The sequence below is a fragment of the Strix aluco genome, chromosome 16, assembly GCF_031877795.1.
Source record: "Strix aluco isolate bStrAlu1 chromosome 16, bStrAlu1.hap1, whole genome shotgun sequence".
In the NCBI taxonomy this organism is placed as follows: domain Eukaryota; kingdom Metazoa; phylum Chordata; class Aves; order Strigiformes; family Strigidae; genus Strix; species Strix aluco.
Window position 1 is genome coordinate 21,165,562 of NC_133946.1, and position 70,180 is coordinate 21,235,741.

At 52.6% G+C, this 70,180-nt stretch overlaps 3 protein-coding genes across 3 annotated transcripts; all 3 read left to right on the top strand.

Moving 5' to 3' along the window:
- Positions 1 to 16,425: 16,425 nt before the first annotated feature.
- Positions 16,426 to 21,455, top strand: LOC141930682 (E3 ubiquitin-protein ligase PHF7-like). The gene is given in 9 exon segments (XM_074841883.1): positions 16,426 to 16,469; positions 19,064 to 19,160; positions 19,853 to 19,954; positions 20,235 to 20,359; positions 20,441 to 20,608; positions 20,610 to 20,657; positions 20,659 to 20,796; positions 21,010 to 21,123; positions 21,275 to 21,455. Coding segments are annotated over 9 exon segments (1,017 nt in total).
- A 26,001-nt stretch (positions 21,456 to 47,456) lies between these two features.
- On the top strand, positions 47,457 to 50,048 carry LOC141930683 (acrosin-like). Its single transcript, XM_074841884.1, has 5 exons — positions 47,457 to 47,695; positions 48,008 to 48,205; positions 48,541 to 48,806; positions 49,068 to 49,213; positions 49,692 to 50,048. The coding sequence occupies exons 1-5, from the start codon at positions 47,610 to 47,612 to the stop codon at positions 50,046 to 50,048; spliced, it is 1,053 nt and encodes a 350-aa protein (XP_074697985.1). The 5' UTR covers positions 47,457 to 47,609.
- A 13,866-nt stretch (positions 50,049 to 63,914) lies between these two features.
- LOC141930684 (acrosin-like) lies at positions 63,915 to 66,506 on the top strand. The gene is made up of 5 exons (XM_074841886.1): positions 63,915 to 64,153; positions 64,466 to 64,663; positions 64,999 to 65,264; positions 65,526 to 65,671; positions 66,150 to 66,506. Exons 1-5 carry the CDS (start codon positions 64,068 to 64,070, stop codon positions 66,504 to 66,506), a joined length of 1,053 nt encoding a protein of 350 aa, XP_074697987.1. The 5' UTR covers positions 63,915 to 64,067.
- The last annotated feature ends 3,674 nt before the right edge of the window (positions 66,507 to 70,180 follow it).

Genomic DNA, 70,180 nt, shown 5'->3' on the forward strand with positions numbered 1-70,180 from the left:
CAATCCCTGTATTATCAGCAATCTTCTCATAGCAAATCCCGCACTGAATCCAAAACACAGCGCTGTTCTAGCTACTAAGAAGAAAAATTAACTCCTCCCAGCTGAAACCAGGACAGGCTCCACCCCTTACGTTCTACCATTTACAAACCATTTACGTTAGGCTCAGGTTTCCAATACATTCTAAGGAATCCCCATCCCATTCCCTGGTCTCAAGTGTATCTCCACAGATCTCATTCCCTTCGTCTATGGGCCATCCCTCCAAAATGTGTAGTGAGATCATTTAGTGCATAACTTCGGCTTCCATCTGTCATGACAGTCTTTTAAGGCAGGAGGGATGAGGCGGAGTTGGCTCCGTCAGCGGAGCGGGTGACCTTGGGCTCAGCGGGATGATGGCGTGAAGTCTCTGCTACAAGTGGAGCTGGTGCAACTGGCACGGTCCCTGCTCACAGTCTGCAGGCTGAAGATGTCCATCTCCAGGGCGTTGCTGGGCACCAGCTGCTGAAATCAGTCCTGACCCTACCAGAGTTCATCTTTTTTATTAATGTGATGCCATTAGTGTAAGATCTATCCACCATAGCGATGACATGATGCAATAACAGGCCTATCATACAATCACAGAATCATTCAGGTTTGAAAAAGACCCTCAGGATCATCGAGTCCAACCATCAGCCCGACTCTACAAAGTTCTCCCCTACACCACACCCCAACATCCCATCCAAATGAACCTTAAACACATCCAGGGATGGTGACTCTACCCCCTCCCTGGGCAGCCTATTCCACTCTCTGACCACTCTTACTGGGAAACATTTTTTCCTAATGTCCAGTCTGAACCTCCCCTGTTGCAGTTTAAAGCCATTCCCTCTTGTTCTGTCACTAATCACCTGTGAGAAGAGACCAGCACCAACCTCTCTACAACGTCCTTTCAGGGAGCTGTAGAGAGTGATGAGGTCTCCCCTCACCTTCTCCTCCTCACACTGAACAGTCCCAGCTCCTTCAGTCTCTCCTCACAGGATTTATTCTCCAGGCCCTTCCCCAGCCTCGTTGCCCTCCTCTGCACTCGCTCCAGCCCCTCGAGATCTCTCTGGTATTGAGGTGCCCAAAACTGGACACAACACTCCAGGTGTGGCCTCACCAGTGCAGAGCACAGGGGGACTATCACCTCCCTGCTTCTGCTGGTCACACTATTTCTAATGCAGGCCAGGATGCCGTTGGCTTTCTTGGCCACCTGGGCACACTGCTGGCCAGTTTTTTGTGAGAATTCTATGGGGAACTGTGTCAAATGCTTTTCGAAAGTCCAGGTAGACAACATCCACAGCCTTTCCCTGGTCCAGCAGTCGGGTCATCTTGTCACAGAAGGAGATCAGGTTTGTCAGGCAGGACCTGCCTTTCATAAACCCATGCTGACTAGGCCTGATCCCCTGGCTGTCCATCATATGACTTGTAATGGCACTTGAGATGACCTGCTCCATGACCTTCCCTGGCACCGAGGTCAGACTGACAGCTCTATAGTTTCCTGGATCCTCCTCTCTGCCTCTCTTGTAGATGGGTGTCACGTCTGCCACCCTCCAGTCCAATGGGACCTCCCCAGTCAGCCATGACTTCAGGTAAATCATGGACAGCGGCTTGGCGAGCACATCTGCCAACTCCCTCAGCACCCTTGGGTGTAACCCATCCGGTCCCACAGACTTGTGTGCATCCAAGTGGTGTAGCAGGTCTCTGACCACCTCCTCTTCAACTGTGCTGACCTCAGTCTGCTTCCCCTCCCCATCTCCCAGCTCATGAGGCTGGGTGTCCAGGGAACAGCCAGGCCCACTGCTAAAGACTGAGGCAAAGTAGGCGTTGAGCACCTCAGCCTTTTCCTCATCCTTAGTTACCATGTTTCCCTCTGCATCCAGTAAAGGAGGGAGATTTTCCCTAATCCTCCTTTTGCTGTTAATGAATTTATAGAAACATTTTTTATTATCTTTAACAGCTGTAGCCAGGTTGAGCTCTAGCTGCGCTAAATGCCACAAGTGGTCCTTCCCTCCAACTTCTCCAGGACAAGCTAAAAAAAACCCTGACGTGCTTTACCTGGTCCACAACAGCTTGGTTGGCATTTGCAGCTTCTGGCATCACTTGGCAGCTCCATTTGCAGTGGGACGGGTCTCCTTGGCTCCTGGCTTCACAGCAAATCGGTCATCTAAAGGCCCAGCAGGTCCAGTACCTCTCCTGCAGGGCACTTGCAAACACCAACATCTGGTTCTGTGATTTGAAGCAAAGCAGAGGAACATTAGAAAAAACAAGAGTTGTAAGTGGGACACAGGGAAGGGACAAACCCTGCCCGTGACATGCATTTCAGCCTCAGCCCACAGGAGCCCCAGGCACAGTCACGGCAGCTACAAAGCACCACAGCTGTGGTGGTTTAGTCCCTGCCGGGGTCTGAGACCACGCAGCTGCTGCCCATCCCCCACAAAGGGAGTGAAATACAAAACCCCGGGGCTGAGATAAGGAGAGATTTAATACAACAGTGCAACAGCAACACAACAAACAACAACAATAACAATAACAGTAATAACAATGAACAGAGCAAGATACGTACCGATACAGCAGTAAGGAGAGTGATGGCACAAAACACGCCTTCACCGATTCTCCTGCGCTCCTGCGCTTCGGCGCCAGGAGGTGACGTCAGCATGGTATTGAATAACCCGGCTAGAGCTTCCCCCCCACTGCTGGGGAAACTTATGCCTATCCTAGCTAAACCAGGACAACAGCGTGTTCAGAAGCAGTGCTGGGGAAGGAGCAGCTGGCTTTCTTTATGCCTTGTGAAGCACTGAAGGGACAAGCTGGTCTCCTTGCCACTGCCAGGCCAGCGGGTGCAGCTCCCTGCAGCACACGGGCTGTGCCAAGAGGTGCTGGGGCAGCCTGAAGGCACCAGCTCTGCTGGGCGAGGAAGTTACAATGTGAGCAGGCATCAAGAAAAAAGGCAAAGTGGAATGTGGCTTTACCTGCTCTGGGCAGTTGCCTTCACAGCCTTAATACAACCATGCAACAGCCACAACTGCAGTGAGCCAGCAGTGTGCCCAGGTGGCCAAGAAGGACAATGGCATCCTGGCTTGTGTCAGCACTAGCGTGGCCAGCAGGGACAGGGAAGGGATCTGACCCCTGGACTTGGCACTGGTGAGGCCAAACCTCGATGTGTGGGTTCAGTTTTGGGCCCCTCACTCCAAAAAGGCCATTGAATGACTCGAGCGTGTCCAGAGAAGGGCAACGGAGCTGGTGCAGGGTCTGGAGCACAGGTCTGATGGGGAGCGGCTGAGGGAACTGGGGGGGTTTAGTCTGGAGAAGAGGAGGCTGAGGGGAGACCTCATGGCCCTCTACAACTACCTGAAAGGAGGGTGCAGAGAGGGGGGATGAGTCTCTTGAGCCAAGGAACCAGTGCCAGGACAAGAGGGAATGGCCTCAAGCTGCGCCAGGGCAGGGTCAGACTGGCTCTTAGGAAGGATTTCTTTCCAGAAGGGGTTGTTGGGCGTTGGAATGGGCTGCCCAGGGCAGGGGGGGAGTCCCCATCCCTGGAGGGGTTGAAGAGTCGGGTTGACCCAGTGCTGAGGGATCTGGTGGAGTTGGGAATGGTCAGGGTGAGGTTAATGATTGGACTGGAGGAGCTTCAAGGGTTTTTCCAACCGAGATGATTCTGTGACTCTCTAACCCTTGCACACATCCTGTCTCCCTATGCTTGCCCTCCTTGACTTAACTGTCCCCTTGAGCCCACAGAAAAATTTCAAGGCCTAGAAACACCTGGTATGAAATGAAAACAAAGGTCAGATATCAAGTGCAACCCCTCCTGGGGATGCACGCCCAACAAGAACCCCTCTCATTATGGTCATAATCCAGGTAAGCCTGAAACAGCTGCTCTTGAGGAAAGAAGCAGTACAAGGAGCTCCTCCCCAGCACATCGCTCCCAGAGCCCTGCTTGGTCCCCAGGCAGGGCAGGGGCTGCTGCCAGCATGGGCTCCCTGCCTTCCCAAATTCCCCCCTCGACATTCCCACTTGCCCCAGGTCTATGTACAGGTTCATCTGGACACTTCACAGCAACAGCAGCTGCCTTTCCAGTCAAATAAATTCATCTAGAAGAGGAAAGGCAGCTAGCGTCTGCTCCCTGGCACAGCTTGCAGCAGACAGCAATACTGATACATTTCTTCATGTTTTATAATGCTTTTTTCTCTTCCCTTCACTCCTCATAAAGCAGACTGCATGGGTCATCAGCAGGATCAGGCGCAGAAAAATGGAAAAATTTAGGAGGAAGAGACTTTGGATGTCTCTGGTCCAACCCCTCTGCACAAAATGGACAATTTCACAGTTAAAACAGATTGTGCAGGGATGTGTCCAGCAGTGTGAAACATCTCCCAGGATGGAGATTCCCCACCTCTCTGGATCACGATAAGCCTTTACCTGCCCTTAAAGTCACCAGACGTTTGTCCTCAGCTACAGCACAGGCCCCAAGAGATACTGTGTGTTGTGACCCGGCAGCCTTTGTTCTGGAAGTGAACCTCAGCACGTGCCTTCAAAGTATTTGGCTCCTGAAAAAGAAGAGAAAGTCTCCTGGTTTGGGTGGTTTTTGTTTGTAAGCAGCCATCTGCTGAACTATTGTCTGAGACCAAAATGCCAGCTGCTTCACACCGCAGACGAAAGGCAGCGTACAGCAGAAAGGCACTGAGGTCATCTGCCTTCTGCACACGAGTGCCAGAAGATGTGCAACGGACCAACAACCCCATGGGAATAAAAACAGCCTTTTTTAGCAGCCTTTACCTTTGGCCCTGCACATCTAGTAAGATACCTACCTCTTCTTCCTGGTCTCTTGCAATCCACCAGCACCAAGAAGTCCCCGGTTACAACATGTAACATGTACAAGCTGAGCCTTAAGGTGGAAGAACCACCAGGGCTCTGCTGGTAAAAGAATAGTTCAGTGCCACTGTTTTAAGGAACTGCTAGCTCTTTAACTAGCAGCAGGAGACACAGTATGGGCTGGGTTATCCAACAACCAAAGTGTTTCAGCCAGAAAATACTGAAGAGAGGACAGAGTCCCAAACAACCTGATAGTAGAGCATGTGGTAAATGGGCTGATGGGAAGGAAAGGAGGAAAAGGGTTCCTGAAGCCCCCAAGGCCCACGGGGCAGGGAAAGTCAGAAAGCAGGCAGCATTCCTGAGAGTCAGGCCAGCTGTAAGTGAGCCCAGCTCATGGGCTCAGAAAAGCAGAGCTGGAACTCGTACTGAGTGCCAAGATCTGCTCAGCTAAGGTATGTCAAACACTCGATAAAACAGCAGTTCTGGCTTGGTTTTTTTTTCCCACTGGATGAATAATCTTTTCTATCGGGATGCAGTCAGGAACCCAACTCCAATGTGGCTGGGACAGCCTCTCCTCTGATCAGGAACCTGGAAATCTCAGCTCAGCCACTCACAAGTTTCTCGCTCGCAGGGAGACTGCTTATAACAGCGCAGCAGATTAAACACAACAAGCAGTCACCGCAAAAATCAAGGCAAACCCAGAGCTGCTGCTTGCCAGCAGAGCATTTTAGTTGAGGGAGCAGAGCAAAGCATCCTCCTTTCACTGATCCCTTGAAAGTATGCAACTGCTTTCCATCACTCATCTCCACCCAGACTGAGAAGGCTGAAGGGGTTCAGTTCTTCCTGCAGTCAGGGCCAAATAACGGGCACTTGTCACCTCACATCTGCACTTGGGACTTGTCCACATCTGACTGACACAACCACTGCAATAACACAGCGCAACACCCAAAGTCTGTCCTCACACTTGATAACCACACCTAGAGGGCACAGCTCATGGAACAGCAGGGCCAACCCTGAAACAGAGATCTGCCCAGGGCATGGGGGAGAACGGGGAGGAAGATGCAGGGCTGGAAGCACTGGGTTCCTGAAGCTAACAGCAGCACGGATGCAATCTAGACAAAAAGCTCTGCCTGCTGCATTCCCATTGCGTAATTAGTGGGAGGTTCAGCTTTCTGTATTTGTAAGGTTGTCCTGTACCTTGCTAGAGGGGTATGTCTCGTGCAGATCTGCAGTAGGGGATGTCCCAATTCACTCAGCCCTGGCAAATCAAAGCTGTATCCTAATGACAGAAAGCAGAGCTGAGCTGAGAGATGGGACCAGTGTGAAAGCCACTGCCTGACGTCCAGGACAGAAGAGCAGAGGTCTCCAGTCTCCATCACAAGGGGCCACTCCCAAAGTGCCTCCTACCTTCTGGTCAGTAAAGCCGTAACTTACAGACCGGTGACAGCTTTGAGAAAGGGTCCGAAACATCCACTGCGTACAGCAGACGAGCCCCAGATGTCTTCAGCACAGGGTTGGCTGGATTATTCACAGCCAGGGAATCAGCTAAATGCAGTTTAACTCATTTACCTGCTTAATCCAGAGCACTTTTAAATCCTCATAGATTGATCCCAGGTGCCAGAGGTATTTTAACCCCTGAGACCCCAAGATGCTAAACACTGGTCAAGAAAGCAATTTTAAATGTACAAATCAAATTTCCTTCAGTGTTTCAGTAACTGTGAATGAACTCCTCATCCATCCTGGCTACCAGCTCTTGCTACAAGGAGGATTCATTCGGCTCCATCTTGCTTAAAATACTGAGCTGAATCAGCAAATCCTGTCCTGGAGGAACAGGTGACCCTGCCCTGAACCTCTGTGCATCACGCAGCCCCAATCTGCCGCTGCAGATTAAGGGCCAGAAGCAGAACAGAAACAGGACAAAGAATAAACTGACAAACTGCTGGATTTGGAGACCTGGTATCCCCCTCCCAAAAGACACGTCCAAAGACACCTGGGCTAAAGGATTGTTCCTTCAAGTACAAGAGGAAATACAGTAAACCCCCTTCTTTTCTCTGGGATTTGGTCACCAGAGAGCTGCCCACCAGCCCCTGGACAGAAGAGCACACAACCTAATTAAAGGCAACACATAAAAGCCCACAGCAAAAAGGTGGCGTCTGGCAAGTGACAAAGATACAGCAGCTTTTGGTAACAATTCTTTGAAGGGAAAGCCAGAGTTGATAGGCATCCCCGCTGGAAGGCTCTTACAGAGGAGAGTGTTAAACAGCGTCAACTGGCAGGTTTAAGCATTGTCTGGGAAATGTCAAACACTGTCGAGATACCACAGAGCTCTCTGCAGCCAAGCCCCAGCGAGGGACTCCTGTGGGCTCATCTCTGAGAACACACACCGATGGGCCACCAGCCCTGCCCACAGAAAACACCTTATCAGCAGCTGGTGCAGAGAGTACAGGGACCTCAAAACAACCAAACCAGCCAGGTCAGCCCACCCACACACCCAGCATCTCCCCGCAGTACCTGCAGCCACATCTGCAGCCCAGCCCTGCTGTCAGGATCCTCTCGGACTGGTCGGGTCAGCGCTCCCAGCCTTCCAAACCCCGGCCCTCTGGGAGCTGCACTCAGCCCAGCCCAGGCAAAAAAGATGAAGACACCCCTTAACTCTATTTGGAGACTTCCAGGATTTCTCCCACCTCAGGAAAAAGGAAATGGAACGAAAATTTTTGTTCAGTTTTTCCAAAGCAAAATAAAACCCAACCACTGCAGCAGCGAGACAGCTGTCCCAGGAGTAGAGATCTTCAAAGCCCTGAAATAAATAGTCTTGCCTCTGGCTTCCAGCTGCATGGGATTGCTTTATAGCACCTTACACAAAACCCACAATAAAATACCTCCGACAAGTTATCAAAGAAACAACATTAAGTTTGTCCACGGGATTAGGCATTGGCTTCTAAACCCCCCATTCTTTGGTACCTTCAGCAAACCGCCAGCTCTGATTCAGCCCTCGGTTGGTTTCTGAAAGGGTGACAAAAGCAGCTTCAGCAAGATCAGAGTCAGACCACAAAATCTGCTTCCTTTAGAGATCACGCCCTGCTGCCTCTGAGCAGCTCAGATCCCCCAACAGCCGCTGGGCCTGCAGGAACTGAACAGCTCGAGTCTGACCAGGGGACGAGGCAAAGCCTGGGGAAGAAGGCCAGCTGTGAAACAGTTTGACAGAGAAGAGGGGAGAGAGAAAATGTGGGGCAATAGAGCTTCCGAAGGAGATTAAAAGAATCAGGGCTTCACGAACCCAATCCATGAACTAGAGGTTTTGTATCTGTACAGATGTTACTGAACTCGGAATGGCAGAACACTAAAATCCACTGCCCAGGGGAACAGAGAAGCTTTGGAGATGAGCACAGAGCACAGCGCTGCCAACTCTTTAACAGCCAGCAGAGCACACCTCCTCCCGGGGGGGGCAGCTCTAACTGCCACACTGCTGCAGGGAGGACAGAGGAGGAGAGTCAGGACAGCTGCAAAAAGTTCATGAGACTTCTCAAAGGGGAAAAAAAGGAAAGAGAAAATAAACAAGATCTTTTTACCAGGCTGTGACACGAGCCATCAAAACAGGAGAGTCAGTGATGGACAGCTGGGGAGAACAGTCAGGATTCAACAAAACAGTTCAGGCAGCATGAAATCAGAAAGAAAATGAACATTCGTCAAAAAAATCTCTTAGTATTTGGCTTTGCCCGAGAGGTACAAGGTAAATATCCCATTCCGCTACCCAGATGCAGATTTATTCCAACAGAGAATTATTCCACTAACCAAGGGCTTTTCTACACAATAACCTCTGCAGCCTGGGGCAATGCAGCCGTGCATTCGAGTACATGCACACCCAGGGTGTGCAGGCTGGCAGCTGAAACCTTCCCATACTTCTCTCTTCATTGCTGCTGGAACATTTTGACTCCCCAACCCTACACCCTGGTTCTGCAATAATTCCCCACACAGTCAAACTACAGTCTCAGGCACATCCCATTGCCTGCCCAGGATGGAATCCCCAAAGTGCGACTGTTCCCAATTCCATTTTTCCCGTAGGAAACAATGGGATAGAGAGGAATGTGTGCAGGCACTTCAGCAATGCACACAGCCGAACCACACAGGAACAGCTGGTGTGAGGTGGAAGGTGGTGAGACAGAAGCGAGACCTCTGGGGTTGTCAGCTGCCACTTCAACACCTGGGAATGACAGAAGTAGTAGAGGAAATTCTAACTGCTTTTAATATACCAAGAAATAACTGCTACTTGCCCGAGGTTTAGAGTGGAAAATCCCTTTATAACACAAACTTAAACTTCATGATGTCCTGGTGACCCTGTGTGACCCCTCTTCAAACAGATCACCATTCTGAAACCTCTCAGCTGCTTCTCCTGTGACACTGAACACCTGACAAACTCTCTCACTGCCAGTGGTGCTGCTGCCTCTCCTGATCCATCACATTTTCATCACCACCTTCAGATGCCTGCTGCTCAGCAAGGTCAGTGAAGGATGAAGGAAAACAGGACCATGACAACAGTAACCAGAGCAGGGTATTAAAGAACTGACAGCAGAGCTCTGAAACAGAAGGCACAGACAGCAAGGCATTACTGTGCACAAGCTTTCACAGTGCAGACGCAGGATAGACAGGGTAGGAATCTGCTCCCCAGCTCTGGAAAACCCAATCCCCTCAGCAGCAGCACTACTGACACCTGCAAGCTTCCTTCCTTAAGTTCTAAGGACAGAGGAGCATCCCCTGGATCCAGATGCAGCCCCCCTCTGAGTGCTGCCATTCTGAGGTGTTGCATTTTTCATATCGATCAGCAATAACTTATAAAGCAAGATTTCAGTTGACTGTCCGAAAACCTCAATCCCCAACAGGAATTGCCTCAAAAGGTCGATCAGAGACGAGCCGGCTCCACCTGCTGCATGGCCTCCCCTGACCACCACACACAAAGCTCAAGCCCTCCCCAGCCTGTCCCAGCCAGCGCCCCAGGAAGGTGCTGTCAGACCTCTCCGCTCCCCTGACAGCCCCCCGGCCAGCTCCCCGGCACAGGGCACACGCTGGCTGCAGGCCGCCAGCCAGCCTTAGGGACAGGGAGTCACCTCAGGAAAACTCACATTTTCCCCAAAGACCAGGTTCTGCTCCGAACCCGAGCGACCGCTGCGAGCCCGCAGCACCCTGCCTCTCCGCAGCACCCGAGGGGTGCAAACCCCGACCCGGAGCAGACGCCAGCCCTGTCCCACCTGCTTCACACGGCATCCCTGCAGCCACAGGCACCTCCTGAAAGGGGGGAACCTGCGAGAGCAATTTCTAAATGTGTTTCCACGAAGACCAGGCAGTTACAGAAAACAGATTTCACAGGGACAAAACCAGGGAAAAGGAGGAGGAGGAAGTCGGTCTGCCTGGCTACATGAAATGGGGATGAGAAAGAGCAGAGATGCAGGGCACAGCAGAACGGTCTGTGTCTGTGCACTGCGTCCGCACAGTGTCTGTGCACTCATTCAAACCCCCTGTTGCACCAATGTTACAAATCTCGACAAATCGAACACCATGTCCCGTTGCATTTCCAAACATTTAAAAACATTACATCAAATCGCCATAGCTGCTGATGGATTTTCACTTTCTGACCTGTTTAGGTGGATACCATCCTTAAAATTTGCCCTGGTTTGAGCCCAGAGGGCAACTGCGCACCACGCAGCCGCTCACTCACCCCTTCCCCCCCAGCGCTGGGAAGGAGAAATGAAGCAAAAAGCTCAGGAATCGAGATAATGACAGGGAGGGCTGGCTCACCCATTACAGTCACGGGCAAAAGACAGACTTGTTAGGGGAAGAAAACAAGAATAGCACTTGAATTCAAACACTAACAACAACACCACTTAACAGACACAGTGGGACAGTGAAAAGCGTTACGATACCACACCTTAAAAACCCCTCGCCCCACCCCTCCCTTCTTTCTGGGGTCAGTTCCATGGATAACGTCCTTGGCTCCACGGGGCTGCCCTTCTCCTCACCCTGTCCTTCTAGCACTCCTGCCCCACGGAATGCACTGAAACAACCCCTGAGAACAGGTTACCTCAGGGCAGGGTGTCTCTCCTCCACTGATGCTTCTACCCCCTGTCCCTGTAAGTGGTAGCCTGCGAGTCTGCAGAGCGGGGAGGAGGAAGGCAGCTGCTGCAGCAGACACGATGCTGTTGCACTCCTGGAACAAGACACAGCAGACAGAGCCAGCAGTGCCTTCTAGTGTGTGCAGCGCACACCAGGTGCCACCAGGAAGGACCTGCAATTTCACACCTGAAGCATAACGGTGATTTCTGGCGAGTCACGTGAACTTCTTCCACTGGAACCATGACTGCCTGCACACTCTAAAATGATTAGTCACACTCATTGCTTAATAGCTCCTCAAAGTCTACTCACAATCTGCTGGTTTAAGCAGTTATGGATGTATCAAAGGGAGGTTATCAAGTAGACCAAAAAAAGAGAATACCAAAGCAAAACAGACAAGGCTACGGAAGATTTCTTCCTAGGTTCTTCCATGACAGTGCTTCTGATGGTCTCAGTCAATGGCACAAACATTGGAAGAAGTTACTGAAGGGGAACAAAACCTGCTTACAGATGTAGAGCACCAAAAAAATAATTTCTATAACGCTATCCAAGTAGTACTTCCTCTCTCTCTGCCTCCAGTATCACTGACACAAGAACACCCCATCGTTCTCTCTCACACGCACACTTGAGACGCTTGTTGCGGAGACAAACCCCTGCAGGTGAGTAAAGCCTCAGCTCCTCGTGGAGGCAGATCAGATGCAGCAGTCCTGCCATCCAGACCCCTCTCAGCACAGGCCTCCCAACAGCTCTTCAGACACCCCAGCAGAATTCCTACTTCCTAATTGATAAAATTGCTGATGTCTGAATTGTTTTCCCTTGGCTCTTACAGCCAAGACAATCATACACAATTAATATATCTGTAGGCTTAATGGCAAGTCTTCAGTCAGAACACAGCAAATTCACTCCCCCCCCCACTAGCACACCTGCCAAAATATCCAGGTGTGTGCTCACAAACATGAAAGAAAACATTTTCAAAAATCCCCACACAGCTCAAGTGATACAGATGAGGTTCGTGTGCTACAGAATTCACTTGTTGGGTACACAAATGCTACCGAGCTGGCTGGGCAGACTCAGTGTTCTCAGAGCAGACCATCTGGCTTCACCTTCACTGGAACCCCAGTAAGTGCCTATTTTTTAGGGTCTGCAGTGAAAGCTGGCCCTCAGCCCGTGGCGCTGGCCATAGATACCCATCTAACACTGGAGACATCAGGCTCAAAACACTGACCCCACTGAACCGATGAGGGAAATTCCTGCCGGGGTCAGCACAGCCTGAACCTCACCCCAGGACAAGTCCTGCAGCTCGGGGCTGGCACACGGGCTCTGCCAGAGGAGCAGCACTGAGCCTCCAGCTCCTCCCTTTTGCTGGAGATCAACACCAGGACCAGAGGGGCAACAAGAGCAACTGTGCAGCGTTTTTTCAGCTCCCCCAGGTTCACAGCGCTGACGTGCTGGAGTGTGCCAGCCAGCTTCACACTGCGGGAGCTGAGGAGCAGCAGCTGCTGGCTGCTGTTGCTGTGCTGACAAACTCCAGAGAAGGGAGACGAGCCACGGGCAGCAACACCTTCCACCACAGCTGCTGAATCCAACAGACTCCTCAGAGCCACAGAGCAGGTCCCCGCCAGGTGGAAGAGAAGGCGGCAGCCACTGAGACACGAGAACACAAAGACAAATGCTCGAAGGCTGTATATGCTTGGATCTGCCAAAACCAAAAGGGCCAGGATCGGAGAGAAGAAAGAAGCCCTAAGATCCATTTTTTTTTTTCTTCAGGAAGCCCCGGTCTGCACAAAACCACCACCTTCCCGGTTGTGTTCAGCCCTACCAAAATAAAAGCACGCTTACACGCTTCAGTGAAGCTCCAGTGCCCTTCTGTGCCTCCTGGAAAAAAAAGAATTTGCTAAATTGTGGTTGACACACTTTGGGGTTTTTTGAATGTTGAAGTCTACAAATAACTGGACACAGACAACATAAAACTACCACAGAATCTGACACAGCTGGCAGATGTCCTGACCCTGCCTGAGGCCAGGAGGCCAGACGAGGCGACAGCCCACGGCCCCGTCCAAGCCCACAGAGCTGCGTGTGGCAGCCCTGAGCCTCCGCACGGGGCCCTGCAGAGACACTGCAGAAGGACAGAGCTCACCCCGCTGACCTGGGACAGGAAGGCAGACACGCGCCCAGGACACCTCCGGGTACAAGGGCAAAATTCTCAGGCCACAGAACAAATCTCAAAACCAGAAGCTTAATGAACTGTTTTTCTCCCTCTCCTTTTAGAATCCTACACACACACACAGAGTTTTAATGTGATTCCTGGAATTTGAAATGTATGTAAAAATAACTTCTTACAGCTATTATCTCCATACTACAGGTTTGATAGGGAACTCTGTACAGTGCCTTAAAGCTCCAAAATAACTTGTCATCAGCTCCATCCACATTTCTCCTCTTACGAGCCTTCCCACCCCGCTCCTACTTCCTTATTTTCTTTCTTTTCTTTTTTGTTCCTAAACTTTGGAGTTATAGCGAAAAGCAAGATGATCAAAGATGATTAGATGAAGGTCACAAGCTGAAGTATGAGAGATTTCCTATCAGCAGGGTTAAATACATCAGGGAGGAAGGAGATATATTGACAGCTGAAAGGTTTGTTCATTTGAGTTCACTTCTACTGCAAATTTTCTGCTAGATCCACTTTTGAGAAAGTCAGAATGTAATAAACAGAGTCATTCTCTGTAGGGTTATTGATGAGGGAAAAAAAAGAGTTATAAGTAGTATTGATTTGGGGTGAAATGGCAGAACGTGACAATCAACAGAGCTTAGTCAGATATAAAATAGAAGGAGTCACACCAGTCATGACAGGATTGTTACAGGAGCCAAATCCTGGTATCAGCCGAGGAAGGGAAGAAGCTCTAAACGGGATCCCCAGTGTAAGCTGTGGATCGCTTTATAGAAAAAATAAACCTAAACTATTCATTTTCCTTTTTAATACGTGAGATGGTTTGATTTTCAGCATATTGTCACTGCTGTTTTTCTAAAGCTTTTGAAACAAATTCTTTCCTCCTCCGTAGTATTTTCATTAAATGTCATCAACGCTCTTTTCAAATCTCTGTGAGAAGTGCGATTCTCCTGATTTAACAGGTAACGAGAAGATGGAAAGAGATTGGGGCTACATTTTCCTGAGCAGTCAGTAATGCTGGATATGCAAATCCATAAAACGAGAGCCCTAAAGAAAGGAGATTTTCAAAGGTCCTGGGAAACTCTGACTTTGGTCGATGTCAACGGCTGCTTCCAAGTTCTCAAACTCTGGGTCAGAGCCTGGGGGGCCAAAAGCGGAGCCTTCACAGCAAGCTGTGTACGCACAGCAAGCTCGCTCCCAGCTACACCAGAGCCTAAACCGGGAGGGATCCTAACTGACAGTCCTCTCTTCTAATTACAGAGCTCATTAATTTTACCACTCGAATGACTCGGGGTGAAAAAAGCCCAACAACCACACATTACACCCCGTGAAAGTTCTGTACATTTACCAGTATTTATATAGTGCCTCACTCCCGAGCACAGCCACACCAGAAAATAACAGCAATAACAACTTCAGAACAGCAAGGAATGAGTATTTCTCACTGGTTATTTCACCCACACACCATCGCTCAGCGTATTGCCTTTTCCTAGACTCTGGACTGCAAAAAAATAATTCTTGAAAGATCCTAAAATGCCTCACAAATGGCATTTGACACAGAAGTAGTTACAGCCCCGAGGTGAACGGCAGCGGTGCTGATAACGATCAACATCCCGCCAGGACTCCCTGCAGGCTGGGATGAACCTGCTGCACCCAAGGGAGACACAAACCCTGTTGGGAAGAACCTCTGGCACCGATCAGACTGGGGGATGTGCACAGCCTCGGGGAGGAGGGGCCTTGGGACAGTCTCGTTTGTAGGAGCGGAGCCATGAGCAGGAGGTTGGGGAAGGACAGGGGCTCCCCCAGCTCCGACTGCGAGGAAGGCACAGGACAGGCAGAACGGCCCCGCCACGCCGAAAGGCGAGCTGGCCGGGAAACCGAGGGGAACGGGGAAAAAAGCCAGTGATTAATAACGAGGGATTGGTAGAGACTGCGACGGGTTAAACGCTTGTTTAGCTGGAATCCCATTTCTGTTGGAAAATGGCATTATCGCCTCCAGATCGAAAATTCAGAGTGAATCCCATCAGGAGGAGGATGGGTCAGAGCTGCCTGGGCTGAGGCGCTCACGGGAGGAAACTCTGCCCTAAGCTCTGGCAGGAGAAGCAGCCCAGGCAGTTTTTCCCTTGGGCTCTGTCTGCCATCAGCGATGGGATTCAACCATAAAATGGCTCCTTCCCCCACACCAATATCTCACCCCGTGCCGCAGTAGGGATGGGAAGCTGCTCCCAGTGCCCAGCCAAGGCCATCTGGCAGCAGAGCAGTTTAGGCCTTTCCCAGCAATCCCAGTCTCATTCCAGAATCCATTTGGAGCAGTTTGTAATTAAAGGTACCTGCTGGAGATACCTCCCGGGCTCAGGGATTTACAGGGAGAGAGGCAAAATGTAATTAAAGCAGCCAGATGAGGCTGGGTCGCTCCTCCACCAGGACAGTGCTGACGGACGTTGCCTTTCCAGCCCCAAACCGCTGCTCCCCCCATTTCAGCTTCCCCCGGGAATTCAGCACCAAGAGCCACCGGACAGCCCGAGGGGGGGGGTGAAGCCGCTTTTCTGTTTTTTTCCCTTTTCCCCCGCAAAGCTGCCGCCGTTCCAGGGTCCCGCTGTACTCACCCAGAGCGGCTGCTCCCTCGCAGGGGCCGGGCGAGGCTCCCTCCTCCCGGGGGTCCCCACGGCGGGGCTGGAGGCGGCGGGGGCTGGGGGGGGGCAGGACGGAGCGGCGCTTCGCTCCCTCGGAGGGCGCCGGGCGCGGGGGGGTCAGTTTCGCCGCTTGCCCCTCCCGGGGTTGGGGCTGTGGGGGCGGCAGGGGGGGGGCGGTTCTCGGCGCGGAGTCGGGACGCAGCTTCTGCCCGGCAAAGGCGGCCGGTTCGCCGTCGCCGGCACCGAGAGAGCCGCTCCGCTCCCCCCGCCCGCCCCGGGGCACGCCACGCCCGCCCCGCCGGGGCCCTCCCGGCCCCGCCGCTCCCCCGGCCCCGCCGCCGCTGCCGGCCGAGCGCCCCCCCCCCCCGCCAGCACCGGCCCCGGCCCCCGCGGGAACCTCCGCAGCTGCTGCCACCGCCTCCGCCGCTGGGATCGGGCTGAGGGGAGGGGCGGGAAAGGAGCCCATTGGCAGCTGGAGGGGAGGGGGCGGGAACAGCAGCCTCATTGGCAGCTGGAGGGGAGGGGGCGGGGCCAGCATCCCCATTGGCAGCTGGAGGCGAGGAGGTCTCTGCCGAAAGCACCTGAGAAGGGTCTGGTAGGGAATGGGGCCCACGCTCACAAAAAGCTGTTGGATTCATGAGCTCATCTCAAGTGCATCTATACCAATGCACCAGTATGAGCAACAACCAGGGGGAGCTTGAGGCCATGATGCAGCACGAGAACTATGACATAGCAGCTATAACAGACACGTGGTGGGATGCCTCACACGACTGCAGTGCTGCCATCGATGGCTGCAAGCTCTTCAGGAGGGACAGACAGGGAAGGAGAGGCGGTGGAGTGGCCCTGTATGTAAGAGAATGCTGTGACAGCTCAGAAATCAAGTACAGTGATAACGGGGTTGAGAGTGTTTGGATTAGGTTAAGGGCCAATAAAGCAGATCTTGCTGTGGCAGTCTGCTCTAGACCCCCCAACCAAATCAGTGAGGGGGATGAAGCTTTCTATAAACATCTGGGAGAAATCTTGCGGTCACTTGCCATTGTTCTTGTGGGGGACTTTAACCTCCCGGGTATCTGCTGGGATCACAGCACAGCAGAGGGAACAATCCAGGATAACTTCCTCACACAGCTGGTGAGTGAGCCGACCAGGGGAGGTGCCCTCCTGGACCTGCTGCTTGTGAACAGGGAAGAGCTTGTGGGGGAGGTAAAGGTCGGAGGCCGTCTGGGGTGCAGTGATCATGAGATGATTGAGTTTTCGATCCTTGGAGAAACAAAGAGAGGGGTTAGTAAAACTGCCACCTTAGACTTCCAGAGGGCAGACTTTGACCTGTTCAAAATCCCTTGACAAAATCCCTTGGGAGGCTGCCCTGAAGGATATGGGAGTCCAGGAAGGCTGGATGTACTTCAAGATCGAAGTCTTAAAGGCACAGGAGCGGGCTGTTCCCGTGTGCCAGAAAACAAGCAGGTGGGGAAGGAGACCAGCCTGGCTAAACAGGGACCTTTGGCTGGATCTCAAGAACAAAAGGAGAATCTATGACCTGTGGAAGAGGGGCCAGGTCTCTCTTGAAGACTATAAAGATGTAGTGAAGTTATGCAGGGAGAGCATTAGGAGAGCCAGAGCACAGCTAGAGCTCAACTTGGCCACAGCTCTTAAAGATAATAAAAAATGTTTCTATAAATTCATTAACAGCAAAAGGAGGATTAGGGAAAATCTCCCTCCTTTACCAGATGCAGAGGGAAACATGGTAACTAAGGATGAGGAAAAGGCTGAGGCGCTCAACACCTACTTTGCCTCCGACTTTAGCAGTGGAACTGGTTGTTCCCTGGACACCCAGACTCATGAGCTGGGAGATGGGGAGGGGAAGCAGACTGAGGTCAGCACAGTTGAAGAGGAGGTGGTCAGAGACCTGCTACACCACTTGGATGCACACAAGTCTGTGGGACCGCATGGGTTACACGCAAGGGTGCTGAGGGAGTTGGCAGATGTGCCCGCCAAGCCGCTGTCCATGATTTACCTGAAGTCATGGCTGACTGGGGAGGTCCCATTGGACTGGAGGGTGGCAAATGTGACACCCATCTACAAGAGAGGCAGAGAGGAGGATCCAGGAAACTATAGAGCTGTCAGTCTGACCTCGGTGCCAGGGAAGGTCATGGAGCAGGTCAGATATGTAAAGATATGTAAGATATGTAAACTCACTAGTGAAAGACAAAATATAATCAGTAGTGAGGAGAGAATGTATCCAACTTCCCTCGTTCAGCTTGTTCAAGGCTGAGAACCCAAGTATTTGGCCTTGTTAGAAACTCCCTTGGTTCTCCCCTGAGCCCTGGCCAGGCTCTGGGTGGAATCCAACAGGAGGATGAAACCAGATGTTTCCGCTCAAAACAAAGGTGCCAGCTATTCTGGGTGGTTGATTTTTGGTCCCTAAGGCTGGACCCGCTCACAGCGACTTTGGGTCCCTCACCTACGGGTGGACGCCCCGCGTAGGATTTCCCGCTCGCCGGGACAGGCTCAACAAATCCTCGCTGTAACCGGGGCTGCCCAGCGCCTGCGGGGCTGGATGATGATGATGATATATGCAAGTGGTGATGTATTTCTCTTAATCACTATTCTCTCTCTCTCGTGCAGTAATGATTTGATGTATCACTCTGTATTTTCCTGTTTGTTGCTTTAAGTGCACTGTTCTGCTTCTTCTTACTGCATGTTTTCTGTATTACGCTGTTACATTATTTGGTTATCCCCAGTAAAATACGCCTACTCTTTCCGCTCTGGTGTCCGAGTTTAATCGGTATCCTTAATCAGCAGAACAGTGTCACTGGTGGGGGACAGGGACACCACGATGTACTTCTAGATGCTGCCAGTGACAGTGGCACTGGGGACCGTGGGTGCCGCTGACACCAGTTTGACCACAGGCTGGACACTGGGGACAGTGGTGGTGCCAGGGGAGGTGGCCTGTGGGCACTGGGCTGGGGCTGAAGGTTGTCACCTGTGGGGCAGGGGGACAGCGTGGGGCATGGGGACAGTGTGGGGCATGGGGACACGGGGGGACACAGGCACCATCAGGGGTGTGGGGACCATGGGGGGACATGGGACAGTGTGGGACAAGGGAATGTGGGGGGACATGGGGACAGTCTGGGGCATGGGACATGGGAGCATGTGGGGTGTGGGGACAGCGTGGGGACTCCAAAAGGCAGTTTATTGCCACAGAAAAGGGCCGTTGCCACCGTGACTCCACCGGGAATTCCACCGGGACGTGGGTGGCACCAACCTCAGAGGGTGTGGCAGGAGGCTGAGGGCGTCCCTGCCTCTATGTGGGGGTGGCGATGTCACCGTGGCCATGGTAACCTGCCAGGGGTGTCCCTGCCCATATATGGGGGTCCCAATGTCACAACGGCCGCTGTGACCACGGAGACAAGCCTATAGAGAGGATCGCTGGGCTCCAGCCGTGCGTCAGTGCGACCTGGGAGGTGAGGAGAGGGCAGGGGAGGGATGGGGCTTGCGGGGGGCTGCCGAGGGAGGAGGGGGGGTCCCACACCTCAGGGCACTGGGGCTGTGCTGAGAGCTGACCCGCGCCCCGCTTCTCCCTCAGAGTCAGCCGAGGAGCATCTGGGAGAGACACCCCGGTGCTGCTGGGACACGGACGCTCCCAACGCTCAGTGTGGACATGTCCATGTCTGAGAGGAGAGAGGAGGAGGCCCCCGACTCGATGGAGCAGGGTGAGAGCAAAGTTTCCCTCCCACAGCACAGCAGAGGGGCTGTCGGGTCGGTCAGCGTGGGGTCGAGCGCGGTGGCAGGGGGAGGCAGTGCCTGCGAAGCCCCTTCCTCACCACGGCCCCCAGCCCTTCCCCTCAGCCCCTCAGGGACAGAGCAGGCCCCTGGGGGACAATCCCTCAGGGACGCTTCCCCCGGCCCCATAGAGGTGCTCATTCCCACCGGCATTTGCTCTCTCCCCTCCAGCGTGCGTGCTGTGCGGCCGGGCAGCGGTGGACCTGGTTCTCTGGGGGCACAAAATCGATCAGGAAGAGCTCTGTGCCCATCTGTTCTGCCTGGTGAGTGCCCCGGGGCTCCTCCAGCTCGCTGACAGGCACTCCCAGCCACGCTCTCCTCATCAGCTCCTCCTCTCTTCTCTTCTCTTCTGCAGTTTTTTGCCAGTGAGCTTTCTTACTGGCAAGACGAGGAATCAGGGGTGCTGGGATTTGACCTTGAGCACGTTCGCCGCACAGTCGTGCGGGCAGCGCAGAAGGTGAGGACCTGACAAGGTCAGGGAGATTTGTGTCAGGAGAGGTTTGGGGGAGCTTAGCGCAGAGCCCAGGAAAGAAATCCCAGCCCCTCCAAGCAGCTCCGGGACAAAAGCCTTGCTCCCAGCAGCTCCACAGAGACCCCAGCCCAGGAGCCTCGTGCACTGGGCAGATCTGTGGGCTGTGGCCCAGCAGCAGCCACATCCTGAGCCCTGCCCGGAGGCGTGGGGCTGGCTGGGGAAGCCCTGAGGCTGTTGCTGAGGGGGGCTGCTCTGCTCTTTCCAGCAATGCTTCGTCTGCGGTGAGAACGGGGCCGCCATCTGCTGCTGCCAGGAGGGCTGCGACCGCAGCTTCCATCTCCCCTGTGCCGCGGAGGGTGAATGCATCACCCAGTACTTTTCTCCATACAGGTACCTCCTCTCCCCTCCTCGCCCCCACCGGCGAAGGACCCAGCGCTTCTCACCTCACCCACCCCTTCCCTCTTCCCCCAGGTCCTTCTGCAGGGAGCACCGCCCAGAGCAGGAGGTGGAGGCAGCTCCAGAGAACAACAACGACTGCCTCATCTGCCTGGAGCCTGTGGAGGACAGAAAGTCCTACCACACCATGGTGTGCCCCACCTGCAAACACGCCTGGTTCCACCGGCGCTGCATCCAGGTAGGAGCCGTTCCCTCACCCCCAGGGCACGGCAGGACCTGGGCAGAACCAGGGCCTCACTCCTGCTCCTTTTGTTTGTGCTGCAGGGCCAGGCTCGGTACGCTGGCATTAGTTCCTTCAGCTGCCCCCTCTGCAGGGACAGGCGTGACTTTATCTTGAACATGCTCACCATGGGCATCCGAATGCCCTTCAGGTTGGTGTCCTGCCCGGCTCACAGGACAGGAGGCTGCAAGCCCTGTGACATGCCAGGGGCTGCCCCTGCAGTCCTGGCCCTCCGCTGTCCCGTCAGCCTGGGCTTCAGCTTCACGGAGGATCTGTAAACAGGGCAGGGGGGAGGAGCAGGGCTGCCCTGCATCGGCCTTATGCCGGGGCAGCAGGGGCTCAGCGATTTCCCTCTCTCCATCAGAAATCCATCACAGGACAACGAGCCTCCAGACGAAGCACTAATCCAGAGGCACAGCCGCTGCGATGCCCACGAGTGCCTTTGTCCTGGAGGCAGGGAGCAGGCAGAGGAACGGGGGTAAGTTGCCAAATCGGCACCCTGGGCTCTGCACGGGATCTCTGTCTCGCCAAGGGCTCAAAGCGGAAGGACTGAGAACAGGAGCTGTGCCGCACAATCCTGTGCTGCGGTCACTTTGTCCTCACAGCCATGAACCCTTTTGCTTCCCCAGGCCCTGGGAACTGCTCCTGTGCAGCTCCTGCGCTGCCGAGGGCACCCACCGGCGCTGCTCCAACTTGGGGACCAGCAGCACCAGCTGGGAGTGCGAGAGCTGTGCTGGCCAGGGCACCGGTAAGAGGCAAAGCACCTTCATGGCCCTGGACTGTGTCCAGAGCCCAGGCAAGGCCTGGTAGCAGGTGCCCAGGCTGGGCTTGGCAGAGCCTCTCTGCCCCAGGAGGGCTGGGAACACCGCTCTGGCCTCTCCACAGTGGCTCTGTACCCGTGACCTTCCTGCTTCCCCTTACAGCCTCCAGTGACAGCTCAGAGCTCGCTGGCTCTGGCACTGGGCCGGCCAATGACTCCCCAGCGCGTGAGGGCAGCAGCAGCTCCAGCTCACCTGGGCCCGACCACAGGCAACGCCATTCCTGGGTGCAACGTCGGGCCCAAACGCCGTACAGCCGGCCCAGGAGGCGCCGGGAGAGGAGCTGCGCACCAGCACCAGGTGCTGAGAGCAGCACCCCCGGCCAGGCAGTGCTGGGGACGTCCCACAGCTCCCCAGTACCAGCGAGTAGCAGCCCCAGCACCGCCAGCCAGCTGCCATCGGGGTCCTCCTGCCCCTCTCCAGCGCCCGAGAGTGGCAGCAGCTCCAGCCGCCGTGGGCCTGTGTGGATGAGGGACCGCTCCCGCGTGGAACGTCGGGCCCAAAACCCTTACAGCCGGCCCGGACGCAGACGCGGGAGCAGCCGTGCGCCGTCCCCTCATGCTGGCCCTGATCCCCCTCCACCGGCGCAATAGAGTGAGCCGTTAATCTCTGCCCTGGGAGACTCCACGCTCATTTGTCAGCTTCCTCCTCCTCTCCCTTTCTCAAGGGGCAGCGTTAGGGGCTGGGCCCAGAGGGTTTTCTTCCCCTGGGGCGTGGCAGCCCCTTGCCCAGCCCTCCCTCCTTGCGGGCTGGCCTTGGCCGGCTGCCAGGCACCATGGCCGTGTGCTTCGGGTCTCGCTGGCCCCGCAACCGGCTCAGTCTCCCCGGGGAAGGTTCACACCAGTGGCAAAGCTACTTTTCTTCACAAGTTCCGCTCAGTGTCACGGCTGGAGCTGTGACATGGAGATTGCTGTAGATGGTCTTGCGACAGTAGCTGAAGGGCATTCCCCATTGCCCAGTTCCAGGTCCTGTTGCCCACCCTGATTGCTGCTGTACCAGACCCATCCAAACACACCATCAGCTCAGGCCACACAGAAGGTCCTAGGAAGGAATGTTGTCCCCGGCCTTCACCAGCCCTTGGCAGCCTGTTCAGCCCAAGAGCAAACCTGGGGCTCTGCGCTTGCTCAGCCCCTTGTCGTGCTTTGAACTCGCCCGGCAGCCAAACCCCACGCAGCCAATCGCTCACCCTCCCCCTGCCCGGGAACTGGGGGACCCATTGGAGGGACAAAGGGAGACTCATGGGTTGAGATAAGAAACAGTTTAGTAATTGTAATAAAACAGTAACAATGATAGAAAGTACAAACGGGTAATGCACCCTGTGATTGCTCACCACCCGCCGCCTGATACCCAGCCCCTTCCCAGCCAGCGATCCCCAAAAACCGAGACCCCGCAATCGCAATCCCAGATGCAGGAGAGAACCTCCTGCCTCCCAGCCGCCCCTCCTTGACATCCTGAGCATGACGTTACAGGATATGGGATATTCCACTGGATAATTTGGTGCTCTGGCTGTGCCCCCTCCCAGCTTCCTGTACACCTGCGCATGGACAGGACGTCGGGAACTGGAGAGACCTCGATCTCTTACATCAATCCCTGTATTATCAGCAATCTTCTCATAGCAAATCCCGCACTGAATCCAAAACACAGCGCTGTTCTAGCTACTAAGAAGAAAAATTAACTCCTCCCAGCTGAAACCAGGACAGGCTCCACCCCTTACGTTCTACCATTTACAAACCATTTACGTTAGGCTCAGGTTTCCAATACATTCTAAGGAATCCCCATCCCATTCCCTGGTCTCAAGTGTATCTCCACAGATCTCATTCCCTTCGTCTATGGGCCATCCCTCCAAAATGTGTAGTGAGATCATTTAGTGAATAACTTCGGCTTCCATCTGTCATGACAGTCTTTTAAGGCAGGAGGGATGAGGCGGAGTTGGCTCCATCAGCGGAGCGGGTGACCTTGAACTCAGCGGGACGATGGCGTGAAGTCTCTGCTACAAGTGGAGCTGGTGCAACTGGCACGGTCCCTGCTCACAGTCTGCAGGCCGAAGATGTCCATCTCCAGGGCGTTGCTGGGCACCAGCTGCTGAAATCAGTCCTGACCCTACCAGAGTTCATCTTTTTTATTAACGTGATGCCATTAGTGTAAGATCTATCCACCGTAGCGATGACATGATGCAATAACAGGCTTATCATACAATCACAGAATCATTCAGGTTGGAAAAGACCCTCGGGATCATCGAGTCCAACCATCAGCCCAACTCTACAAAGTTCTCCCCTACACCACATCCCCCAACAGCTCATCCAAACGACCCTTAAACACACCCAGGGATGGGGACTCCACCCCCTCCAGGAATAGGCAGCCTATTCCACTCTCTGACCACTCTTTCTGTGAAACATTTGTTCCTCATGTCCAGTCTGAACCTCCCCTGTTGCAGTTTAAAGCTGTTCCCTCTTGTTCTGTCACTAATCACCTGTGAGAAGAGACCAGCACCAACCTCTCTACAACGTCCTTTCAGGGAGCTGTAGAGAGTGATGAGGTCTCCCCTCACCTTCTCCTCCTCACACTGAACAGTCCCAGCTCCTTCAATCTCTCCTCACAGGATTTATTCTCCAGGCCCTTCCCCAGCCTCGTTGCCCTCCTCTGCACTCGCTCCAGCACCTCGAGATCTCTCTTGTATTGAGGTGTCCAAAACTGGACACAACACTCCAGGTGTGGCCTTACCAGTGCAGAGCACAGGGGGACTGTGACCTCCCTGCTTCTGCTGGTCACACTATTTCTAATACAAGCCAGGATGCCGTTGGCTTTCTTGGCCACCTGGGCACACTGCTGGCTCACGTTCAGTTGCTTGTCAATGAGAACCCCCAGACCCTTCTCTTCCAGACAGCTCCAGCCACACCTCCCCGAGCCTGTAGCCATGCAGGGGGTTTTTGTGGCCCAAGTGCAGGACCTGGCACTTGGCCTTGTTGAAGCTCATCCCATTAACGTTGGCCACCGATCCAATCTATCCAAGTCTCTCTGTAGAGCCTCCCTGTCCTCATGCAGATCGACACTCCCGATTACCTTGGTGTCATCTGCGAACTTACTGATGATACACTCTGTGTCCTTATCGAGATCATCAATAAAGATGTTGAACAGAAATGGTCCCAACACCGAGCCCTGAGGAACACCACTTGTGACCGGCCGCCAGTTGGATTGAGCTCCACTGACCACCACTCTCTGGGAGCGTCCATCCAGCCAGTGCTTGACCCAGCAGACCGTTCGCTCACCCAGGCCATGGGCAGCCAGTTTTTCTATGAGAATTCTATGGGGAACTGTGTCGAATGCTTTTTGAAAGTCCAGGTAGACAATATCCACAGCTTTTCCCTCGTCTAACAGTCGGGTCATCTTGTCATGGAAGGAGATCAGGTTTGTCAGGCAGGACCTGCCTTTCATAAACCCATGCTGACTAGGCCTGATCCCCTGGCTGTCCATCATATGACTTGTAATGGCACTTGAGATGACCTGCTCCATGACCTTCCCTGGCACTGAGGTCAGACTGACAGCTCTATAGTGTCCTTGATCCTCCTCTCTGCCTCTCTTGTAGATGGGTGTCACATTTGCCACCCTCCAGTCCAATGGGACCTCCCCAGTCAGCCATGACTTCAGGTAAATCATGGAAAGAGGCTTGGCGAGCACATCTGCCAACTCCCTCAGCACAGGGTGTTGGTGTAACCCATGCGGTCCCACAGACTTGTGTGCATCCAAGTGGTGTAGCAGGTCTCTGACCACCTCCTCTTCAACTGTGCTGACCTCAGTCTGCTTCCCCTCCCCATCTCCCAGCTCATGAGGCTGGGTGTCCAGGGAACAGCCAGGCCCACTGCTAAAGACTGAGGCAAAGTAGGCGTTGAGCACCTCAGCCTTTTCCTCATCCTTAGTTACCATGTTTCCCTCTGCATCCAGTAAAGGAGGGAGATTTTCCCTAATCCTCGTTTTGTTGTTAATGAATTTATAAAAACATTTTTTATTATCTTTAACAGCTGTAGCCAGGTTGAGCTCTAGCTGCGCTAAATGCCACAAGTGGTCCTTCCCTCCAACTTCTCCAGGACAAGAAAAGAAAAAACCCTGACGTGCTTTACCGGGTCCACCACAGCTTGGTTGGCATTTGCAGCTTCTGGCATCACTTGGCAGCTCCATTTGCAGTGGGACGGGTCTCCTTGGCTCCTGGCTTCACAGCAAATCGGTCATCTAAAGGCCCAGCAGGTCCAGTACCTCTCCTGCAGGGCACTTGCAAACACCAACATCTGGTTCTGTGATTTGAAGCAAAGCAGAGGAACATTAGAAAAAACAAGAGTTGTAAGTGGGACACAGGGAAGGGACAAACCCTGCCCGTGACATGCATTTCAGCCTCAGCCCACAGGAGCCCCAGGCACAGTCACGGCAGCTACAAGGCACCACAGCTGTGGTGGTTTAGTCCCTGCCGGGGTCTGAGACCACGCAGCTGCTGCCCATCCCCCACAAAGGGAGTGAAATACAAAACCCCGGGGCTGAGATAAGGAGAGGTTTAATACAACAGTGCAACAGCAACACAACAAGCAACAACAATAACAATAACAGTAATAACAATGAACAGAGCAAGATACGTACCGATACAGCAGTAAGGAGAGTGATGGCACAAAACACGCCTTCACCGATTCTCCTGCGCTCCTGCGCTTCGGCGCCAGGAGGTGACGTCAGCATGGTATTGAATAACCCGGCTAGAGCTTCCCCCCCACTGCTGGGGAAACTTATGCCTATCCTAGCTAAACCAGGACAACAGCGTGTTCAGAAGCAGTGCTGGGGAAGGAGCAGCTGGCTTTCTTTATGCCTTGTGAAGCACTGAAGGGACAAGCTGGTCTCCTTGCCACTGCCAGGCCAGCGGGTGCAGCTCCCTGCAGCACACGGGCTGTGCCAAGAGGTGCTGGGGCAGCCTGAAGGCACCAGCTCTGCTGGGGGAGGAAGTTACAATGTGAGCAGGCATCAAGAAAAAAGGCAAAGTGGAATGTGGCTTTACCTGCTCTGGGCAGTTGCCTTCACAGCCTTAATACAACCATGCAACAGCCACAACTGCAGTGAGCCAGCAGTGTGCCCAGGTGGCCAAGAAGGCTTGTATCAGCAATAGCGTGGCCAGCAGGGACAGGGAAGGGATCTGACCCCTGTGCTTGGCACTGGTGAGGCCACACCTGGATGACTGGGTTCAGTTTTGGGCCCCTCACTCCAAAAAGGACATTGAATGACTTGAGCGTGTCCAGAGAAGGGCAACAGAGCTGGTGCAGGGTCTGGAGCACAGGTCTGATGGGGAGCGGCTGAGGGAACTGGGGGGGTTTAGTCTGGAGAAGAGGAGGCTGAGGGGAGACCTCATGGCCCTCTACAACTCCCTGAAAGGAGGGTGCAGAGAGGGGGGAGGAGTCTCTTGAGCCAAGGAACCAGCGCCAGGACAAGAGGGAATGGCCTCAAGCTGCGCCAGGGCAGGGTCAGACTGGCTCTTAGGAAGGATTTCTGTGCAGAAGGGGTTGTTGGGCGTTGGAATGGGCTGCCCAGGGCAGGGGGGGAGTCCCCATCCCTGGAGGGGTTTCAGAGTCGGGTTGACCCAGCGCTGAGGGATCTGGTGGAGTTGGGAACGGTCAGGGTGAGGTTCATGGTTGGACTGGAGGAGCTTCAAGGGCTTTTCCAACCGAGATGATTCTGTGACTCTGTAACCCTTGCACACATCCTGTCTCCCTATGCTTGCCCTCCTTGACTTAACTGTCCCCTTGAGCCCACAGAAAAATGTCGAGGCCTAGAAACACCTGGTATGAAATGAAAGCAAAGGTCAGATATCAAGTGCAACCCCTCCTGGGGATGCACGCCCAACAAGAAACGCTCTCTCATCATGGTCATAATCCAGGTAAGCCTGAAACAGCTGCTCTTGAGGAAAGAAGCAGTACAAGGAGCTCCTCCCCAGCACATCACTCCCAGAGCCCTGCTTGGTCCCTGGGCCGGGCAGGGGCTGCTGCCAGCATGGGCTCCCTGCCTTCCCAAATTCCCCCCTCGACATTCCCACTTGCCCCAGGTCTATGTACAGGTTCATCTGGACACTTCACAGCAACAGCAGCTGTTTTTCCAGTCAAATAAATTCATCTAGAAGAGGAAAGGCAGCTAGCGTCTGCTCCCTGGCACAGCTTGCAGCAGACAGCAATACTGATACATTTCTTCATGTTTTCTAATGCTTTTTCTCTTCCCTTCACTCCTCATAAAGCAGACTGCATGGGTCATCAGGATCAGGCACAGAAACACGGAAAAATTTAGGAGGAAGATACTTTGGATGTCTCTGGTCCAACCCCTCTGCACAAAATGGACAATTTCGCAGTTAAAACAGATTGTGCAGGGATGTGTCCAGCAGTGTGAAACATCTCCCAGGATGGAGATTCCCCACCTCTCTGGATCACGATAAGCCTTTACCTGCCCTTAAAGTCACCAGACGTTTGTCCTCAGCTACAGCACAGGCCCCAAGATATACTGTGTGTTGTGACCCGGCAGCCTTTGTTCTGGAAGTGAACCTCAGCACGTGCCTTCAAAGTATTTGGCTCCTGGAAAAGAAGAGAAAGTCTCCTGGTTTGGGTGGTTTTTGTTTGTAAGCAGCCATCTGCTGAACTATTGTCTGAGACCAAAATGCCAGCTGCTTCACACCGCAGACGAAAGGCAGCGTACAGCAGAAAGGCACTGAGGTCATCTGCCTTCTGCACACGAGTGCCAGAAGATGTGCAACGGACCAACAACCCCATGGGAATAAAACCAGCCTTTTTTAGCAGCCTTTACCTTTGGCCCTGCACATCTAGCAAGATACCTACCTCTTCTTCCTGGTCTCTTGCAATCCACCAGCACCAAGAACTCCCCGGTTACAACATGTCAAACAAGCTGAGCCTTAAGGTGGAAGAACCACCAGGGCTCTGCTGGTAAAAGAATAGTTCAGTGCCACTATTTTAAGGAACTGCTAGCTCTTTAACTAGCAGCAGGAGACACAGTATGGGCTGGGTTATCCAACATCCTCCCACCACAAGCCTTTGCACCTTGCTCTGAAAAAGATGGTTGCATTCAGCACACGGGTTCAACAAAGCTTCACCACCATCCAGACTGGCAGCTCTGTGCTCCTTGGGGTGGGAGGCAGGTGATGGCGGTACGAGGGTCATCCCTGTGGCAACACTGCCCACGGGCAGCGAGCATGGCTAGCACACCCTGAAGCCCCACAGCTACAGTAATTTTTGAAAGGGTACTTCATTCAGCCCTGCTGCTACTACAAGGTGAACAGGTAACACTTGCCCTTAAATACGGGTGATTGCAGCAAATGGGTGCAGACTCCTGTCTGCTCCAAGCAGATGAGGTACTCTGAAGTGCTAACGTCTGCCCTGGGGCCTTGTCAGTAAGAAGCCCTTGGAGACACAGGCTGCCAGACTTGTGCCAGCCAGAAGAGGAGAGGGCAGCATGTCAGTGATTCTGGCTGAACTGGCTCTCGTCACAAAGTTGGGAGGAAGAGATTCATTTTTTTGTGCTAAATCTCTTTGTGCTTCTCTTTCCTGGAAAAACTAAAGGTGATGGTTGGAGCAGTAACACAGACAGGGCACGTCCCAGTCTCAGTCAGGGTCACCTACGTTATAGAAATGGTAAGGTCTGGTCCCCCAACGCCACCCGGAGCTCCCTGCAGTGGTGGGAGGGGGTTAACTGGGAAGCACCGATGCCTGTTCCACTTCCTGGTCTGTCAGCTGAGTACAGACAGAGCAAGTCAGAGATGGACATCCAGACAGACAGTTGCTTGGACAAACCAAAGTGTTTCAGCCAGAAAATACTGAAGAGAGGCCAGAGTCCCAAACAACCTGATAGCAGAGCATGTGGTAAATGGGCTGATGGGAAGGAAAGGAGGAAAAGGGTTCCTGAAGCCCCTAAGGCCCACGGGGCAGGAAAAGTCAGAAAGCAGGCAGCATTCCTGAGAGTCAGGCCAGCTGTAAGTGAGCCCAGCTCATGGGCTCAGAAAAGCAGAGCTGTAACTCGTACTGAGCTCCAAGATCTGCTCAGCTAAGATATGTCAAACAATCAATAAAACAGCAGTTCTGGTGTGGGTTTTTGTCCACTGAATGAATAATCTTTTCTATCGGGATGCAACCAGGAACCCAACTCCAATGTGGCTGGGACAGCCTTTCCTCTGATCAGGAACCTGGAAATCTCAGCTCAGCCACTCACAAGTTTCTCGCTCGCAGGGAGACTGCTTATAACAGCGCAGCAGATTAAACACAACAAGCAGTCACTGCAAAAATCAAGGCAAACCCAGAGCTGCTGCTTGCCAGCAGAGCATTTTAGTTGAGGGAGCAGAGCAAAGGATCCTCCTTTCACTGATCCCTTGAAAGTATGCAACTGCTTTCCATCACTCATCTCCACCCAGACTGAGAAGGCTGAAGGGGTTCAGTTCTTCCTGCAGTCAGGGCCAAATAACGGGCACTTGTCACCTCACATCTGCACTTGGGACTTGTCCACATCTGACTGACACAACCACTGCAATAACACAGCGCAACACCCAAAGTCTGTCCTAACACTCGATAACCACGCCTAGAGGGCACAGCTCATGGAACAGCAGGGCCAACCCTGAAACAGAGATCTGCCCAGGGCATGGGGGAGAACGGGGAGGAAGATGCAGGGCTGGAAGCACTGGGTTCCTGAAGCTAACAGCAGCACGGATGCAATCTAGACAAAAAGCTCTGCCTGCTGCATTCCCATTGCGTAATTAGTGGGAGGTTCAGCTTTCTGTATTTGTAAGGTTGTCCTGTACCTTGCTAGAGGGGTATGTCTCGTGCAGATCTGCAGTAGGGGATGTCCCAGTTCACTCAGCCCTGGCAAATCAAAGCTGTATCCTAAGGACAGAAAGCAGAGCTGAGCTGAGAGATGGGACCAGTGTGAAAGCCACTGCCTGACGTCCAGGACAGAAGAGCAGAGGTCTCCAGTCTCCATCACAAGGGGCCACTCCCAAAGTGCCTCCTACCTTCTGGTCAGTAAAGCCGTAACTTACAGACCGGTGACATCTTTGAGAAAGGGTCCAAAACCTCCACTGCGTACAGCAGACGAGCCCCAGATGTCTTCAGCGCAGGGTTGGCTGGATTGTTCACAGCCAGGGAATCAGCTAAATGCAGTTTAACTCATTTGCCTGCTTAATCCAGAGCACTTTTATATCCTCATAGATTGATCCAAGGTGCCAGGGGTATTTTAACCCTTGAGACCCCAAGATGCTAAACACTGGTCAAGAAAGCAATTTTAAATGTACAAATCTAATTTCCTTCAGTGTTTAACTAACTGTGAATGAACTCCTCATCCATCCTGGCTACCAGCTCTTGCTAGAGGAAAATTTATTTGGCTCCATCTTGCTTAAAATACTGAGCTGAATCAGCAAATCCTGTCCTGGAGGAACAGGTAACCCTGCCCTGAACCTCTGTGCAGCCCCAATTTGTCTCTGCAGATTAAGGGCCAGAAGCAAAACACAAACAGGACAAAGAATAAACTGACGAACTGCTGGATTTGGAAGCCTGGTATCCCCTCCCAAAAGACATGTCCAAGACACCCGGGCTAAAGGATTGTTCCTTCAAGTACAAGAGGAAATACAGTAAACTCCCTTCTTTTCTCTGGGATTTGGTCACCAGAGAGCTGCCCACCAGCCCCTGGACAGAAGAGCACACATTCTAATTAAAGGCAACACATAAAAGCCCACAGCAACAAGGTGGCATCTGGCAAGTGACAAAGATACAGCAGCTTTTGGGAACAATTCTTTGAAGGGAAAGCCAGAGTTGATAGGCATCACTGCTGGAAGGCTCTTACAGAGGAGAGTGTTAAACAGCATCAACTGGCAGGTTTAAGCATTGTCTGGGAAATGTCAAACACTGTCAAGACACCACAGAGCTCTCTGCAGCCAAGCCCCAGCGAGGGACTCCTGTGGGCTCATCTCTGAGAACACAGACTGATGGGCCACCAGCCCTGCCCACAGAAAACACCTTATTAGCAGCTGGTGCAGAGAGTACAGCGCCCTCAAAACAACCAAACCAGCCAGGTCAGCCCACCCACACACCCAGCATCTCCCCGCAGTACCTGCAGCCACATCTGCAGCCCAGCCCTGCTGTCAGGATCCTCTCGGACTGGTCGGGTCAGCGCTCCCAGCCTTCCAAACCCCGGCCTTCTGGGAGCTGCACTCAGCCCAGCCCAGGGAAAAAAGATGAAGACACCCCTTAACTGTTTCTGGAGAGTTCCAGGAATTCTCCCACCTCAGGGAAAAGGAAATGGAACGAAAATTTTTGTTCAGTTTTTCCAAAGCAAAATAAAACCCAACCACTGCAGCAGCGAGACAGCTGTCCCAGGAGTAGAGATCTTCAAAGCCCTGAAATAAATAGTCTTGCCTCTGGCTTCCAGCTGCATGGGATTGCTTTATAGCACCTTACACAAAACCCACAATAAAATACCTCCGACAAGTTATCAAAGAAACAACATTAAGTTTGTCCACGGGATTAGGCATTGGCTTCTAAACCCCCCATTCTTTGGTACGTTCAGCAAATGGCCAGCTCTGATTCAGCCCTCGGTTGGTTTCTGAAAGGGTGACAAAAGCAGCTTCAGCAAGATCAGAGTCAGACCACAAAATCTGCTTCCTTTAGAGATCAGGCCCTGCTGTCTCTGAGCAGCTCAGATCCCCCAACAGCCGCTGGGCCTGCAGGAACTGAACAGCTCGAGTCTGACCAGGGGACGAGGCAAAGCCTGGGGAAGAAGGGCAGCTGTGAAACAGTTTGACAGAGAAGAGGGGAGAGAGAAAATGTAGGGCAATAGAGCTTCCGAAGGAGATTAAAAGAATCAGGGCTTCATGAACCCAATCCATGAACTAGAGGTTTTGTATCTGTACAGATGTTACTGTACTCGGAATGGCAGAACACTAAAATCCATTGCCCAGAGGAACAGAGAAGCTTTGGAGATGAGCACAGAGCACAGCGCTGCCAACTCTTTAACAGCCAGCAGAGCACACCTCCTCCCGGGGGGGGCAGCTCTAACTGCCACACTGCTGCAGGGAGGACAGGGGAGGAGAGTCAGGACAGCTGCAAAAAGTTCATGAGACTTCTCAAAGGGGAAAAAAAGGAAAGAGAAAATAAACAAGATCTTTTTACCAGGCTGTCTGTGACACGAGCCATCAAAACATGAGAGTGGGTGATGGACAGCTGGGGAGAACAGTCAGGATTCGACAAAACAGTTCAGACAGCATGAAATCAGAATGAAAATGAACATTCATAAAAAAAATCTCTTAGTATTTTGCTTTGCCCGAGAGGTACCTCTGTGTCACAAGGTAAATATCCCATTCCGCTGCCCAGAGTCAGATTTATTCCAACAGAGAATTATTCCACTAACCGAGGGCTTTTCTACACAATAATTCCCCACACAGTCAAACTACAGTTTCAGGCACATCCCATTGCCTGCCCAGGATGGAATCCCCAAAGTGCGACTGTTCCCAATTCCATTTTTCCTGTAGGAAACAATGGGATAGAGAGGAATGTGTGCAGGCACTTCAGCAATGCACACAGCCGAACCACAGAGGAACAGCTGGTGTGATGTGGAAGGTGGTGAGACAGAAGCGAGACCTCTGGGGTTGTCAGCTGCCACTTCAACACCTGGTAATGGCACAAGTAGCAGAGGAAATTCTAACTGCTTTTAATATATCAAGAAATACCTGCTACTGGCCTGAGGTTTAGAGTGGAAAATCCCTTTATAACACAAACTTAAACTTCATGGTGTCCTGGTGACCCTGTGTGACCCCTCTTCAAACAGATCACCATTCTGAAACCTCTCAGCTGCTTCTCCTGTGACACTGAACACCTGACAACTCTCTCACTGCCAGTGGTCCTGCTGCCTCTCCTGATCCATCACATTTTCATCACCACCTTCAGATGCCTGCTGCTCAGCAAGGTCAGTGAAGGATGAAGGAAAACAGGACCATGACAACAGTAACCAGAGCAGGGTATTAAAGAACTGACAGCAGAGCTCTGAAACAGAAGGCACAGACAGCAAGGCATTACTGTGCACAAGCTTTCACAGTGCAGACGCAGTATAGACAGGGTAGGAATCTGCTCCCCAGCTCTGGAAAACCCAATCCCCTCAGCAGCAGCACTACTGACACCTGCAAGCTTCCTTCCTTAAGTTCTAAGGACAGAGGAGCATCCCCTGTATCCAGATGCAGCCCCCCTCTGAGTACTGCCATTCTGAGGTGTTGCATTTTTCATATCGATCAGCAATAACTTATAAAACAAGATTTCAGTTAACTGTCCTAAAACGTAAAACAACAACAGGAATTGCCTCAAAAGGTCGATCAGAGACGAGCCAGCTCCACCTGCTGCATGGCCTCCCCTGACCACCACACACAAAGCTCAAGCCCTCCCCAGCCTGTCCCAGCCAGCGCCCCAGAAAGGTGCTGTCAGACCTCTCCGCTCCCCTGACAGCCCCCCGGCCAGCTCCCCGGCACAGGGCACACGCCGGCTGCAGGCCGCCAGCCAGCCTTAGGGACAGGGAGTCACCTCAGGAAAACTCACGTTTTCCCCAAAGACCAGGTTCTGCTTCGAACCCGAGCGACTGCCGCGAGCCCGCAGCACCCTGCCTCTCCGCAGCACCCGAGGGGTGCAAACCCCGACCCGGAGCAGACACCAGCCCTGTCCCACCTGCTTCACACGGCATCCCTGCAGCCACAGGCACCTCCTGAAAGGGGGGAACCTGCAAGAGCAGTTTTTAAATGTGTTTCCACAAAGACCAGGCAGTTACAGAAAACAGATTTCACAAGGACAAAACCAGGGAAAAGGAGGAAGAGGAAGTCAGTCTGCCTGGCTACATGAAATCGGGATGAGAACGAGCAGAGACGCAGGGCACAGCAGAACTGAACAGGAGCTTGAAGGTGACAGGAAGAAAAAACAGGCAAGATGAACTACACAAGTGTTCTGGACAGGAGACTTATTTTGTTTAAATCTTGATTAATTCTTCCTTATCAATTATTCTGATGATTAATTCTATTTCCACACAGGCATTTTGTCAACATTTAAGAAGATGCACAGGAGACCCCAGGAGAAGCCCCAACACTCACCTAGGAACGAGGTGACGATCTGCAGACTGACAGCACATCGGGCGGGACAAGCTTGAAAAGAAACACGGTGGCAACCAGTTACATCACGTTCACAGCAATCCACAGCCACATGCAGTGAAAAGCGACTATTTTATGCAGAGCTGGTGCAGAGCAGAGAGGTGGAGGTGAAGCAGCAGCTGACGGGGGAGGCTGAAGCAGTGCCACCCACGGCAGGAGCTCTGCCGGCTGTTTGCAGGCTCAGAGCAAGTGGTGCTGCCGGATTTCCCAACCAGAAGCACTCCCAGGATCCCAGCACACAGAAACTTGTCCTTTAATTGCTTTTCAATTACTTCTTCATTCTGCTCTGCCTGTAGATGTCAAGAGATACTTTTCTGAAAGCCGAGCAGGTCGTTCCAACTTGAAACAAACAGGATTTGTCTTTTGTCAAAGGTGCAAATTAGAAGCTCAGCTCAGAAACTGAACTTTGTCCAGAAAGCCAGAGGAGCAGCAGGGCTCTGCAAAGGGGCTGGGCTCCAGCACACCCCCCTGCTCACCCCCCCACATCTCTCCCAGCACCTCCGAGCTGGGAAAAACTGTCCCACAGCCAGAAGGCAGGAGCCCGCCTGGGCCAGCTCTCGCCCTCGGGCTTAATGCCGGTTTGTGATCAGCACCTCTTGGCTCTGGTGACTGGCACCCTCTGAAGCACCACTCTGAGGGGTTTCATCAGACTGAACCCACCCAGCCCAAATCACCACAGAGAGCAGAAAATATTAAATGCGTCACTGCTTTCACACTTGTAGTAAAAATAAAGGGCTAAAATTCACTTCCCTGGGGTAACCTGACAGATAAACCCCGCAGACACAACAGACCCTTACAGACAGCAAACCCCACCAAGTTCAAGGTAAAAGGACAAGCACAGTCACACATCAGAATGTCTGAACAGCCCCAACTGTGACAACAAACCTTATTTGGAAAAAAAAATCAGAACCATGAAAAAGTTTGGGTGTTTAGACCAAAGCTTTCCCTTCCCTGGCGATCCCACCACCCCCTCCAGGGAAATCGGCCCCAGCCCCTGCACTCACCCACTGCTAGGCCGGGGACACCACCTCTAGTGATGGGGCTGGGGCTGGGGCTGGTTCTGGTGCCACCTTTGCAGGAGAAAAATTCCTTCAGCCATCCAGAACAAAGCGAGTGTTTTAAAAGGAGGAATTCCCACTTGCTGGGTGAACCAAATCTCTGCATGGATCATCCCTCAGTGCAGACCCCAGAGAGCTGGAGGACCTCCTGCCTAGGCCGCCCCACTGCAGACCATAGAGCCCTGGCAGACTGTCGGCAGGAAGTAGGCCCTGTGGGGGCCAGGGGGACCCCCGGAGGGGCTCCAGCACGTTGTCCCCCCCCCAGCACCTGCCCACACTCCTGCCTGTACCGTGAGGGGGGATTGGGGACCTGGGGGGATTCTTGGGGGGGTGTTATTGGGGTTCTGTGGGAGTTGTGGGGGTCATTGGGGTGCTGGGGGTGGGATTATTTGGGTCCTAGAGGGAGTGTAATGGCGTTGTGGGTGGTTGGGGGTCCTGGACGGGTTTGGGAGGGTTATTGGGGTCCTTCGGGGGGGGTCTTGAGGGAGATATTGGTGTCCGAGGTGGGGGTATTGGGGACATCCTGGAGGGGGTTCTGGGGGAGATATTGGGGTCCTGGGGGTGTCTTGAGGGAGGTATTTGGGTCTGGGGGAGGTTCTTGGTGCTTGGGGGGTGTTATTGGGGTCCTGGGGGAGTTGAGGGGGTTATTAGTGTCTGGGGGGGGGGTGTCTAATGGGCTCCTGGGGGTGGTTTCTGGGGGAGATATTGGGGGGGTCCTGGGGGACAGTAATGGGGTGCAAGAAGGGTCCAGTGGGGGCTACTGGAGTCCTGGAGGGGATCTTGTGGGGGATCTTGGGGTCCTGGAGATCTCCTGGGGGCGCTAATGGGGCTTAGGGGAGTTCTGGGGGTGGGCTGGTAGGGTCCCGGGAAGATATTTGGGGTCTTTGGTGGTAAAATGGAGAACTGGGGGGCCAATAGGATCTGAGGGGCACTAAGGAGGTGGGGGGGGGGGGGGGTGAGGGGCGTGGCTGAGGGTGTTTTGCAGGGACCTGGGGGTGGAAAATGCAGTTTGGGTGGGTTGCAGGGGGGATTTGGGATTCCTGGGAATCCCAGGGGTACCCCCCCCACCACCACGGGTGCTGCTGCTCCAGGGGTACCCCGAGAGTGTCAGCCCCGACTAACTCCAGTACCAGTGCTGGGACGCCGTGGGGGTGGGGGACGGCACCTCCACCATCACCAGGGCCACCCTCACCTGGGTGCTGTGGGGTGAGTCCCCCTGATCCCAAACCCCCCCTTTTCACCCCAAAATGGCCCTTGGTCCCCAGATCGATGTTTGACCACAAATCCCCCAGTTTTACCCCAGAATTTCTATTTGATCTGATTCACAGGAACAGACTCTACAACTCAGAGAGAGTTATACAGCAGGTATGTTTACTCCGGCACTGGGGTGCAAGGGGATTTCTCCACAAAGCTTGCACCCCAACAGCACATTTTACCAGAAACTTCTGGAGTGTGGATATACATATTCATTGATTACATAACACAAACATCCATATACATGAGTGAGGCTGGGTTAGCTGTCGTGGTTAATAATTGTGCCAGCAGCCAGAGTTACCACACATGTGGGGACAGCTGCGAGGCTTTGGGGCTTGGTCAAGTGAGACTTTGAATCATGGTCAAGATGACTCTGATTAGCCATAAAAAATTCATCAAGGATAGACTTCGATCTCCAAACCCTAGAAAATCCATAGAACACCCTGGACCATAAAGAGAGTGTCTGGGATTGTGCTGAGGATCAGTTATTTGACAACCTGGCAAAATGGCTAATGGATTAATTAACTTGGCAATGAAACTAACTTTTGAGTGTCCTGAAAGTGAACTGCCTTCATTATAATACTAAAACCACACCCCCTGCCCAGGTTAAGACTCTTCCCCTGAGCATGCGTAGGAGTAGCAGTATTATGTAAGCTGTATTCTAATTTATGTTAATCACTAACCAATCAGTATCTAATAGGCATGTTAGGAAAAGCACTAACCTCTGCCTTTTGTGTATAAAAGAAACACAAAAACCTGCTGTTGGGGTGTTTGATTTGTAAAAAAGTCCACCCAGCCCCCAGGCCTGACTAAACACAGCACCTCTGCTGAGCGTGTTCAGGGGGGTTATTGCACACCGGGCACCAACCCGCTGTCGGGTAACAGGCTGAACAATTTCTAGTGTTTCCTGCAGAGCGTGAAAGCTGCAAGAATTGTGGATTCTGCTGCTGAACGTCATCCTGTCCTTCTTGAAGATCATTGTAATCAATGTTAATAAGCAAGTAAGTTAACTTTAAATAACAACTGAGACCCAGAGGACTGTGGCTGCTATGCAGGGATGACTTAATCTCTGATCAATAGTGATTTCTCAGGCAGAGGTCCCTACTAGGGTGGTGTCATCTCTCCAGGTGGCAGCTACTCACAGTCTGGAGTTTACGTTGAGGTAGACCTGTACCAAGTGAGGGTTTCTTCTGCACACTGGATTGCAAACTGGCCACTCAGCAGCTCCGCTGTGAATAGCTGAGACATCTCTGCAGAGAGACGCTTGAAGGACGGCTGGAGGCAGCAGCCACAAAAAGCACCACAAGAGAAATTGTTTCCTCTTGTCCTTCAGACCCCCAAACATATGTTAGGGGGTATTTGCTGCATCGACAAACAGGGACACAAATACATTACAGTGCTTTAAGTATTAGCAGAAAAATGTGAAAAGGGTTTTTGTTATGTAAGGCCATTAAAATGGGTAGAAGTTATGTGCCTGAAATCCTGCCTATAGAAAAACTTTAAAAAGCAGCAACCACAGCCTGTTACCTTCTGATTTTTCTTTCTTTTTTTTTTTTTTACCGGCCTGTTGGATGGTTGTCACCAAAAAGTCAGTGCAATGCTGCACGATTTACTCTTGAGATCATCAGGATACAGCACAAATACTTCAAATTAAACATCTGTGAAGGAACCCAGACTAATGAAATTATAGAGCATTCACATACTCTAATGGCTGTTGGGATGGATCAGATAAAGGTATGTGCTTATGTCAGATAAAGAGCAGGTGCTTAAACTGTAGCTTTTGTACAGTGCTGGGAGTGTGAAGCTGGTGACAGTAGAACAGCCCATGTTTCAGTTCAGTTTGTTCATTACTAATGGTTAGTTTTGAGCACCTGTGTCGAGGACTCACCCAAAAGGGTTCTGTCCCTGTGCTCAAGCTCCACCATAAAGGGAAGCTCCTGTGGGGTGAAGCATCCAGCTGTCCGTCCTGATCAACACCCCAGGTGTGAGCTGCAAACACAGACTGGCCCCTCTCACCCACAGAAGGTGGTGGTCTCGTTCCCCCAGGAGAGTGGCCAGCTGGTAGTTTTGCTCAAACCAGCAAGTTTAAGTGTTGAAGCACAAACAGATTCTTCTTACTAAGCAAATAAATAAACCAGGGCGTGTAAAACAGAACAGAGTGCTAGCTGGCGTAAGTGACACCACGCTCTGGCAGGCAGTGGAGTGCCCTGCCAGCAGGCTCTCCAAACTTTTGGTTATCTTTTTTATTTTTTGTGTGTGTTTGTGGAATAATTTCAAGCAGAGCTAGGACCACAAGGCAGGGATCTCAGCTCCTTGTTCCTTGCCGTGATCATTAGGCAAGTTCTTCTAAAGGTGAAGTGCTGTGCTGGGATCAGTTCTGCACAGGGTATACACGAAGAACGATGAAGAAGTATTTGGTCTGAGGTGTATCAAGCTGAGTGTTTTCTGCTCTGTTGAGTTTAGTTTCAAAATACACCAAAAACTGTGGCTGTGTCTTGAGTTGCCTCTGGTGTGTGCTGCTCCGCGACTCCTGAGCCCCTGCCTGGGCTGCAGTGCCGTCGGAGGGTCCTGCCTCTCGCTTGGCCACTGATCTCCTGCAAAAGTGGAACAACCAGAAACTGCCGGGTCTGAAGCTGCTGCGGTGCAGCTCGCTTTGATGTCAGCCTTAACCTTTATTTTATCCTGATGTGCGTTTTATGGGTCTGCAGAAGAAAAAGCTAACTCTGAGGTGAGAGGCCATGGTGTAAATCAGAGATGTGTTCTTTATCAGGGACACTATAGTATGTGCGTAGAACAACATCATCAGTGGCACAAACATCACCCTGGGGCTTTGAGTCCAGATCTCTATTACTGTGACGTAAATCTGGAAGAATTGGGAGCTATTTGGTACCTTTGAATGTTTGATCTTATACTGGACTTTAGGACAGAAGAACAGGAAACATAAGAGAAACTGGATCCCCAGAACACGTAAAAAGGTGCTGAAATAGTAGTTTAAAGGTAAAGCTTAGAAATAGGAATAGAAAGCCTATAATCTTTATCTAACTTGGACAGAAATGATGAGTTAAAAGAAACAGGCTTATCTTTAATATTGGAGTTATTCTGCTGATCGGATGGAGGGAAGGAAGGGGTGGGGAATGGATAAGGGAAGATAAGGAGGTATATTTTAAGGCTGTTGCTGCAGACTGAGTTGAGCTCTTCGAAAGGAACATGTTGCGGGAGACAAACAGAGCTGCTGTGGGGATGATGCCGAGAGAAAAGACGCTGGAATCCCACCACTGGCTGTGAAAGCAGAGGGTGGGTTACTCAGGTCACTTTAAGAGAGGGTTTGAACCAAGAAGGAAACTGACATGCTCTTAAGGAAAAAAAAAACAACAACAACAAAAAAACCACAAAAAAACCCAAGTGATGGCAGAATGGAAGAAAGGGGTGTGTTTGTTAAGAACATCTGCTTTTGGCAGGGGTGAACTTGTGCTGCAGAAATCAGTCCCGAGCATGGACCCTCACAAACGTGATGCTGACTGAGGTTCACTGACAGCTGCTGATTATCACTGCCTGGAACTGCAGCTGAAAGGGGAACCCAGAGGGGAAGGAGTGTGTATTTTATGGCCAGTCTTCTGAACTGCCTGCAAGATATATTTCTAGGAGTTAATCAAAATATAGTCAATCTGGAAGAGATTTTTTTCTTTCAGACTCCTCGGAAGCTCATTCCTGAAACCTGTCAGTCACCAAGAGAGAAAGAAAGTGGGAGGGAGAGAGTGGCTAAGACAAGCCCGAGGAAGGAGAAATTATGACTAAGAAGAAAAAAAGGAGGAGAATATTTTCAAGATGGAAAAGTTAACAGCTTTCAGTAAGAGACTTTTTTTTTCCTTTTAAAAGATTGTATTTTATTTCCAAGTACCAAAAAAAAAAAGTCAGTATAAGTCAGTGTGTGCATAGTGATGATCACAACATGCTCTTAAAATTTCTGAATGGTTTGTGGTTTCCACTTGCTCCAGTACTGGATCTGGACCCCTGCAGGTCCTGTCCCCTGTCTCTGATCAGTGACTCGCTTTCCAAAGAGCAGACAGATCTGTGTGACTTCACAAGACTGACAGGATACGCATTTCATATCAGCTTAACAGGCAGACGTGTTCTGCTTGGTTTGCCTTGTGAGTGCCCCACCTACCACGGCTTGTAGGCACATCGGCAACCAGCTTCCACCGAGCACAGCTATCGATAGCTCCCAGCACCAGCGACAGAGACTGATGATATTTATCACCATCCTTCTCTCACCAAGACATTCACAAGGAGTGTTCTCACAGACAGCAGCATTTTGGAAAGTACCTTTCCCAGGCTTCCCACAACATGAGTTCAGCACGCTCCAGTTCATAGAGCTGTGCTGGCTGGGGAAGGAGATCAAAGTGGTCTTTCGTGTGCCCGTCAGTCTCTTCTGTCTGGAGATGTTTGTTTTTAAGCAGAATAAATAGAAACTTATTAAAGCTTGAACACGGGTCTGTATACGAATGGCTGGAGGGTTCACTGGGAAAATTTATGTGGAGAATTCCCAGTGAGAAAATTGCCGATGTTTGTTAAAGGACATAATCTGGAACAATAACATGTGAATATATAAATACATTAATATATAAATATATATCTAAATAAATCAGTGCCATTATGCAAAACACAAGCCCCCCAAAGAGAACTAGGAAAAAAGTATTATCAAAAGATGAGAAGGGTTTTTTTCTAGGTTTTAATACACTGTAGTAACGTATTTTTTCTTTTCCATGATGACAGCAGGTTGGAGAGACAATGAGGCCAGTAGCCCAAACAACAAAACAACCGTGTAATTTGTACTGGTTCACAGGAGCCGGTACAACCTCCTGATGACGGGTGACAGGGACGAACAACACAGCGCCAAGCAGCGGTGCCTCACAAAACAGCACCTGCCGCCTTCTCCATCCTCAGTGATAACACAACTGTTATCGAGGACATCAGCAGAGACAATAAAACGCCAGTGTTGCAGCCCAGAAACAGAAAAAGGCTCTCCCAAAGGCAGCTCTCCTGTGTCCCCAGCGCCAGCTCTTCCCAAACACGACCCGCGTGTGTCACACCGACCCCAGCACAGGCTCGCCGCGGGGAATCAGCACAGCGGCTCCCACTGCCAACCCGCAGCAGGCGCTGGTCATCATTCAGCAACACCCCGGGATCCCGCGCAGCTCCTGAGGGACCAACGCCCTCCAGCCCCCACTGTGCTCTCCGTCCCGGCACAGAGGAAAAGCAGCTGGCCAGGAGTGAAGCCAGTGAGGAGTCAGCACGGGGCTCCCTGTCCCCCCGCTCTCCTCTCCTTGGCCCTGAGCGACACCTTCCACCCCTCCAAACTGGCAGCAGATACGGCAGGGACAGAGTAGTTGTGGCTTCATCACTGGCATTAGCCAGCCTGTGCCTCAGCTTCCTCCTGCGTGAGCTGGTACCAGGGCAGTTGGTGCCTACATCTGGGGAGCTTTACACCAGGCCAGATAACACTGAAAAGTTGCAGGGGAGTCACAAGGCTGTTTTTGCTCAGAGCAGCCATCAACAGGGTGTAGGTACAGGGCCCAGTGACATCTGGGCTGTGGGTAAGCAAAGGCTGAGGGCAGCCATGGAGCGAGGGGCCGGAGTGTCCAGGACCCCATTGCCTGCGGAGCGGCTCACAGCCGGCCCCAGGTTACGGGGTGTCGTTAGGGCTGATGTCATAATGGGGCAGATACAAACCACCCGACGACAGGGTGTCAGAGCGTCAGTGCTGCAGCCGCACTGCCCATGGTCACTGCAGACATGCTGCGCTCTGTCCTGGAGCTGCCGGCGGCCTCTGAGCCTGCCCAGCTGCCCCCCATCACCTACCAGCTGCCCCGGGCCAGCGTCTGGCAGCGGGGGCCAGGGCCCATGGAGGCCCCGGGGCAGCTGGTGCAGCTGAAGCCCACGGACCTGCTCGAGCAGGGGCCAGATGCCTTCGCGGAGGCCTCTCCTGAGCAGGCAGAGGACACCACTGCCAGCCATTTCCTCGCCTGGCTCAACACCGCGGACAGCAAGGACACTGTCCCCGATGTCCCCGACAGCCCCAACGTGACGGCCTTCTTCCAGCAGATCCCCTACCTCTCTGCCTACGTGTTGGAGGGCAGCAGCCCCAAGGAGCAGGCGGCGGTGGCAAGGCTGGGGGACAGCGAGGACACTGTCCCCGATGTCCCAGACTTGACGGCCCTCCTCAGTGAGCTCCCCGACCTCTCCAGGTAAGTGGAAGCGGGTGGTGGTGGGGGTGGGGAACAGTGAGGACACTGTCCCTGACGTCCCTGATTTCCCCAACAGCCTCACCAACACCGCATGCCTTGATGAGCTCCCCGACCACTCTGTGTACGTGGTGGACGGTGACTGCCCCCAGGACCAAGCGGTGGTGGCGTGTTTAGGGGACAGTGGGGACACCATCTCAACCGCCAATGTCCCCATCTTGCCTGCTGAGGTCCTTGAGAAGCTCCCTGACCTCTGCAGGTACGTGGCGGGGGGTGGCTGCCCCAAGGAGCGAGCCGTGGCAGCAGGGCTGGGGGATGGCGAGGACACCGTCCCCAATGTTCCTGATGTCTACAACCTGACCACTTCCCTTAACGAGCTCCCCCACCTCTCGGAGTACAGGGCAGAGGGCAGCTGCAATATCGAGGAAGCGGCAGCGGTGATGCTGATAGAAGGTGAATTCATCTTCCCTGATGTCTGCGACAGCCTCGCCAGCACCACCCCCTCCAATGAAGCCCCCGACTTCTTGGGGTACGGGGCGCAGGGCGACTGGCCCAAGGACCGCCTGGCAGCGGCAATGCTGGGGGACACCGACCCCTTCTGGGGGGTGCCAGCCTCCCCCTTGCAGGACCCCACAGGGCAGCAGGGCAGGATGGAGGCAGAACTGCCCACCTGGCTGCCACTGAGTCCCTCAGAGACATCCGAGGAGAGCTCTGCGGAGACTCCTCTGGAGAGCTCAGAGGAGAGCTCAGAGGACAGTCCTGTGGAGAGTCCCTGGAAGGGTCCCCTAAAGGCTCTTCCAGACAGTCCCCTGCTGAGCACACAGGGGATCCCGCAGCTGAGTCCCCTGCCCAGCCCCTCGCATCCCTCCCGGCGTCACCCGCCCCGCACGGCCTGGCTGATGGAGGAGGCGCTGTGGAAGCAGCCCCGGGTGGTTCTTACCCGCCTGCCCCTGGAGAATCCGCTGAAGGGTCCTGAGGAGAGCCCTCTGCCCAGCCCCTCGCATCCCTCCCAGTGTCACCTGCCCCGCACAGCCCGGCTGATGGAGGAGGTGCTGCGGAGGCAGCCCTGGGTGGTTCTGACCCGCCTGCCGCTGCCCTTGGGTGTCAACTGCTGGGGGGTGCCCGGATCGGGCCGGCCGGGAGGCAAGTGGGCCAAGCGCCCCGCACCGGCCAGGAGTGCCAAGGCACAAGAGACCTCCCTGCGGGACAACATCCCACCCAAGAGGAGGAAGATGGTGGTGCGACGGGTGGGAAAACACTCAAAAACCCCACGGGAGGCAAAGTCAGACAGCGACGGCGTGGTGACGGGCAGCAGCAGGCAGCAGGTGGGCAGCAGCAAGCGGAGAGCACCCGATGGCAACAACGTGCCCGCCAAGCGAGCCAGAACCCTGAGGGACGCCACGGGACAGAGTGCCGCCCGCCCCCCCGACCGCTTCTGACAGGCGGACAGAGAAGGCGTGGAGCCGGATCCGCGCCACACGCAGCCTGCACCCGCCCGCTCCAGCCCCAGCCCTCTCCCGTATCTCTAACTCTTTCTTAATTCATTAAAGTTTCAGTGTTTGTTTCACAGCGCCTCTGCCAGTGGTCATTTGTGCAGTGGGAGGTGGGGGGTTAATGCAGCCCCTGCCCCATGAGCCGATACTAACGAAAATTGTCTGGAAGCAACAATCAGCATGTTGATGGGGTGATTGCGCACCAGGTGAAAGAACCCAGTTTTGGGACAACAAACACACACGCACACCCTGACTGCACACCAACACACACACACACACACACACACACACTCCCTGACTGCAGACCAACACACACACTCCCATGGACGGCACTCCTCAGCCTCCTGCTGCCACTGCTCCCAGCCTCTTGCCGCTCCATCCCCTTCAGTTGCTCCACACTGGAACCCTGTCCCAAGCCCACCAGACCCCCCCCACCCCCAGCTAACCCAGCTCAGCCCTAGAGCTACCCTGCAGCTCTGTCCCAGTGACCCCTCTGGCTAACGGGGCGCTGGGGCAGCCAGCTGTGGGCTGGGGAGATGACCAGCCCTGCTTGGAGGGCAGCTCAGTGCAGCCTGGGCTCGGTGCTGGGTGTCCAAGCTGAGGCCTCTTGACAGAAAGCCGGACTTGGTCAGGGTGGGACCGTGACACAGCATCATCTCCAGAGCCAGAACAGCTCCCTTCAAACCATGGTCCAGAAGAAGCAAAGGGCGTGCCCCAGTGCCCAGAGATGCCAGCTCAGCTGGAGGTGTGTGGTGCAGCCCTGGGTGGGAACAGAGCTGGGAGCTGCAGCACCATCACGTGCCAGGGGCCAGGAGCGCAGCAAGAGGGGGTTGGGATGGACGGTCCTGGCAGCTTCAGAGGCAGGACCTTGTGCAGCCAGTGCAGAACGGACACGTCTAGGTGGGAAGCAGCTCAGGGTGTGCATGCTTGAGCACGTCCAGGTCCTTCATGACTCCGGGAGGTGGAAATGTGGCCGGCGGTTGGCAGGCCTGGTCCTCTTGTAAGGTCTGTCAGGGGTGCTGGGGCTGATCAGTCAGGGGGGCTGCAAGCACACGCCATCCACAGGACTGAAAGGGTCTCTCTCTCCTCTTGCTCGGGAGCTAGGCCAGCTTCAAGTTCAGCAGGGAATGGCACACGCACGCAGCACTGCCACCCGTAGCTGGCCCTAGACACGGGGTGTTTCCAACTGACGGGTCCCTCTGACCTGTGTTCCCTTCTGCCATCGCTAGCAGCCAGGCCTCTGGAACCACCCCCCCCGGGTACAGAGTGGGGCCACGCAGAAAAGGATTTGGAACTCACGTGTGAGTAGCTCCTTGATCCCCCCTTCTCTCCATTTTCTGTGCTTATACATCCCCCTCATCTTCCCCAACTCCTCCCTTTCTCCGCCCTTATCTCCTCTCACACAAGGGACCCACCCCTGGTTGTTTTTCCCCCTTGCTCCCAGGTTTGCTCCATCTGTGAACACATTTGGTGTTTCAGGTGCTGTTAGTGAGGTCACCTTGGCCTTCCATGGCATTCCTCATGCTGTTTCCTGGGTACTGCTGTCCCTGCCAGATTCCTCTCCCTAAAATGACCCCATCTCTTCCTTCAATTATCTGTGAACTGCGGCCATCTCCCACATCATTCCCCCTTAGCCACCTGCCAAATCTGGTGCTGGAAGAGCAGAGTATTCACGGAAGACAAGATGCCTTCTCTCAGGCCGTCTTCTGCCTGCTCTGAGCAGATCTGGGGCACCACCTTCAGGCCAACTTTCAGAAACCGAAGCGGCCTTGAGTCCAGTTTGGGGCCCAGCCCTGGTGCCTCTGAAGCCGTGCTACACCTCAAGGGCCCTGAGAGCAGCTGTTCCACTTTCAGACGGAGCCTGCCCTGGCATCCTAGGGACCAGGCTGGGCACTCAGCTGTGTGCCTTATATCTATCCACACAAGCCAGGATGCCAGCAGGGAGCTCCCACAGCTTTCGTGAGCTTTGAGGCTGCCACTCTTCAAGCCACGGCCTCCAGGGACCCAGCCCTGCTCGGCAAAGGCAACGCAGGTGGCTGGCTCCTGCTTCTCTCCCGTGACTGCCCTGCACGGCCGCATGTGAGCACGGCTCCGCCATACAGCTGCAGAAGGCAGACTGACGAGCTGAGGCCGATCCAGGATTGACCAAAGCCATGGAGAATGGCATGTGGGGCTGAGAGCAGGAGCAGTCTTCTCTGTTTAGGGCTTGCAGTTGCCTGTCCTCGGCCACGTGTACCAGGTGCCACAACCGCCCTTGTCAATGCTGGCCCAGAACAGCAATAGAGCGCACAGACAGCAAGGACAGGAAGCCTGCCAGAGGGGGTTGCTGGGGCTGACATGGCCAGTGTGGACAGTGCTGCATCTGTGCCGGAAAGTTGACACTGCTTGGGTCTGCTCGGTTTATTGCACTCGCACATCACTGCTTGCCTGCCGCGGCTGTAACCAGATCGGCTCTGCAACACCCAAAAGTGCGTACTGCCTGTAGTAGTCACGTTCTCTGGTGTATGTTTGTTGGGAAGGACCTGGTGGCAAAGGGCTGCAGAGAGCAGGGGGCAGTGAACTCCCCCAAGAGGCTGTGGTGCCACACTGGGTTTTTTCCTGCTCGCCATTGGCAGGCGGTGCTGGGGGCCGACGCTGCTGCCTGCCACAGGGCCTGCACACCCCGTCCCGCAAGCCGAGCATTCAGCGGGGTCTGTCGGGGGTGTCCGATCCCAGCTTCTGCCTCCCCTCCTGCTTGGAAACCCCCATGTTTTCCCCCCCCGCCCCTAGAGACCACCGTGCCCAGCCCCCGGAACCAGCGACACTGTGACATCAGCCCCGTTGCCAAGGGCACCACCGGCACCGCGAGCCCTGTGGGCACTCTGTCAGCTGCTGCACTGGTGGTGACAAGCCCTCGGTTCTGGCAGCTGGCACATGCCGCTGGCAGCGATGCGTTTGCTCCCGCTCCTCATCCTGCTGGCCCTGTGCTGGCCTGCGCACGGCGCCTGGGACAGCTGTGGGTAAGTGGCCGAGGCTCTGGGAGGGAGCTTGGCAACCTGATGGGGTTCCCTGGAGGGTGCCTGCTTGTCCCCCGTGGCCACACCACGGCTTCCTCAGCCCCATGCGGGAGCCTCGGCTCCTCGCAGCACCCGGGCTGCTGGCACAACTCGCCTGCGGGGCTAAAGCAGAAACGGGGGCGGCCGCCCACCCACCCCACGGGGCTCCGTGGCCTCACTGTCCATGCAGCACCTCGTGGGGAGGGCAGACGGCTGACCTTCAGCCGGGACAGCAGCGAGCCATAGAGCAGGACAGTGATGAGTTTCTGGTTACAGGACCTGCGGGCTGCGGCCCATGGCTGCTCACTCCGGCACCTCGCGCGTCGTGGGGGGCACAGATGCCCAGCCAGGGGCCTGGCCCTGGATCGTGAGCATCCAGGATCCCTACGCAGCAGGCACGGGGCACATATGCGGAGGGTCCCTCATCAGCCCGCAGTGGGTCCTCACAGCAGCCCACTGCTTCATCAAGGCCAGGTAAGGAGGGCCAGGAATGGGGATATCCCCCCAGCACTCGCAGGTGCCCCGTCCGCAGCATCACGTGCTACTCCCGTCCCCTTTTCTTGCGGTACACCCAGTGCCTGGGCACTGCAGAGCCTGGCTGAGAGGCTGCTCAGGAGAGGGCTGGGCTCCTGCCACGGCTTCCTACAGCCTCCAGCTCGACACGCCATGAGCCCAAAGCATGCAGGGGCAGTCGCAGCTTCCGTAGTGTGCTTTCCTCTCCCCCGTGTGAAGCAGGGGGCAGGGAACTGCTGGGCTGCTGCAGCATGTGGCTCCTCTCCCTCTGAGCCCTCTCCCCATCTGCCTTCCAGGCACATCACCATGTGGCGCGTGGTGATCGGGGCCACCCAGTTGACTCATCTGGGCCCGGAGGCCCAAGTGCGCAACATTAAACGGCTTCTGGTTCACGAACACTACAGTAGTATCTCGGAGGAGAACGATATTGCGCTGCTGGAGTTGGACCAGCCTGTCCAGTGCAGCTACTACGTACAGCTCGCCTGCGTGCCCGACGCCTCCCTGCGAGTGTCCAAGCTGACGACCTGCTACGTTAGTGGCTGGGGGTCCACGACGGCGAGAGGTGAGTTCCCAAAAGTGCTCGTTTCCCGAGTGCGAGCTTGGCACACGGGGGAGGTGGGCTTGGCTTCCTGACAGCAGGGCTGAGAGCCAGAGTGCGGCTGCGGGGTCGTGTGCCCATAGAGAGATGGGCCTGGCCCAGGGCCCATGGCCAGACAGAAGGGCAACGCCGGTGCAAAGCCAAGCCCCAGGGAAGGGCTCACCCAGACAGGGCAGGAGACCTGGCAACGAGCTGCTGGGTGTTAATTCCTTTCTGTGCTCACAGCCGCAGGATCAACGGATGTCCTGCAGGAGGCCAAGGTTCACCTCATCAACGTCCGCCTCTGCAACAGCAGCCGGTGGTACGCAGGGGCCGTCCACCCCCACAACCTGTGTGCTGGCTACCCGCAGGGCGGCATCGACACCTGCCAGGTAGGAGCCTGCGACAAGGCAGCGCCCAGCGGCACAGGCAGCCCCGGTACAGCCGCCCAGACACACCCCGGCACGGCCTTTGCCTGGCAAGTCGCCCTCCCACCACTGGGTCCCCACCGCTGGCGGGGCTCACCTCCCCTTCCCCAGCTGCAGGCCCTTGCCCAGGGTCCCACTTGTCCCGGGACTCTGCCCAGAAAGCCCATCCAGCGCTCCTGGCAGCCCTGAGGTCCAGATCCCAATCCCAAAACATCCCTCTTGCACACAACCAGCATCGCTGTGCAGAGATGCGAGAGAGCCCTACCCCACAGGCTTACTACCCTCTCCCTGACAAGGTGCTGCAGGCCTCAGCACTGAGCAGAGCCTCTCTGTGCAGCGGATGCAGCCCTGGCAGGTGCTGGCAGAGAGCCAGGGAGCCAGCCCTAGTGCTGCCAGTGGCCACCCGACACCACCTGAACCCTCCCTCTCTCCTCTGCTGCAGGGTGACAGCGGTGGTCCTCTTGTCTGCAAAGATAAGAATGCTGACCACTTCTGGCTTGTTGGGGTGACCAGCTGGGGGAAAGGCTGCGCAAGAGCAAAACAGCCTGGAGTCTACACCTCCACTCAGCACTTTTATGATTGGATCTTGGTGCAGATGGGGCTGCACCCAGCAGCAACGGCTACTCCAACGCCACGGCCAGTCTTCACATCAACACCCTTTCAGAAGCCGAGGCCAACAACGCAAACGGGCAACTCTACGCCCTGTCCATTTCCACGCCAGAAGCTGGCGGAATTCTTTAAGCTGCTGCAGGAGCTCCTGCAGGGCCTGTGGGGGAAAGAGGCTCCAGCAGCAGCATGAGCAGGACCCAGCTCAAGCTGCAGCGCACCGCGACCATCTGCTGGGGCACTGCCTGCTGATCCAAAGGCAGCCTCAGTGTCAAAGGCTGCTCGGTCCTGCCCACACACACAAACGCTCCAGTTGAGCATTCCAGTTGTTGAAATAAAGTTGCTGGTTTTCACCATGCTGCAGTCCAATTCAGTCTCCTGTGCAAGGCAAAGATTCCATGCCCGGCACCTGCAAAATGAGGCTGCAGGCAGCCAGGTCGGGCACAAAGGGAAAGAGTCACTCCGAAGGGCTGGTCAGAGGGGAGGGTGAGGGTGCGGTGGAAGAGGGGGGTGAAAGGTCTTGGGGACAGCAGTTGGAAACGCAAAGTGTCTTACGCCGGCTACTGGTGGGACCCTTGTGTGTGTGTGTGTGTGTGCGTGCGTGTGCACAATGCACCAGTGAACTTGAAACTGGACTCCATCATGACACAGGAGACACAGATCTGGAAAGACCCACGGTTTGCCCCGATGACTGGGTAAGGAGCTTGACATCCAGCCATGGATATTACATGGACTTAATTTCCATTCCGTTAGTTGAGGAATCTCTGCACGTGCTGTGCTTATGAATCGAGGGAGTGAAGGTGTGTTTATGTTTTGCTAGTAAACATCCAATCCTGATCATCTGGAAAGGCAGAAAAGGACTGGCCTGTGCTCATGTTTATGTAAGCGGTGGGTACGAGTACATGGGCGCTGGTAAAGGCATCGCTCTGCCTGTGTCAATCTGTTTTGCCGTTCACATTAATTGTGTAACTCTGTGTGTGTGTTTGTTTACGCGCTCTTTGGACGCAGCAGAACGTGGGAACAGCAGCAGCCACATCCATCAGACTGGGACAGGAGAAGCCTCCGGGGTGTGAGAGTCCACCGGTGGGACCGGAGAGTCCACCAGCTCTCGTGGACCTGAAAGGAGAAATCCCCCGTGTTCAGAAGTCTGCTGGATCTGGCTGCTCTGTAACAGAACGGGGAAGGGGGCCCAATGAAACTCTGCAGCAGAGACGATGGTGTGGACAGAGAGGCAGCAGTGCCTGGGCTGTGGAAGCAATGGGGAGGGCTGGCAGCTGGACTGGCACTGGACAGTCACTGGGCTGCCTGCTAACAAAAGGGCAGGAAGGATGCAAGCTCAAAGCTTTATAAAAAAAGTGATTTGGTGTTTGTTTTCTCCAGTAGGTACCATTAAAGCATCTGGGCAGGACCCTTCCCTGCAGGCCCAAGAATGGCTTAGCTCTCCTGGCAAGCTTTGCCTTGAAGCAGCATGCAGTAACAGCTCAAAGTTTTGATAGCCAGCCAGCCTGTATGCTGGCACAGGAGGATGAGTCCAGATGATCCCCCTGTTCCCACAGAAGCCACAGCTGAAGTAGTTCACACTCCAGACGCTGGCCCGTGAGCCCTGCCCAGGCAGCCGCTCCCTACCTCTTTGGGAGAAGCTGGATTAACTGTTCTGCAGACTGGGCCTCTTCATTTCCTAGTCTGGGTGGAACACAGCAAACAAAGACAAGGCACAGGACTCTCCTGAGCAGTGTCCACTCACACATAGAACACTAAGAATTCACCTACACACAGGTTCTGTCTACAATACGGCTGTAACACCACATCCATATGCCTCAGTCCTCCGGCACAGTCCGTGCGATCCGTGCATTCAAGGCTGGCTTGACACATCCTACAGGAAAGGCTTTTATTAGGCAAGATCTATCATGCCCCAAACCACACCCCTGAACCAAATGAACTTCCCTAGACTGCAGTGGGAGCCCAGACACCTTCTTCAGGTGGACACACCTCGTCATAGCTGCCATGATTTCTACCATGAATGCCAGCAAGGAAGCCCATGTCTGACACTGTACTGATGGAGAACAGCAGGAGGCTGGTCCTGAGGGTATGTGTTCTCTCGCTGATGCTGAGCAGAAAGCATTATGCACTCTGACAGGATGCAGGAGACAGACCACAACCCAGATGACAACAATAATGAGTGCCTAGCTGTCGTTCCTGAGAGGAGGGAATCATCCAGTGATCCGCAGAGGAAGGTGAACAGCTTTGCCAGCAGGTCTGTTTAGACACTGTAGCCCAGAGAAGTACCACAGAACCCTGCAGGCCGAATTACCAATACAAAGGCAGTTACTGACTGTATGGGGGAGGGGAGCCACATAACAGGTTATGCTCCTTTTCCATCAAGACATCCTGCAATTTTTATCTAGGTACTGCTCCAATCAGCTTTTGAGTTCTTGCTGGGGGAAATGGGCAGTGGGGTAAGGACAGAGTTGGAAGGACATCGCTTGAATAAAATTTAAATGGATCAAATCAGTATTTTTAATTGCTAGCAAAACAAAGAAAAGAACCTGTAAGACAGCATGCAAGGTCAGTAGAGGACCCAGCTATTCATCTGGCAAAATACAGCCCTGAAAGACTAAGACTCAAGAACTCATCTGGACCTAACAGATGTATGACATTCCTTCTCAGCCAGGTCAGAATCCTGAGATGTTGAAAGAAGATATACTGGATATACTGAAAGAAGATATCACTGGAAGAGACAAGAAATACAAGGCAGAGTAATCATAAAAAGCACTATACAGGAGAAGTGTCAGCTGGGACTGTTATTTGTCAAACTCCCCCAGATCACAGCTGTGACACTACCCTTACCGTGACACAAGCAGGACCCTTATGGTAATAGGTGCATGGGTGCTCTGGAACCTCTCCTGCCCAGCCGTGTCCCAGAAGTCTGTACACACAAAAACCAAGCTTAGAACGACACAACTTCCCAAGCCCTGCGTTCCTCACAACTTAAAGCCAGGATGCAAAGTCCAGTCCACCTACTCAGGGTCACAAATTAGGTTTCACCTCACTGATCTGAAAGATTCCAGGGCTGAGATTATGCAAAACTAGGGCCTTTTCTTAGCCAGGCTTAGCTATGAGTAGTGCAGACACTGAACATCGCTATAAACATACTAGCAAAAGAGAAGTCATCAGTAGACATGACTTGTAAAGGATAGTAAGACAGAGCTCGTCAAAAGTGCAAAGAGTGATAACAATATACGATACTTTATCACTAGAGATGACAACAGGAAACAACATCTAAACGTCTTGAAACAGCTTGATTTCTGACACAGTGATAAATAGCCAGGTGCCTGCCATGGGAATTGTTCCCTCTCCTTTCACAGGCAGGAGTGGCCTTGGGAGGGGAAGCATTTCCTCCAAACTGCCCGGGCAGGGGAAGGGAAGGTGATCGCTGCTGTAGGGCTCGTTCTCTTCAGATCTGATCAAAACACACTGGTATTTTGACCATTTAATGTAAAGAGCTGTGAATCACGGTAGTCTTCTTGTTGTGGTCCTCAGAATCCTGACACTGTGGTCAAATCAAGTTATATTTTCACCCTTCCCAGACTATTAACCCAATCCCAGAATATCGTCAGTGCAACGAACTCTGTATTACCTTATTCATTTAGACCCACAAGATGATATGGCTTAGAGACATAGAATCAATCCACAGAACAAAAAAAAAGGCATTGTGCGATGCTAATCCCCTTCAGCAAACAGCAGATTAAAAAACCTCCACAGAGTACATGGCTGCTTTTTGTCCCTTCATGATTTTAGTAGATTTGTTTTCTTCCATTACAGATAGCAGACACTCTGTTCTACAAAGTGTCCCAAACACCCTACATTTTGGTGGGAGGGTTGCTGAGGGGATCAGGGATGAAGGACAGAAATCTACAGGCAGTGAAGCTTCATTAATTCCACTAATCACAGACCAATTTGTTTACAGGAAAGTTTTGTGGTTTGTTTGTTGTTTGCCTTACAAGGGTGAACAGGTGTCCTAATATCTTCTGTGTGTGGAGTAACAGAGGAGCAGCCACTACTGAGAGCGCTCTGCTCAGCCTCAATTCATGAATGGAAAAGTGATTCTGCATTCGACAGCAAGGATAAAACGGAATCCTGCTGTTCAGTGGGAGACAGAATCTAAGTATCCTGTAATATAGTTTGCTACATCACCACATGTCAGGCTTGACTTTCCTAATTTACACCAGTAAGTTCTTACAGAAGAATAAATCTTTTCAACTCAAGGCTTCTGATTTACACCAGGGCAAATGGAAGTGCAGGAGGCCCTTCTTATCCTAATAAAATGTGTCAGCTACTGTTAAATGCAGTAATGGCAGATACAATAACATGTTAGTATTGTATTGCAAGATAACAATATCAGCACTGGATTGAAAGGGGAAATCAGTTACTGTTTGTTGTTGTCATTTACACCACCATTCTCAAAAATCAATTAATTGGTTGCAGTGCTCTCCAATGCCAGCTGCTTTTTAATTAAAAGAATGAATCAAACCACTACTAAAAAGAAATCAGAAGCACCCACTTTGGGGAAAAAGTTTTCAAAGGATGGCTTTAACATACGCTATTGCGTTCAATTTTAGGTGATACAAGGCCACACAGAAGGTATAATTTCCTTCAGTAAAGTCACACCTGAAACTATATGGGGAGTGTTTTTTCTCCTTCCGTTCCCAGATTCTTCCATGGTACAAGGGTGTTTGGCCGCAGATACATAGTTTGTAGAAGACAGTGCCAACAAAACACCAATCACAATGCAAAGACCCCTTGTCTAAATGATTCTCATTAACATTTTAAAAAAAATTATTCCGTTTTTAAACAAAGACAGCCAGTTTAAAGGTATTTGGGCTAGAGCTTTCAGCACTATTCTCATTTTCAAGCTGAAGTGCCCTCTGCTGGCCACGATTCCAGGTGCCTTTGCTCATACATTTCGTATGGAACTTTTTCTAAACATCAAACTTCGTTAGAAGAGGGCAGACTCCTATAACAATATATCATTTAACTGTTGAAAATGATTTTCCTTTTTACATCAACAGGATCTGCATTGGGGGAAATTATAAAGGGCATTTAAAATTTGCGCCAAGAATCGAAACCTCGTTAGCTTTGCTCAGGTGCTCTGATTCTGTGGATAGATGACAGGCAGGTGAATGAAGAAGAGAACAGCAAAACAGGTGGACCAGTGCTACAAACACAAAAGAGAAGATTAAGTGTGATGGAACAGAGACTGCAGAAGAGATTCAGCATGGAGATTCAAGAAGAGAGAGCATACAAAATCCATCCAGGAACTAAACCGTTAGGCAGCTACATCCTTCCTCTTCTCCATACTGCAAAATGTAGTTGCTAAAGGGTTTGTGCAGGTTTTGGCTGTCACAGCATTCAGAACGACAAAGACAGAGGGGCTAAACCCAAATATACAGGGGAAAAGACCCCCCAAACATTCAAAGAGGTTTTGGAAGAGAAAGTATATCCTGGATCAGTGGAGAAAGGGACAAAGAACACAAGTGACCTCAAATTCAGGTCCAAGATGCACTAGGAGAAAAGAAAGTTAGATATCATTTGAAGGGGGAAAAAAAATAAATTAAAAAGTCAATAAAACCAGACTTTCCATTTGGCTAAATTAGATTTCAGCCCTGAACTTACCTAGGATGGTGAGGTCAGATTTCTCCACATCATTTCTCTGGTCAGCAGATGGGTAGGTCATCCTTTATTTCTCCTTCTGAACCTTCTCTCAATCTACAGATGCCTGTAGACTCGAGAGCTGCTTCCTCCGATTCCCTGGCGCTTTGCAGCAATCTAGTTCTTCAGAGCTCAGCGGGGGTAACAGGAGACTTGTCTGTCTTTGAGGACAGAGGACAGCTTCAGCCAAAGAATGTTAGCTTTGTGAAGCAGCAGTAAACTCCTGAGAGGTACCTGCCTGGACCCGAGGAAGAACAAATTACTCCCGAGCTGTTCCATCTTTTCCTGCTCTTACCTTGCCATCCAGATGCTTCGTGAGGAAAACAACGCAGAGGAGACATGTTTTCTTTCCCTTAAAGATTACAAGCCAAAAATGTGCATTTTTTTTAGGATAGGGTGTTTCTCTGGTAGAGATGAACAACAGCACTGAGGCAGTAAGAAGGATCTGTAATGCTGAGAACCACAATTAAAACTTAAAACTGATCTCAGGCTGCCCCTATAAATCTTTCATTTTTCTTACCATTATCATTAGTTAGACTTGTATAATAAAACAAATATCATCTTTCAAAGGGCAGGTGGAGAAATCAGGTTTCATGCTTGCTAACTGAAAGACCTGATAAAGGAGACAAAGTATTAAGATGCATCCAGATCATTAAGTCTTTGTCTTCAAAGGATTTTCGTCATTAGCAAGTTACTTTTCAATAGAATTTTTGGGTGCATGTTGAAAATATTTTATTGCCTTCACATTTAACATGAAGCTCAAACACTACAGAAAACTAATTTTCAGTGTTTCGCTAAATCTAAAGCAGTTTTAGGCTATTAGGATCAGTCTCCTAGTGCATTACATGAACTTTAATGTCATCAGTGAGAGGGGGGAGGGATAATCAGGCTTAATAGGCTTAGCCAAAATACAGCCACTGGCATTCAACCACATGCCGATAGTTGCCAGCTTTCTGGATCTCTGAGGCTACTGCACCATCTCCAACGCTACTGTACGATAAATCAACTTTTTAAAAATGTAGCCATAGAACCAAGGTCAAACTGATATCCCCATAGCTAAAATGACCTTGCAATAATCAAAAGATGAACAGGTACCCTTCATTTTTCTGCTGAGTTTAGACATGCACATAAAAAGATACTCATTTTAGTTCTGCTTTTCTAGCAATAGGTGGCACTATCAAATGCCACTTTCATAATTATCTACTGTTGCACCATAGCATTCTATATTCCAGTGGAAGAACAGCAAGGAACATGGCTGAGGTTATTTTTCTTTCTGCTTCCCCTAAACAGAACAGAAAATGCACCTTGCAGTTGTTTTGTTTTCTGTTTTAAACTGTAATCATGCTCAAATACATTTTTACACCAGTTAGAAACTTGAGAGAAATATGTTATTGGGTTTTAGAGTATGCTACTTTAGACAAGTGGCAAGCAGATAAACATGCTCCATGCTCCACCAATCTCTATGCTAATATTAATATTTTTAAAAATCATGGTTTTAAAAATAGATGTTCTGTCAGCACTTTCAACCACCTTTTTGTGACCTGTTAAAGTACATAATATCACTACTTTTCCCCTCAATTTCCATATTTTCCCAGATTTGTAGATAATACACACGGTTCACAAATAACACATCTTCTTAGCTTGCAAAAGAAGCACTCTGCTACTCTTCCCCTTCAACTTGTTGACCACCTTTCTCTCTCTTCTTTCTCCAAACTCACCAGTTTCGTTCTCTGTGCAACTGCCCGTGCTGCACCTTTCCTTCTCCTGCTCCAGGCATGCTGGCTCTGCAGGCCTGAGTTCAGAAAGATGCTTAACAGCTGCAGCACAGAGTCAGAACCCTGAGCTCAGTATTTTTGAGGCTGATCATGTACAAAACATTGTTTTGGAGATTTGCCACTTCTCCAGTGTAATTTTTGAAGCCCCAACTCTCATAGAACACGCTTCTCACCCGAGCTGTTTGCATAAGGGATAGACTTCATAAGAAAGAAAAGTATACCAGACTAAGTCTCTTTTGGATTTGAATTTCTTTTGTTTCAAAGTAAAATGCGCTGGAAGCCCAGAAAAAACTTCTGTTTGTCTCAAAGCAAGGAAAGAATTAAACACCAAAGCTGTTTTCTGAAGTCTTTGGGTTATTATGGCAAAAGCATCAAATCGGTCTTAAAATTGCTACGTGCCATTAGGCAACCTTCTACTTTCTCCACAGATCAGCCACTTCCCTGCAATTTCACAGCACTGTCTAAGGCAAAGTGTGCCCAGACTGCACCGACAGTGAGCTGACACGACACACTTCATGTTCCATTGCCCACTGTCCTTAGCTGTTGGTGACTCAACTGCTGTTCCCACAGAATAACGACACACTTGGCCTCTGCCTGTGACTCACGTGTTGCTACAGGGCTTCTTTTAACTGAAACACACAGCGTGTACTTTCTGTTTTGGAGCAACAGCCAAACATGTGGTAGAGAACTTATGTACAATGCACACAGTGACAAACAGACGGCATCCTAGGAGGAAAAAAAAGGATTTCAATAGATTTTTAAAAAAGTTTTTAATTTACAGTGCAAGTTAAAGGATGCAAACCAAGCAATAAAGCAGATACAACTGACTGTTCTTTTAGAATTGAAAGAAACACTTAAGTGATATTTCTCATTAGCTACATCATTTAAGGTTCATCTTAATTTAGTCCATGGACTGCAAGATTAGAGGATCAATCTTGTCTCTGTTGGTGTAAATGGCCGTGTTTGCTGTGGCTTTAGTCAGTCAGGGTTATTCCTGACTCCAGTGATTTACATAACACCAGACAGAATGTTTTTCCTTTGTTGCCACAGCAATTCACCTGCTACAGGTTCTGCAGTTTTGGGGGAGGCGACTGCTCAAACATCCACTCAATTCCCCCAGAGCTCAGTGACATTGTTCAACAGTTCTGAAATACCGATTGGGTGAACCACGACACTCACGACTTTCTAACAGCGAAAAAATGCAGCGGCTTCCAAAGCACTGCACAAATGGAGAGTGGGAGCAGCGATCTGCACGGCAGCAGGTCTGATCCATGTACACACTGACATGACCAGGAAGTCTGTACAAAATGTGCCTGGAAGTCTTTTTGTAATGCTGATTTCAACTATAAACCTGTCCCTGTTGCTGCAGTATCGGGTGGATTCACGTTATGTTACCTTGTTTTCTGGGTGAAATTAGTATAAAGCAGCTGAAAGAGCTCAGACTATGATATGAATTAAACCCAGACTAACTCTATAGAAAATCTCACGAGATTCACAGATCTCAGGCATAAACTACAGCACAGCTGCTGTGAAGTGCACACCACATACAGCACCAGGGCCACGCACACACGCCGACACAGCCAGTTCCTTCTGGGAGGAATCCCACCAGCACGGACTGACAGCGGTGCGCGGTCGCTCTGTGTCAAAGGAAACCAAGCTGCCTACTAGGAAGTGTAATTTGGAGCCGTTGCAGTGTTGATGTGTTGAATCTTTTAGAAACTCTGGTAGGAGAAAAAGCCAACTGTTAACGAACCAACATAATATGAAGTAAACTAGGATAGGAAGCCAACTGATGATTTAAGCAATAGTTTTCCCAATACAATGTCATGCAAATGCCCTAGAACATAGCAAGGAACCTGCTTTGCTTTCAGAAAGAGCCAAAATCCAGTGCCTTTGGTGTAAGAGGCACCATTCATGTCTAAACTTAGGGCAAGAACATTCTTGCATTTGACAATGCCTTTCTGAGGTCTTGCTGTCATTAAAAAAGACAAATGAATAAGATAAAGCTTTCTGAAATTAGGCAATGCTAGGTTATTTTTTATCTAGATTAACTCCCTTATCCCTTCCATGACACAGCTGCACAAATGCTTGTAGTGGCAGAAAGCAAAAGACTAAGATGAAAGGCCAGCTTGGAAAGCAGAGAGGAGAAGACAGATACTACCTTTTTGCAGTAGCAGCGCTGAAACTGTGGCCTGAGACATCTTGCTATTGAAAACATCAAGTCCTTTTAATCTTGTGCAACATATCTGAAATCAGCCAGAGGTAATGCTGACTGTCCTTGAATTCATCCTGCATTATGCTTACAGAAGCTTAATTAAATTAGCTGTTTGGTGTGCACATGCTCATTACAACTGACTGTACTCTGTGTTTAAAAAACAAACCCAATAATCTTCCTTTGGAAACACATGCTTTCATCAGGTGCACAGGTGATAAATAAAGTAATTTTCAGCAGATTATTGACTTCAGGTTTCTAAGTCAGTTATGTAATTTAGAATTCCAAGCACATACACCAGTGCCCTGAAATCAATCCTGTGGGTCACCACTGTGTCTGTTACAATGCACACTCCCTTTTCGCTGATATACACCTCTGCACCTCCATCCCATCAGAGACAGGCAGCTTTTCACCTCCCCCAGTATAATGCACACGCATTGCCATACTATCAAACCCAAATCCAAGATTTGTTAAATACGCTTCTTTAAAAATCACTGAAACTCTTTCACATCCCATTTAATCTCTGCATTCTTCTTCTCTAAGGGTGAATATAACTTCCCAGTTTCCAGTAGTCTGGAGATAATTCTGGACAAGCCTCTAAGTAATTAGCTGGGGAGCAAACTTTCTTTTTCCATCAGCAATGCTAGTGAGAAAAAAAAAGAAAAATCCTGCGATGCTTTTTGTTAGCTGTAATGGCGGGAAAAGCTGAAAAATTTGTGGTGAGTGTTTGCATGTCAATTAGAATTAAGAAGAAAAACCAGATGATTAGTTATTATTCCTACTATATGTCTCCAAGGTAAATCTAAGCAACAGAAAATGAGAAGTGGAGACAAGATGACTTTAAGAACTGCCAGAAGTGTTTCACGTCCCAGTATACTCACTTGTTTATGGCTCCTTCAGTTCTGCAGGTCAAAGATTCCCAGAAACTTGTAAATCATACTTACCCTAGGTATTGCACATCCCTAAGTGACTACACACCTACAGCCTCTTTGCACTATTCGCTCGAGCCGGTGCTAAATACTCCACTCCTAGGCTAGCAGAAAAGGCAGGTATCTCCGTAGAAACCTGCAGCTTGCTGAAGCGTGTGTGCAGGTGGCACAGAAATATCTACTTCCCACAGGCACTTAACAAGAACATACTTGCTCAATAATTACACACAGTGTAATTTAATTACACACAATGTAATTTAATAAAATATTGCAGTCTGGTAAAGGAGAAGGAAGAGTGCTGAATTTCCCTTTCTTTCCTGATGGTTTGCGGGGAGCCCAGCACAGAGTACCAAGTGCTGAACACGGAACCTTCTGGATGATGCTGGAATTGCTTTCTGCACACGAGCTCTGGTCTCTGCCACGGGAATATCAATGGCAAGACAAATTGTTTTGACCAGCTGAAATAATCTAAGCTTTAATCAACAGTGGTGAAGGACAGTTATATGCTTTGCTTATCCTCAGCATAGTTTTGGGCAGTTTGGAAACACGTGCTTAATATTAAACAATTCATTTCTTTCAAACGGTCACACAGAGATATTCCCAGAGTCTTATTACTTGAATTTACAGGCAGCAGTATTGCTGAGGTAAAGGACTTTACTCAGCCCCATGGAGTTACAGATGAGGACAGACACTGAAGACTCATCAAGGAAAGCTATTCATTAAAGTTTCAGTGTTTGTTTCACAGCGCCTCTGCCAGCGGTCATTTGTGCAGTGGGAGGTGGGGGGTTAATGCAGCCCCTGCCCCATGAGCCGATACTAACGAAAATTGTCTGGAAGCAACAATCAGCATGTTGATGGGGTGATTGCGCACCAGGTGAAAGAACCCAGTTTTGGGACAACAAACACACACGCACACCCTGACTGCACACCAACACACACACACACACACACACACACACACACACTCCCTGACTGCAGACCAACACACACACTCCCATGGACAGCACTCCTCAGCCTCCTGCTGCCACTGCTCCCAGCCTCTTGCCGCTCCATCCCCTTCAGTTGCTCCACACTGGAACCCTGTCCCAAGCCCACCAGACCCCCCCCACCCCCAGCTAACCCAGCTCAGCCCTAGAGCTACCCTGCAGCTCTGTCCCAGTGACCCCTCTGGCTAACGGGGCGCTGGGGCAGCCAGCTGTGGGCTGGGGAGATGACCAGCCCTGCTTGGAGGGCAGCTCAGTGCAGCCTGGGCTCGGTGCTGGGTGTCCAAGCTGAGGCCTCTTGACAGAAACCCGGACTTGGTCAGGGTGGGACCGTGACACAGCATCATCTCCAGAGCCAGAACAGCTCCCTTCAAACCATGGTCCAGAAGAAGCAAAGGGCGTGCCCCAGTGCCCAGAGATGCCAGCTCAGCTGGAGGTGTGTGGTGCAGCCCTGGGTGGGAACAGAGCTGGGAGCTGCAGCACCATCACGTGCCAGGGGCCAGGAGCGCAGCAAGAGGGGGTTGGGATGGACGGTCCTGGCAGCTTCAGAGGCAGGACCTTGTGCAGCCAGTGCAGAACGGACACGTCTAGGTGGGAAGCAGCTCAGGGTGTGCATGCTTGAGCACGTCCAGGTCCTTCATGACTCCGGGAGGTGGAAATGTGGCCGGCGGTTGGCAGGCCTGGTCCTCTTGTAAGGTCTGTCAGGGGTGCTGGGGCTGATCAGTCAGGGGGGCTGCAAGCACACGCCATCCACAGGACTGAAAGGGTCTCTCTCTCCTCTTGCTCGGGAGCTAGGCCAGCTTCAAGTTCAGCAGGGAATGGCACACGCACGCAGCACTGCCACCCGTAGCTGGCCCTAGACACGGGGTGTTTCCAACTGACGGGTCCCTCTGACCTGTGTTCCCTTCTGCCATCGCTAGCAGCCAGGCCTCTGGAACCACCCCCCCCGGGTACAGAGTGGGGCCACGCAGAAAAGGATTTGGAACTCACGTGTGAGTAGCTCCTTGATCCCCCCTTCTCTCCATTTTCTGTGCTTATACATCCCCCTCATCTTCCCCAACTCCTCCCTTTCTCCGCCCTTATCTCCTCTCACACAAGGGACCCACCCCTGGTTGTTTTTCCCCCTTGCTCCCAGGTTTGCTCCATCTGTGAACACATTTGGTGTTTCAGGTGCTGTTAGTGAGGTCACCTTGGCCTTCCATGGCATTCCTCATGCTGTTTCCTGGGTACTGCTGTCCCTGCCAGATTCCTCTCCCTAAAATGACCCCATCTCTTCCTTCAATTATCTGTGAACTGCGGCCATCTCCCACATCATTCCCCCTTAGCCACCTGCCAAATCTGGTGCTGGAAGAGCAGAGTATTCACGGAAGACAAGATGCCTTCTCTCAGGCCGTCTTCTGCCTGCTCTGAGCAGATCTGGGGCACCACCTTCAGGCCAACTTTCAGAAACCGAAGCGGCCTTGAGTCCAGTTTGGGGCCCAGCCCTGGTGCCTCTGAAGCCGTGCTACACCTCAAGGGCCCTGAGAGCAGCTGTTCCACTTTCAGACGGAGCCTGCCCTGGCATCCTAGGGACCAGGCTGGGCACTCAGCTGTGTGCCTTATGTCTATCCACACAAGCCAGGATGCCAGCAGGGAGCTCCCACAGCTTTCGTGAGCTTTGAGGCTGCCACTCTTCAAGCCACGGCCTCCAGGGACCCAGCCCTGCTCGGCAAAGGCAACGCAGGTGGCTGGCTCCTGCTTCTCTCCCGTGACTGCCCTGCACGGCCGCATGTGAGCACGGCTCCGCCATACAGCTGCAGAAGGCAGACTGACGAGCTGAGGCCGATCCAGGATTGACCAAAGCCATGGAGAATGGCATGTGGGGCTGAGAGCAGGAGCAGTCTTCTCTGTTTAGGGCTTGCAGTTGCCTGTCCTCGGCCACGTGTACCAGGTGCCACAACCGCCCTTGTCAATGCTGGCCCAGAACAGCAATAGAGCGCACAGACAGCAAGGACAGGAAGCCTGCCAGAGGGGGTTGCTGGGGCTGACATGGCCAGTGTGGACAGTGCTGCATCTGTGCCGGAAAGTTGACACTGCTTGGGTCTGCTCGGTTTATTGCACTCGCACATCACTGCTTGCCTGCCGCGGCTGTAACCAGATCGGCTCTGCAACACCCAAAAGTGCGTACTGCCTGTAGTAGTCACGTTCTCTGGTGTATGTTTGTTGGGAAGGACCTGGTGGCAAAGGGCTGCAGAGAGCAGGGGGCAGTGAACTCCCCGAAGAGGCTGTGGTGCCACACTGGGTTTTTTCCTGCTCGCCATTGGCAGGCGGTGCTGGGGGCCGACGCTGCTGCCTGCCACAGGGCCTGCACACCCCGTCCCGCAAGCCGAGCATTCAGCGGGGTCTGTCGGGGGTGTCCGATCCCAGCTTCTGCCTCCCCTCCTGCTTGGAAACCCCCATGTTTTCCCCCCCCGCCCCTAGAGACCACCGTGCCCAGCCCCCGGAACCAGCGACACTGTGACATCAGCCCCGTTGCCAAGGGCACCACCGGCACCGCGAGCCCTGTGGGCACTCTGTCAGCTGCTGCACTGGTGGTGACAAGCCCTCGGTTCTGGCAGCTGGCACATGCCGCTGGCAGCGATGCGTTTGCTCCCGCTCCTCATCCTGCTGGCCCTGTGCTGGCCTGCGCACGGCGCCTGGGACAGCTGTGGGTAAGTGGCCGAGGCTCTGGGAGGGAGCTTGGCAACCTGATGGGGTTCCCTGGAGGGTGCCTGCTTGTCCCCCGTGGCCACACCACGGCTTCCTCAGCCCCATGCGGGAGCCTCGGCTCCTCGCAGCACCCGGGCTGCTGGCACAACTCGCCTGCGGGGCTAAAGCAGAAACGGGGGCGGCCGCCCACCCACCCCACGGGGCTCCGTGGCCTCACTGTCCATGCAGCACCTCGTGGGGAGGGCAGACGGCTGACCTTCAGCCGGGACAGCAGCGAGCCATAGAGCAGGACGGTGATGAGTTTCTGGTTACAGGACCTGCGGGCTGCGGCCCATGGCTGCTCACTCCGGCACCTCGCGCGTCGTGGGGGGCACAGATGCCCAGCCAGGGGCCTGGCCCTGGATCGTGAGCATCCAGGATCCCTACGCAGCAGGCACGGGGCACATATGCGGAGGGTCCCTCATCAGCCCGCAGTGGGTCCTCACAGCAGCCCACTGCTTCATCAAGGCCAGGTAAGGAGGGCCAGGAATGGGGATATCCCCCCAGCACTCGCAGGTGCCCCGTCCGCAGCATCACGTGCTACTCCCGTCCCCTTTTCTTGCGGTACACCCAGTGCCTGGGCACTGCAGAGCCTGGCTGAGAGGCTGCTCAGGAGAGGGCTGGGCTCCTGCCACGGCTTCCTACAGCCTCCAGCTCGACACGCCATGAGCCCAAGGCATGCAGGGGCAGTCGCAGCTTCCGTAGTGTGCTTTCCTCTCCCCCATGTGAAGCAGGGGGCAGGGAACTGCTGGGCTGCTGCAGCATGTGGCTCCTCTCCCTCTGAGCCCTCTCCCCATCTGCCTTCCAGGCACATCACCATGTGGCGCGTGGTGATCGGGGCCACCCAGTTGACTCATCTGGGCCCGGAGGCCCAAGTGCGCAACATTAAACGGCTTCTGGTTCACGAACACTACAGTAGTATCTCGGAGGAGAACGATATTGCGCTGCTGGAGTTGGACCAGCCTGTCCAGTGCAGCTACTACGTACAGCTCGCCTGCGTGCCCGACGCCTCCCTGCGAGTGTCCAAGCTGACGACCTGCTACGTTAGTGGCTGGGGGTCCACGACGGCGAGAGGTGAGTTCCCAAAAGTGCTCGTTTCCCGAGTGCGAGCTTGGCACACGGGGGAGGTGGGCTTGGCTTCCTGACAGCAGGGCTGAGAGCCAGAGTGCGGCTGCGGGGTCGTGTGCCCATAGAGAGATGGGCCTGGCCCAGGGCCCATGGCCAGACAGAAGGGCAACGCCGGTGCAAAGCCAAGCCCCAGGGAAGGGCTCACCCAGACAGGGCAGGAGACCTGGCAACGAGCTGCTGGGTGTTAATTCCTTTCTGTGCTCACAGCCGCAGGATCAACGGATGTCCTGCAGGAGGCCAAGGTTCACCTCATCAACGTCCGCCTCTGCAACAGCAGCCGGTGGTACGCAGGGGCCGTCCACCCCCACAACCTGTGTGCTGGCTACCCGCAGGGTGGCATCGACACCTGCCAGGTAGGAGCCTGCGACAAGGCAGCGCCCAGCGGCACAGGCAGCCCCGGTACAGCCGCCCAGACACACCCCGGCACGGCCTTTGCCTGGCAAGTCGCCCTCCCACCACTGGGTCCCCACCGCTGGCGGGGCTCACCTCCCCTTCCCCAGCTGCAGGCCCTTGCCCAGGGTCCCACTTGTCCCGGGACTCTGCCCAGAAAGCCCATCCAGCGCTCCTGGCAGCCCTGAGGTCCAGATCCCAATCCCAAAACATCCCTCTTGCACACAACCAGCATCGCTGTGCAGAGATGCGAGAGAGCCCTACCCCACAGGCTTACTACCCTCTCCCTGACAAGGTTCTGCAGGCCTCAGCACTGAGCAGAGCCTCTCTGTGCAGCGGATGCAGCCCTGGCAGGTGCTGGCAGAGAGCCAGGGAGCCAGCCCTAGTGCTGCCAGTGGCCACCCGACACCACCTGAACCCTCCCTCTCTCCTCTGCTGCAGGGTGACAGCGGTGGTCCTCTTGTCTGCAAAGATAAGAATGCTGACCACTTCTGGCTTGTTGGGGTGACCAGCTGGGGGAAAGGCTGCGCAAGAGCAAAACAGCCTGGAGTCTACACCTCCACTCAGCACTTTTATGATTGGATCTTGGTGCAGATGGGGCTGCACCCAGCAGCAACGGCTACTCCAACGCCACGGCCAGTCTTCACATCAACACCCTTTCAGAAGCCGAGGCCAACAACGCAAACGGGCAACTCTACGCCCTGTCCATTTCCACGCCAGAAGCTGGCGGAATTCTTTAAGCTGCTGCAGGAGCTCCTGCAGGGCCTGTGGGGGAAAGAGGCTCCAGCAGCAGCATGAGCAGGACCCAGCTCAAGCTGCAGCGCACCGCGACCATCTGCTGGGGCACTGCCTGCTGATCCAAAGGCAGCCTCAGTGTCAAAGGCTGCTCGGTCCTGCCCACACACACAAACGCTCCAGTTGAGCATTCCAGTTGTTGAAATAAAGTTGCTGGTTTTCACCATGCTGCAGTCCAATTCAGTCTCCTGTGCAAGGCAAAGATTCCATGCCCGGCACCTGCAAAATGAGGCTGCAGGCAGCCAGGTCGGGCACAAAGGGAAAGAGTCACTCCGAAGGGCTGGTCAGAGGGGAGGGTGAGGGTGCGGTGGAAGAGGGGGGTGAAAGGTCTTGGGGACAGCAGTTGGAAACGCAAAGTGTCTTACGCCAGCTACTGGTGGGACCCTTGTGTGTGTGTGTGTGTGTGCGTGCGTGTGCACAATGCACCAGTGAACTTGAAACTGGACTCCATCATGACACAGGAGACACAGATCTGGAAAGACCCACGGTTTGCCCCGATGACTGGGTAAGGAGCTTGACATCCAGCCATGGATATTACATGGACTTAATTTCCATTCCGTTAGTTGAGGAATCTCTGCACGTGCTGTGCTTATGAATCGAGGGAGTGAAGGTGTGTTTATGTTTCGCTAGTAAACATCCAATCCTGATCATCTGGAAAGGCAGAAAAGGACTGGCCTGTGCTCATGTTTATGTAAGCGGTGGGTACGAGTACATGGGCGCTGGTAAAGGCATCGCTCTGCCTGTGTCAATCTGTTTTGCCGTTCACATTAATTGTGTAACTCTGTGTGTGTGTTTGTTTACGCGCTCTTTGGACGCAGCAGAACGTGGGAACAGCAGCAGCCACATCCATCAGACTGGGACAGGAGAAGCCTCCGGGGTGTGAGAGTCCACCGGTGGGACCGGAGAGTCCACCAGCTCTCGTGGACCTGAAAGGAGAAATCCCCCGTGTTCAGAAGTCTGCTGGATCTGGCTGCTCTGTAACAGAACGGGGAAGGGGGCCCAATGAAACTCTGCAGCAGAGACGATGGTGTGGACAGAGAGGCAGCAGTGCCTGGGCTGTGGAAGCAATGGGGAGGGCTGGCAGCTGGACTGGCACTGGACAGTCACTGGGCTGCCTGCTAACAAAAGGGCAGGAAGGATGCAAGCTCAAAGCTTTATAAAAAAAGTGATTTGGTGTTTGTTTTCTCCAGTAGGTACCATTAAAGCATCTGGGCAGGACCCTTCCCTGCAGGCCCAAGAATGGCTTAGCTCTCCTGGCAAGCTTTGCCTTGAAGCAGCATGCAGTAACAGCTCAAAGTTTTGATAGCCAGCCAGCCTGTATGCTGGCACAGGAGGATGAGTCCAGATGATCCCCCTGTTCCCACAGAAGCCACAGCTGAAGTAGTTCACACTCCAGACGCTGGCCCGTGAGCCCTGCCCAGGCAGCCGCTCCCTACCTCTTTGGGAGAAGCTGGATTAACTGTTCTGCAGACTGGGCCTCTTCATTTCCTAGTCTGGGTGGAACACAGCAAACAAAGACAAGGCACAGGACTCTCCTGAGCAGTGTCCACTCACACATAGAACACTAAGAATTCACCTACACACAGGTTCTGTCTACAATACGGCTGTAACACCACATCCATATGCCTCAGTCCTCCGGCACAGTCCGTGCGATCCGTGCATTCAAGGCTGGCTTGACACATCCTACAGGAAAGGCTTTTATTAGGCAAGATCTATCATGCCCCAAACCACACCCCTGAACCAAATGAACTTCCCTAGACTGCAGTGGGAGCCCAGACACCTTCTTCAGGTGGACACACCTCGTCATAGCTGCCATGATTTCTACCATGAATGCCAGCAAGGAAGCCCATGTCTGACACTGTACTGATGGAGAACAGCAGGAGGCTGGTCCTGAGGGTATGTGTTCTCTCGCTGATGCTGAGCAGAAAGCATTATGCACTCTGACAGGATGCAGGAGACAGACCACAACCCAGATGACAACAATAATGAGTGCCTAGCTGTCGTTCCTGAGAGGAGGGAATCATCCAGTGATCCGCAGAGGAAGGTGAACAGCTTTGCCAGCAGGTCTGTTTAGACACTGTAGCCCAGAGAAGTACCACAGAACCCTGCAGGCCGAATTACCAATACAAAGGCAGTTACTGACTGTATGGGGGAGGGGAGCCACATAACAGGTTATGCTCCTTTTCCATCAAGACATCCTGCAATTTTTATCTAGGTACTGCTCCAATCAGCTTTTGAGTTCTTGCTGGGGGAAATGGGCAGTGGGGTAAGGACAGAGTTGGAAGGACATCGCTTGAATAAAATTTAAATGGATCAAATCAGTATTTTTAATTGCTAGCAAAACAAAGAAAAGAACCTGTAAGACAGCATGCAAGGTCAGTAGAGGACCCAGCTATTCATCTGGCAAAATACAGCCCTGAAAGACTAAGACTCAAGAACTCATCTGGACCTAACAGATGTATGACATTCCTTCTCAGCCAGGTCAGAATCCTGAGATGTTGAAAGAAGATATACTGGATATACTGAAAGAAGATATCACTGGAAGAGACAAGAAATACAAGGCAGAGTAATCATAAAAAGCACTATACAGGAGAAGTGTCAGCTGGGACTGTTATTTGTCAAACTCCCCCAGATCACAGCTGTGACACTACCCTTACCGTGACACAAGCAGGACCCTTATGGTAATAGGTGCATGGGTGCTCTGGAACCTCTCCTGCCCAGCCGTGTCCCAGAAGTCTGTACACACAAAAACCAAGCTTAGAACGACACAACTTCCCAAGCCCTGCGTTCCTCACAACTTAAAGCCAGGATGCAAAGTCCAGTCCACCTACTCAGGGTCACAAATTAGGTTTCACCTCACTGATCTGAAAGATTCCAGGGCTGAGATTATGCAAAACTAGGGCCTTTTCTTAGCCAGGCTTAGCTATGAGTAGTGCAGACACTGAACATCGCTATAAACATACTAGCAAAAGAGAAGTCATCAGTAGACATGACTTGTAAAGGATAGTAAGACAGAGCTCGTCAAAAGTGCAAAGAGTGATAACAATATACGATACTTTATCACTAGAGATGACAACAGGAAACAACATCTAAACGTCTTGAAACAGCTTGATTTCTGACACAGTGATAAATAGCCAGGTGCCTGCCATGGGAATTGTTCCCTCTCCTTTCACAGGCAGGAGTGGCCTTGGGAGGGGAAGCATTTCCTCCAAACTGCCCGGGCAGGGGAAGGGAAGGTGATCGCTGCTGTAGGGCTCGTTCTCTTCAGATCTGATCAAAACACACTGGGATTTTGACCATTTACTGTAAAGAGCTGTGAATCACGGTAGTCTTCTTGTTGTGGTCCTCAGAATCCTGACACTGTGGTCAAATCAAGTTATATTTTCACCTTTCCCAGACTATTAACCCAATCCCAGAATATGGCCAGTGCAACAAACTCTGTATTACCTTATTCATTTAGACCCACAAGATGATATGGCTTAGAGACACAGAACAAAAAACAGGCATTATGCGATGCTAATCGCCTTCAGCAAAGAGCAGATTAAAAAACCTCCACAGAGTTCATGGCTGCTTTTTGTCCCTTCATGATTTTAGTAGATTTGTTTTCTTCCATTACAGATAGCAGACACTCTGTTCTACAAAGTGTCCCAAACACCCTACATTTTGGTGGGAGGGTT

What these genes read in the sequence shown, in the direction of transcription:
- LOC141930683 (XM_074841884.1), top strand. Translation starts at nt 47,610, where the DNA reads ATGCCGCTGGCAGCGATGCGTTTGCTCCCGCTCCTCATCCTGCTGGCC. An exon ending in GGCGCCTGGGACAGCTGTGG is followed by an intron (nt 47,696 to 48,007) that starts GTAAGTGGCCGA and finishes TTCTGGTTACAG; the next exon opens with GACCTGCGGGCTGCGGCCCA. An exon ending in GGGGTCCACGACGGCGAGAG is followed by an intron (nt 48,807 to 49,067) that starts GTGAGTTCCCAA and finishes CTGTGCTCACAG; the next exon opens with CCGCAGGATCAACGGATGTC.
- LOC141930684 (XM_074841886.1), top strand. Translation starts at nt 64,068, where the DNA reads ATGCCGCTGGCAGCGATGCGTTTGCTCCCGCTCCTCATCCTGCTGGCC. An exon ending in CACTGCTTCATCAAGGCCAG is followed by an intron (nt 64,664 to 64,998) that starts GTAAGGAGGGCC and finishes TCTGCCTTCCAG; the next exon opens with GCACATCACCATGTGGCGCG. An exon ending in GTGGCATCGACACCTGCCAG is followed by an intron (nt 65,672 to 66,149) that starts GTAGGAGCCTGC and finishes CCTCTGCTGCAG; the next exon opens with GGTGACAGCGGTGGTCCTCT.